At 43.1% G+C, this 64,694-nt stretch overlaps 1 protein-coding gene across 1 annotated transcript; it reads left to right on the top strand.

The window, feature by feature from the left end:
- Nucleotides 1-24,004: 24,004 nt before the first annotated feature.
- STC2 (stanniocalcin 2) lies at nucleotides 24,005-40,811 on the top strand. The gene is made up of 4 exons (XM_075601005.1): nucleotides 24,005-24,342; nucleotides 34,673-34,815; nucleotides 36,913-37,124; nucleotides 38,931-40,811. Exons 1-4 carry the CDS (start codon nucleotides 24,183-24,185, stop codon nucleotides 39,334-39,336), a joined length of 921 nt encoding a protein of 306 aa, XP_075457120.1. The 5' UTR covers nucleotides 24,005-24,182; the 3' UTR covers nucleotides 39,337-40,811.
- The last annotated feature ends 23,883 nt before the right edge of the window (nucleotides 40,812-64,694 follow it).

The following is a 64,694-nucleotide window of genomic DNA, read 5'->3' as shown; positions in this document are numbered from 1 at the left end:
CATTCTTTAAAACAGTGGTACAACCCATAAAAATGATTATTTCCCCCTTTGTAACAGGAGACCCATATTTCAAGAGATTCTACACTCCAGTGTTCGTGTTCTTTTTTTTTTTTTTTAAGTAAAAATGACCATGCGCCAATGAATAAACACAGGTGTGTATGTCAAAGCCTGAACACAGACATACACACCTGATCTCACCCACACCTCCCTGCCATCTCTTCCCCTGTAAATTGTGTTAACCTTCTCATTTAATACTGACGAACCTTAAAACTCGCCCCACAAATAAAGCATCCCAATAGCCTGCACTCATGGCTATTGACCCACACTTAGTCACTCCTACCACCCATTGTGGCCAAGCACTGCCATCTACAGCACTTATTCCCTCAACTACTGTCTCTGTCAGTTTCCCATCAAACATCTTAGATCGTAAGCTCTTCGGGGCAGGGATTTCCTTTCCTATTGTCTGATTTTGCTGCACTTATTGTATTATTATAATTCCTTGTACTGTATTCTTTGTGAAGTGCTGAGTACACTGTTGGCGCTATATAAATAAAGACATACAATACAATAAAATAAGAGGAATGCCACACATCATAGTCCCATTCACCTTATTCATTGGCTCATTTGCATCCATATTGTTGGCAGCAAAAAGTGTCAGAACTTTGGATTGGAATAGCTGCTGTACCAAGAGACTAATCATGGTAAAAACAGAAAAAACACAGCGCACAACGCTCATAGTGTATTAAAAATTATATTGACATAAACAATAAATAAGGTGAGTATTGTGCGTACATCAAGATGATGTTAAACAAGCATTTTCGGGATAATGTTACCCAAACACCACGTGGAAGCCGGATCAGATGTCCTCACATGGATATGGACGCTGATTCCACGGACACAGGTTCCTGCTTAGGTAAGTATGGAGTCTCTGAAAGTTCTTTCTCCCATAAACGAATCAACACGTATGCAGCTCTCCCATAGAATGCTGCTTCAAAGCAGAGCTCCACGCCAGCTGAAATCCTCTCTCCCCTCCGTTCAGACCCTTCCGGGTTGGTGACGTCACCGCGGGGTTCTTGCCGATATTGGCGCCGATTTCACTGGGTCAGCTCGCCGTAGTAGGACAGTACAGTTGAAGGCAATACTGTTAATAGCTTTTCCAACGCGTTTCGAAACCCGTGGGTTTCTTCATCAGGGATAATACATAAGTGGTATTTGGAGGGTTTTAAATACCCCACGCCAGTGCCTCATTGGCTCAGCTGACTAAATTCTCCACCAATGAGAGAGTGGCGGGGAGGAGTCAAAAGGCCCGGTCTGCACGCATCACTCGTTGTCATTGACAACATAACATAAACAAAATAAACTTTATTGACATGCGAAAATAACATAATGCAAACGCGATTGGTGATTCTAAAACAAAAAGAGGGATATTAGTACATAGAAAAAGAGAACAACAAATTCCAAAGTGCATCAAGTAATGACATACTTAAAAGACTTTCCTCAAGTCTATCATATCACATAATTCTAAAGAAGAAGCACGAAAATAGAGCATGTTACTCGTATAGAACATTGTAATGAAAGCACAATAATAGTATAACATGCAAAAAATGCATTCTAGGATGTATACTAATAGCAATTCAAAAGGACATAAAGACAAAAAATAAAATACATAAATATCTTAAAACTAATTAATATATTAATAAAACAGGTATAGATCAAAAAAATCATGAGGATAAATCAATAGAGAGACCAAATATCTATATCCTCATTTAAGCCCCCTGGATACAAGGTGTTTTGTTTGTGTATCCAGAAGGTTTCCTGCCTGGAAAGTTCTTTTACTCTGTCACCCCCCCTTCTATTTCTTGGTATATATTTAATACCTTTGAATAATAGAGAGGAGGGATCACTATTGTGGCATTGTACATAATGTTTTGACAGGCTATGCTTCATAAACCCTATTCTAATGTTGCGCAGGTATTCCTGAATGCGCACTTTTAGTGGACGTTTAGTGCGTCCCACATATAATAGGCCACACGGACACTCTAATAAATAAACTACATGATCTGTATTACAATAAATAAAATCTTTAATATCATGGATTTCTCCAGTTTTTGTACACCTAAATGTTTTCTTATCAGGGTGCAAATGCTTGCATACTGAGCACTTACCACACTTAAAATTCCCAGTTGGTTTGTTGTTTAACCATTTTGTATCCCCACTATGATGTTCTTTTAGTTTTATATCACTTGGGAATAATGTGTTTTTTAAGTTTTTTGCTTTTCTGTATATGAATTTTGGGAATTTCGAAAGGTGAGCACCCAGCAGCGAGTCATTTAAGAGAATTGACCAATGTTTTTTTATTATTTTCTCAATTTGCCCCGTCATTGAATTGAAATTTGTGATAAAAGACACATTACATTTTCCCTCATTCTCCTGTAGGCTCTTTCTTTTTTTACTCTTTGGTAATAGCATTGTTTTTCTTTCTATTTTTCTCACTTTTTCCAAGTCATTATTCAGTTTATCAAGACGGTAACCCCTCTCTAGAAATCTTGAAGTTAATTTTTTGGCCTGTTCTTCGAAATCTTTTTCTGTGCTACAATTTTTTCTCAGTCTGTAGTATTGGCCACTGGGAATGTTTGTTATCCAGGTTTTTTTATGGTTTCTTGTGGCTAAGAGGAGATTATTTGAATCAACCTCTTTGAAGTGAGTTTTTGTCACCAACTTCCCCTCATCTGACACCACAAGGCTAAGATCTAGAAAGTGAATTTCTTTTTCATGATCTACATGTGTAAAGGTTAAATTCCTATCATTATTGTTTATATATTGTATGAAATGGCCAATTGAGCACTGGTCGCCGTCCCATACGCATAGAATATCGTCTATGAAATGACGCCAAAAAATCATATTTGCTTCAAAGGGGTTATTATTATGTATATAATCGTTTTCCCATCCTCCCATGTACAGGTTTGCGAAACTGGGGGCAAATCTAGTACCCATCGCAGTTCCGCAAACCTGTAGAAAAAATTCATCCAGGAACATGAAGTAATTATGTTTTAAGATGTAATTTATTGAGTCCAAAACAAATTTTCTATTAAGGGGATGTAAGTCTACATCATCCAGTAGAAAAGAATAAACGGCATTGAGGCCTTCCGCATGTGGGATGTTTGTATATAGGGCCTGCACATCACATGTGAGCAACCTATATGAGTCCTTCCATTCAAAACCTTCCAACAAATTCAACACTGATGTTGAGTCTCTCAAATATGAAGGAAGTTTTGCCACATAGGGTTGGAGGAAATAGTCCACATATTGGGACAGATTAGCTGTTAGACTCTGAATTCCCGATATGATCGGTCTACCGGGCGGGTTCGTTAGACTTTTATGTGTTTTTGGGAGGTGGTAAAAAATAGCAATTCTTGGACAGCTAGAATACAAAAAGTCATATTCACTTTTTTCTATGACATTGGTAGTGAGAGCTTCATCTAGAAGGCCTTTCAGTAGAATTAAAAATTCCCCTGTAGGGTCTTTTTTCAATCTTTTATAGGAGGAGGTGTCGTTTAGGAGTCTGAGGGCTTCCCCCTCATAATCCTTCCTGTTCTGTAACACGACACCTCCCCCCTTATCAGCTTGCCTGATAATCAGATCTCTGTTTTGTTCTAGGAGTTTTAGAGCCAATGCTTCATTTTTATTTAAATTATGTCTAATGTCACCATTCCTAACATTACTGGTTAAAAAATTTAAATCTTTGAAGACCATATTAAAAAATGTCTCTATGTGGTGGCCTTTAGAGTGTGCAGGGTAAAATGTTGATTTCCCTCTAAAGTGGGTATGTGTGCAGGTTGGTTCATTGTTCGTACTCTCTGTCTGAAGAGATGTAGATGGATCAAAACTGATCTCAGTTGCTACATTTGATAAATTATTTTCCAAATCGGATTTAATAAAGTGTCTCTTCAGAGTGAGGTTGCGAACAAACTTCTGGAGATCTGTGTATAGTTGAAATGCACTTGGGCCACATGAACGGGAGAAGGTAAGGCCTCTGTCTAAAACCTTTTTTTGGTCATCCGTTAAAATAACCGTGGATAGATTAAAGATCCCTCTGGGCGATGGTATTTTTAAACCATCTCGCAGTCTCTTTTCTTTAGATCTGGCCTCCCCTCTTGTTCCTCTCCTGATAGAACCCTTTTCCTTCTTTCTTTTATTTCCGGTTTTTGTACTGGACCCTGACCCTCTTCTCTTCCTTCCTTAGGGGATCTATATGCCTGTTCTTTACTGAATCTAAAAACCCGATGGAGAGGGTTGAGCTGGTGATCTATACCTTGGACTCGGTTTAAAAGCTTTTTGATTAAAATTTGAATCATGTTTTTCATATTCTCTTTGTCCATATTTAAAATTTGGAATGTAGTTTTTCCCTTTATAATTGGGATTTCTGAAATGTCCCTCATGTCTAGGGTGTGGCGAGTACCCACTATTTGTTGTAAAACCTCTTCTATCATCATACATTTGAGTATCTCTGCCCCTCTCATTCCAATTTTCCCAACCTCTCTGATTGGGATAAGGTTTAAAATTTCTTTGCTGATCATTACTTCTATTTTGGGATTGGGAGGAGTCTCTAGCACCCCCTCCTTTGGGATTAGTTTTTACAGATCTACTTCTATCAGGATCTTTTGCCCAATTCCTCTGTCTATTGCTGTCGTAATCAGCTTTATCTCTAAAAAACTTTTCGTGCTTCTTTTTTAGAGCTTCTTCCTCTGCATGTTCAAGTTTCATGCGGAGGTCATGCTCTAGCTCCGAGCAATCATATTCGATTACTAGGGGCTCGAGCAATTTAATTACATCAGAAATCTCTTTGTCCATTAATTTTAATGTTTTAGTCCTCTCATAGATAATGAGCTTCATTAGTGATATTGAACAGTCATCCAAAATTCTATTCCACTCCTTTAAAAAATGTTCATTATCCTTACCGAAAGTAGGTGATTTGCGAAAACGCAGGCCCCTGGGGACTTTATCACACTCCACATATTTTTAATCATGGTAAAACCAGGACTGTCATGATCCTGAAAGAAAAAAAATGAATGCAGGTACAGTACATAAAACATCCCCCACATGAAAGATGTTTAAAGAAAAGGAAGGTTTGGCTAAGCATTTGTCTAATATCCTGTAGTCATTTCCCCACCTTATTAAATCAATTTTTTTTTAATGTTTTGTATTGTCCTACTGGGTCCATTTGACCCATAAATACGATAGCTTTGGGCAGCGCAGGGTTTTTTGGCACCGAGGCATTGCAGTAAGCCCTTGATTTCATGAGGTGTAACTGGATTTCCTGAATTACTTTTGACAGCTGTGGAGAGCAGCCTTCACTCTCACTGTGCCTGCCTGCCCAGCTGTACTGCTTCGGGAGAGGGAGAGAAAGAGGCAGCTCTACAGGGAGGGAGGGAGTAAGAGGGTTTTATAGTCTCTTTATAGGAGGAGACTTCCCAGGCTGAGATTCCAGCTTCTGATGCTGCAGGGTGATGAAACATGCTTGGAGTATTACAGCAGACTGAACAATGCATTTCAGGCCATCACTAGTTAACAAAGAATATGAGCCCAATTTAGCTGGATTCAAGAAAAACTCAAATGTATTAACCTTTTCACTGCTGTAAGTTTCAGCAAAACATTGTATTAAAGGCATCTCTGGCAGTGACATGTTTAAAACAATAATCTTAACCCCTAGTGCCAGAGTTTGACTCACCCAGTCCTGGGTTTTGATCTTGTTATGAAGTTTAATGCACTTTCTCGTGGAATAAATGTATTCATAAAGAAAGCTAATCCGCATCCTAAATGAAGCATTCTGGAAAGATCTACAGTACAATTGTTGGACAATATCGCCATGTAATGGAATTATCTGATAATATAACTAATATAGTTCAAAACTAATATGGGAATACTCAAAGATCAGCACAGTAGGAGCTTGCTTGGTGCTTGTCCAACCAAATAGCAATGCAAAGCCAGTAGTGCTTCATTGCCTGTCCATGAGTATTAACATAAGAGTTGTTTTCAAGAGTAAATGGGTTCACTTTAACCTCTGTAGTGCTGGTGGGAACTTGCAAAGTGTGACGATGGGATGTAACCAGCCTCCATTAATAAAGACAAGATCCGTCTGGCTGCCACTGGAACCGTATGTCGATGGCTGAAGTGTCAGCTCTTGAAGTTAATTCTGTAAATGAATGTATGTGAAGGGCACGGGTAACCAGACTTCATAATAAAGGTTAAGCCCCCTGGTTGCACTTTTGTCCCGTGGGTCCCTGGCAGCTACTCAGCAATATAAGCCAGGGGCCAGGTATACTGTATGTTCATGTAAAGTTAAAGTGACCCCTGCTTTTCCACTTTCCATGTTCCCTTTACCCCCGACTCATGAAACTTGCTGTGTGTACATTTTTGGTGGGATATTTGGGAAGAATGTAATTATTTTGTTTGCAGGAGTTCGGGGTCAGGAGCTACCGGTAGTACCTTAATTCTATCCGGCGTGCAGGCACTATTTGCCGGTACGCGATTAGAATTACACCGGGGCTGTCCAGCGTCCCCCAGACTCCTGAGTTTCGAGCCTGATATCCCAGTCCTAAGTCCCTTACATTCATGAGTCTCCCCAGTGTCGCCCATGCATTAAAGTATATTTTATTAGGTTTGATACATTTCTTATAAGGCTCTATGCAGCTAGCCCAGGCAACCAGTTAAGGTGCCAGTAAGTCTGCATAGGGTCCATAGTTCAAAGGGGAGAGGAGGTCCAGAGGTGTGAAAACGTTTGGTGACCGAGGAAACGGCGAATGGCCAGGTCCGGACTACAAAGGGCACCCTGGGGGGACACATTTGTAGTTTCCAGAATTGGTGGAGCCCTGCAGGTGGCAATGAGTTAACCAAGGAGGATGCAGCCATAGTCTGCTCTCGTTTTGGCAAAAATCATATTTCCCGCGCACCCGGCTTTTCGAGCCTGCTGGGCACGCCTACTCCTCTGACGTCAGCTGGGGTCGAGCCCCTCTTTCTATTGGCTGATGGGGAGGAATTCCCATGCTCTGATTCTGGGGATAGCCCAGCGGAGTGTATATATGGTGCTGACCAAGAGAGTGAGCAAGTCCATCTCGGCCAACCAACGAGATGAGTTGATGAAGCTTGGCGAGCTTTTCAAAGTTGCTCTGTTCAAAATAACAGAACGACCGGCTTCATTTGGAAGCCTAAAAAGTTTGCCTTGCAAAGACTAAGTCCTGTCTTTTGCGCCCAAGTTCTCAAAATCGAACGAAGCGGTCGTGGCTAAGGATTGAAGCCGAAAAGAGGACCAGGAGAACCGGGGGTATATCCCAGTCAGGGTAAGCTCATCCAAGCGGGCGCCCTGCACCTAGGAAAGCCTAGATTTTTCCCCCAGACCCCCAGTAAGTGTATTTTTTTTTTTCCAACTTCAATTTTCTTTATTGGGGATACATATTCTGACAATATATCACAGCCCATTGCATTCCCATCCCCCAACATCTTATTTTCTTATTCTCTTTAATAACATCTGTCCCTTATTAAGGCTACTTTGTTTTATGACAGGGACAGTACATAAAAGACATACAGGACAAACCGGACATCGGACAAGAGGGGGGGGAGGGGGGGTAAAAAGAGGGGGGGGGGCGGAGAGGGGTCTGCTCCAGAAGTTTCTGCCGTCGAGGGGTCCGCTTGTGCGTTTCATCGCCATTTCCATAGAGGTAGTGCTGTTTGCAAACCTGTTTCTAGTGCTAGTGAATCATCTTGCTGTTGCACAGTAGGGTCGTCGGGTTGTTACTTGTTACTTAGGGGGCTGTCTTCTAACTGTACGTCTCTATGTGTCTATTGGCTTCTGCCCTCTAAAGGAGAACGCGTTCTCGATTATTATAGCAGAATTGCGGTGGTGTCCACCCCGGGGATGTCCGCCTGTGCTAGCCATGGTGACCAGACTTTCAGGAAATTTGTGCCGGTGTCATTAACCAAACTCGTTAATTGTTCCATCCGACAAACGAGCCAAATTCGATTCCGAATCTTTGGGATAACTGGAATTGCTGTCTGCTTCCATAATGCTGCAATCTCGCACCTGGTGGCAATTGCGAAATGCGTTATTAATTTGTGTGTCGCATTTGGCATACCCTGGATCCGTCTGCCCGGCAGGAACAACCACGGGTCCAGGGGGATCTCCCAACCGAGAATCCGCTGCAACCAATCTCTAATCTGTTCCCAAATCGGGACCACCTTAGCGCAAGACCACAGCATGTGTTGCAGGTCGGCCGTCTCCCCGCACTGTTTTGGGCAGAGCGGGGAGTAGCCCTTAACAAATTTAGCCAATCTAGTTGGGGTGTAGTACCACCGCATCAGGACCTTATACGCGTTCTCCTTTAGTGTGGTACAGATGGAGCTTTTAGCCGCTGCTTGTATGATCTGCTCCCACTCCTCGTCCTCTAATGTCTCCCCTAGGTCTGTCTCCCACTGTCGCATGTAGATTGGCCGGGTCTCGCTTGTCAATTTTGGACAGACCACTTCCCCATACATCCTAGATGTGAGTCCCCTTGTGTCCGTATCTCTGGAGCACAGCTGCTCAAAATTAGTGCGTTTTGGTCTAATTGCAGTTTTGTTATAGAAATCCCTGATCTGAAGGTACTTAAAAAATTCTGTATTTGGGATATTTTTTGCGGATTTAATTTGATCAAATGATTGTATACTTATCCTGTCCCTCAGATCATTCAGTCGGATAATGCCCGCCTGCATCCAATATTTCATATTCTTACTGGCTAGGCCCGGAGCGAAGTCTGGGTTGCCGATGATTGGCGTCATAAGAGATGCCTTTGTAGTTAAGTTACAACTAAATTTGGAGGCCTCCCACACTCGAATAGAGTTGGCAATGGTCTGTAGTGGTGTGCCGATCTGGCGCGCCCTCGCCTTGGGCAGCCAGATCAGCGATTGGATATCAATCGGCGCACAACATTTTTTCTCCAACTCTACCCATCTCCTAAGGCTTGGGTCTGTGTGCCATTGGAGAATTTGGGCTAATTGAGCCGCTTTGTAATAAGCGAACAAACAAGGTACCGCTAGGCCTCCCCTGGTTGTGGGTCTCGTCAGGATACCCTTAGCAATTCGTGGGTTTTTCTTATTCCAGATGAATTTCATTATTGCTGACTGGAGGGAGAGGATGTCCGAATGCACCAATGGTATGGGTAGGCTTTGGAAAAGATATAACATCCTTGGAAGGAGATTCATCTTCACGCTTTGTATCCTTCCAATCCAAGAGATGCCCCCCTTTGCCCATATTCTGAGATCCTCTCTCAGCGTCTTTATTAACCTGGGAAAGTTTGCTTTATATAGAGTTTTGTAGTCCCGTGTAAGATATACCCCTAAATATTTGATTGCGGAGGGTTGCCATTTGAAATTGAAGTTAAGATCAATCAGTTTTTCGACTTCTTTGGGAAGATTTATATTGAGGGCTTCTGAATTAGACTGATTAATCTTAAACCCGGAGACATGATTAAATTTGTTCAGGATTTCAAAAACATTAGGAAGGGACGTGAGCGGTTTAGATAATGTTAGAATGACATCATCTGCATACAGGGCGGCCTTGAACTCATGCTCCCCAATTGAGATTCCCGAGATGTCAGGGCTATCTCGTATATGGGCTGCCAGGGGCTCGACACATAGCGCAAACAGCAGCGGCGAAAGTGGACATCCCTGTCTCGTTCCACTTTTTATGTGGAATTGCTCAGAGGGAAACCCCTGGTGCCTCACTCTCGCCGTAGGGCTCTCATACAATGCCATGATGGCCCGCATGAGACGTCCCCCAAAGCCAAACGCCCCAAGCGTCGCTGATAAGTAGGGCCAGTCTATTCTGTCGAAGGCTTTCTCCGCGTCTAGACTCAACACCATAGAATGTATATTTTTCTTTTGGGCCAGATCAATCAAGTCTATGATTCTTCTGGTGTTGTCTGCCGCTTGCCTTCCTCCGATAAACCCTACTTGATCCGTGTGAATTAACCTGGGAAGGACATTACCCACCCTGTTCGCTATAAGTTTGGAGTAGATTTTGATGTCCGAATTGATCAGTGAAATGGGCCGGTAGCTCTTACAGTCTGCCGGGTCCTTTCCAGGTTTGTGGATCACCGAGATAGACGCCTGGAGCATCTGTGCTGGGAAGGAGTTCCCCTCTAGTATACCATTAAACAATTTTAGCATATGTGGGGCTAGAATTTTAATATAGATTAGAGAAGCCATCGGGCCCCGGTGCTTTGGCCGGTTTTAATGCTTTGATGACTTCTTTGAGTTCTTTCAGGGTAAAGTCCGCCTGTAGTGCCTCCCGCTCTGCCCTTGCCAAGGTTGGTAAATTTGCCTCTTTCAGGAAAGTGGACAATAGATCCCTCGTTTTCCTGCTGTGGGTGACCTTGTCTCCATTATAGAGTTTTTCATAGTAGGCTTTAAATTGCTCCACTATTTTCCCAGGTATGGAGGTAAGGTCTCCCTGTTGGTTTCGAATTGCGTGAATAGCGTTATTTGAAAGCTTCTTTTTTAGCTTATTGGCAAGTAGTGTATCAGGTTTGTTCGCTTTTTCATAGAATTTCCGGTTAGACCAAGCCATTTCCTTCTCAGCCTGGGAGGTAAGGAGGAGGTTGAGTTTAATTTTAGTGTCTAATAGTTGTTTGAGTATATGTGCCTGTTTATTAGCTTTGTGCAGGGTAGAGAGTTCTGCTATTTGTGTTTCTAGGGCCTTAGTTTTTTTCTCTCTTTCCCTTTTTCGTTTGGCTGCCAAATTCATCAATGTCCCCCTGAGAGTCGCCTTATGAGCTTCCCATAATGTAGCTTGTGATGCTACACTACCCTCATTCTCCTCAAAGTATTCCTGAATTCTAGCTCCTACTTCTCTTCCGAGATCCGGGATCTTTAACAGGATCTCATTTAGTTTCCAGTTCGCTCTAGATCTATCCAGCGGAATTAGTGTGCACCGCAGCTCTATTGGTGCATGGTCTGACCATGAAATATCATGGATCTCTGTGCGAGAGACCCCAGGGACCATAACGTTAGACACGAGGAAGTAGTCTATCCTACTGTATGAGTTATGTGGGTGAGAGTAGAAAGTATACTCTCGTTCTCCTTGATGTAGTTCTCTCCATATGTCAATTAGTTGGCACTTGGCTATACCGTTAGTTAGAGTTAATACGTCCTGTCTATGTGGTTTGTTAGTGGTCGTGCAACGGTCTAGACTAGGGTTAAGGACTCTGTTCCAGTCGCCTGCCAGTATGATATTGCCTTTTGCAACTTTACTTAGTTTAATGAAGAAGCTATTGAAAAAGGATGTGGCGTTATCATTTGGGGCGTATACAGTAGCGAATGTTATTGGAGCTTCTCGGATGAAACCCGTGATGATCAGGAATCTCCCTTCTTTGTCCTGGTATGTTTTGTCATGTCTATATGGGATATGATTATGAATTAGAATGGCGACCCCTCTTTTTTTAACTTGATCTGATGCTAGGAAATGGGTTCGGAAATTTTTATCAAAATACTTGGGGAAGTTAGTTTGGGAGAAATGTGTCTCTTGTAAGAAGAGTACTTCTGCGCCCTTACGTCTATAGTCTTTAAATGCTACTCGCCTTTTCTCCGGGCTATTCAGGCCCTTAACATTATGGGATATTAGAACTATATCCTTACTCATGAGCAGAGCTGTGCTGTTCCGGCTGTCGTAGTAGTTCTCTGCCGCCTCTGGCAAGGCCACTTCTGCGCTTCACGTGAGCACCAGCCACCTTTAGCTTGATGACCCCATCTGTAGGGATGGAGGGAGGGGGACACACATGGGGAAACAGGGGGGTGAACATGTACACAACATCACAGGAAAACTCTGAAACAATCAAAACATATAAACTTTCTCGGCGTTCTCTTTCCTCCCTCCTTTCGCCAAGATTTCCTCCTTTGGGTTTATAGTCCAGAATTCGAATGTTCGGACTCGAGGCCGGGTGTTTACCTCCTGTCCCCGAACATCCAACCCAAAGGGTTGCGCTAGTGTGCATAGGGAATTTTCCCCTATTTACTAACGCCAGGCCCATGCCGACTTCAGGGCAGGCCTCCTCCCACCTCTCCTGCCTCTCCCCCTCTAATAAACGTAGAACTTCTTCTCACCCACTGAACTAAGGGTGAGCCCACCAACTCCCCGTGATCCTGTGTCCCTTATTACTATAGCGCTGGACTTGTCGCAATTGCAGTCCTTAGTCGTTTGTTACGGTATTTCCTGTCTGTCTCCCTTCTGGGTTTTGTATCCCTTCCCCCCTCGCAGCTCTGCTTATTGTATATTCCTGCCCGGGCTATTGCTCTATGTCATTTCGCAGGTGCTATTCCCTTATCTTCACTTAGAGCCTATTCCCTTGTTCTCTATCTATCTTGGGCACAGTACAACCTTCCTGCCTCCCTTCCTGTAACTTTCTCTTCTCTTCCTTCATTTCCTTCCACTCCTCCTTCCTCTCCTTACTACTTCCCCCTCGCTGTCTTACCCCTTTCTGCTCTCCCGCTGCTATGGATACCCTCCTAGTGTGCCATCCCTTTTTGCACTATTGCATTATCTTTCTGTTCTTTCTTCTATCTTTGCTGCCTCCTTTGCTACTTCCCAGGCCTTCCTAACCACTTGCTGTACCCTCTTCTCTCTGTCGCTACACGCCTTGTATTGCCTGCAGATTACCTCCTTAAACTGTTAGCCCTCTTACCTGCTATTCTTCCCTTCCCCGTGTGGTGGTCCCTCCGTCTCTACTCTCAACTACCTGTGTTTCGCCCCTCGCGCTGCCTACTCTTCCCTCTGTGGCTTTTCTGGGGCTGCCCCTGCGTCGATTTCTGGTTTCGCGGGCGTGTATTGAAATTTTGGCTGCGGCTGTCTATTTGGTGCCTGATTGGGGCGTTGTATCCAGCAGGCGCTCTTTCGCCACCTCTTGGGGCCTTCCGCTGTGCTGCCACACTCAAGATGGCGTCTGTCTCCCCGGATCCACCCCATGTATGATGACGTCCTTCCGGTCCGGCGCCATTTTGGATTGAGCTTTCGTCCCCGGCGGTTGAGTGTGAGCGCGTTCCTGCTTCCCGCCTGCAGCTGCCTTCCAGCTCCTGCGTCTCACCTTGGCTCCAGCTGCCTCGTGTGTCGCCGCCATCTTCTTTGGAGGGGAGCCATCATGCTTTTCCCTGCCGATGCCTCTGGGGTCTTCCCAGCTGCTCTCATAGTTTGTCCAGGTAAGTAGAATTCTTATAATTGTTTATTTCACAGCCTTTGTCTTGTGGTTGAAGGACTGCGCTAAGGGAATGATACCGGGAGCACATTACAGGGTTTGGTGGTTGCTCGTGACCCATTTAACTTGAACCAAACAACAGTAGAACAAACATATAGTCCTTTTATGCCATATTTTAGGCGTTATCTTGATGTGCCCTGGGGGACCTTTGGGCTTGGGACCAGGTGGGGTCTGGCATAGAGCTTTCTGGGGTCAACTTTTCAGGGGCCTCTCCTAGTCCCAGCTTGTGCAGGAAAGCAGGTCCCTCTTCCACGTCCTTTATCATGAAGGATCTGCCACTTCTTGCCACCATCAGTCCAAAGGGAAAAGTCCAGCGGTACCTGACCCCCTTCTCCCTGAGGATTTTAGTGATTGGAAGCAGGGTTCGGCGGGCAAGAGTGACCGGAGACAGGTCCTGAAAGATCGATAGCCTGACCCCTTCATACTCCACCACTGGAAGGGGTCTGGTGACTGTGAGAACTCTCTCCTTCGTTTTATAATAGTGTAGGCGAATCACTATATCCCTTGGTGGATCATTTTGTAGGGGCTTAGCCCGGAGGGCTCTATGACATCTGTCCATAGCCAGTGCTTCTTTGGGGGTCTCAGGGAGCAGCGATTCTACCCAAAGTGTAATGTATGCTTCACAGTCCAGTACGCTCTCCGGTACCCCTCTGATTCTCAGGTTATTTCGCCTATCGCGATTTTCTGCGTCCTCTTGCCTTTCTCTTAATTCATTTATCTGCGCTTGCAGATCCAAGGATTTCTTATCCTGCCGTCTGATAGCGCGAATAGACTGGTCCACTTTTGTTTCTAGGACTCCTGTTCTTTCTCCCAGTCCAGTTACTTCCCTCTTTAAGTCCTTCAGTTCGGCCTGGACAAACGATTTGAGATCGTTACACAGTTTCGTGATGTCACATTGCCTAGCCGGTCTTTGCTCTTGGAGGGTAAAATCCTCTTCTTCCCCGTCAGGTTCAGTTTCTGAGCCAGCATTCAAACATGGCGCCATTCCTGCGCCTGCACCGCGCGGCTCTGCCGCTCCATAATACTCTGGCATCACCCGTTTTTTTCCAGGTTTGGGGGTTTTGCGGGACATCCTGGCTGTTTAAGCTGTCTGGGGCTGTATTTCTGTGCCGTTTGGTTCCGATCTTTGTGGGTTGTATATGACTTTATGGGGGTCGAGGCAGGGAGCTGTCAGGTTAGGCTGCCATACTCCTTGCCGTCGCGCATGCGCCCCAGTAAGTGTATTTTTAACAGTTCCTTGTGTATTTCTCCTTGTTGTACGTGGGTTAACCAAAATAAATGCAGTTTGTTTTTACTATCTTGTTCTGCCTCATGAATGATCCCGGTAATATATAAATGGTGTAAAAAGTACCTGGTCTCCCGTGACACAAAGCATGGCATAGTTGTGCCAGATTTTATGGTATTAAAGTTTAGCAGTGTACTGGACTAGCAGACACAGAGGTGTTTAGTGGAAGGTGACTAGTGAGAACAGTGTAATGACGCACAGGAAGTTAACAGCATCCCTTATGATTATATGCTGAAGGCTCAGAACAGTCCTAATTTTTCATTTCCCATGCGCGATATTTTTTTTTGCAGTTTCTACAAGGGGATAAACCACAGAGTTGGGAAATTGAAAAAATAAAAAAAAAGTTAACCTACTGTTTTATTATTTTAATACCTTGATATGTTTGAGTTCACTCGTTGCAAAAATGTAAGATGCAATTTATAACGTGTCCTAAATCCCCTGAAAAGGGCCAAAGTCCAGAACATCTGTGTCTCTATGGTCCTCGGCATGACCTCACGTTGGAACTGTACCAGTCTCACCAACAAAATCTAAATCACAGAGCAGTATAGTCTGTTTGTGTTTCCTTCTCACCTGTTGAAATGAGACATCTATCCCATGCCAAAACTCACACAAGATCAGCCGGTCAGTGTCTGCAGGTATCTACAAGGACAAACCTCACAGGGTTCTGCTTGTTGTGGAAATTCATGAAATATAAATAGAAAAGAGGCCAACCAGCATGGTAGAGTTAACTAAAGTGTGAACTCCAGAATAGATGGACGCATGGGGGACTTTTAAGGTGAAAACTTCTCCTAAAATTATAGGAACTAGAGGTGTTCTGAATATCAGCAGAATACCAAATACTGTATTTAGATAGTTATCCATCCGAAGCCGAACTCTAAGCCAAATAGTTCATGTAACTATAAAAAGGGAATGAAAACACAACCAGTATTTCTTTTTCATAGGGTCATTTGGATTTAGTACACTCACTTGTTGTTATAGCCTTACTTATATAACTAATGTACAGTCTAATCTAATAAAAAGAAACACAGGCCTTTCTTGTGCTGTCCTGTAAAAAAACATATGTATTTTGTGGTTTAATGTTAAATATCAGTGTTGAAAAACTATTGGGACAAGGTTGATTTAATTATAATTTATTCTTATATACCTTTGACTGGTTATTTTGCACTGTACATTGCAGTACTTAATGACCTAGTAAGCTCACAATCTAATGTTTGCCAACCAAAGTACATGGAGACATAGGCCCCATGTACTGAGCGTTGCAAACTGATTTCTTGGTGCAAAAGTGGCACACAGAAATCTAATTTTAAATTGCGCCTCTGTGCGCCTATTTATTAACCAGAAATGTCTCCATCTGCACTAACCGGGTCAAATAGGATTTTTTTTAGGCTCACAGAAATGGACTGTGCTTGGCGTACAGATGTTAATGGTATGTATTTAAAAAATAAGTTTGTCTGCTTTCCCTAAAAAAAGGAGAAAGTGCGTAAACCTTAAGACTTAATAGTGTTAGCGCAGAATAAAGTTATATTTCAGTGATGCAGCTGTGGTGTTTCATTATATAGGTTAACAAAACGTATTATTTTCACAGTATGGCTACAAGAAATAATATTACACTAATAATTCATATTTACGAATACTAGTTATAAACAAAAAATACAAACAATTCTGGTTCCATTTACATTTTATCAATCAGGTATTTAACATGATGCAATGCGTCAAAAATGATTTCAAACAACAAATTCTGCGTCATATGTATGAAGTCTGCATACAAACGTTTTATGAAGGTTTATACTACTTTAAAGCACTGACATTGTGTTGCATAAAACAATTAAAAATATAATCTTTATACATAGGCCCCATAATGACTTGCACATAGAGCTAATATGAATCCAGACTTGGTTTTCTCACTATGCACTCTTATCAATGTTATAAAGCAACTGCTCCATGTAAGGGAACTCCAATTATTTAAATGAAGCTTAGAGGTTCTCTAACATAGAAAAGTGGTTTCACATCATATTAAATAGGTGGATGGCAGTGGAGGAACTACCCAATCCACAGAACAAACATTGGGATGCCAAATCAATTTGACAGATTATAAATTGCATTGCTCCCTCCCCTCCAATTTTTCAATTTATATTTTTACATTCCTAATTACCTTATCATATTATTCATCAATAACTACTAAAATATAAAATCAAACCATATTTAATAATTAAATAAAAAATAATTCATTCATTTTAAAATCCATTCATTTTATTTATAAATACTACTAATAGATACTAGTTTTAATACTTTAAGAATAACTTTAAAAAAAAAACTGTTTAAGACCGTCAGTCAACCATCATTATGTCTTCATCCTCTAAAATATAAACCTAACTCTGGGAGCTGATTAATCCCCCTCTGGTGAACGTAGTGAGAACATTTTATCCCTAATGTTCACTACTTTATTTGATCATCCAATCTATCTAAGAAAGGGATTAAGTTCAATCATTTCATGTAGCCCCCCTGGTGTTTTACTCTGTAATGAATATATCCAGAATTGCTCCCTTTGGAGAAGTTTCAAGCCTTTATCACCCTTCCTATTGTCTCTCACCACAACTTCAAGTCCCCTAAAATGTAACCCTTCTGCTAACCCATTGTGATGATCAAGAAAATGCTGTGCCAAATTATGTATTTGTTTACCTTTTTCTATCAGGCGCTTAGCATTTTGTATTGTGAAGATCAATCTGAGGTCCTTAAACAGAGATTCTTGGTGAAGGGTTACAATAGTGATGTGATACAAGAATCCCTAGATAGAACTTCACTTATACCTAGAGAAACTTTATTGGTTCCCAAGAATAGGAGCCAGTCCTCTGAAGTCAATAAAACCCCAATGTTTATTGCGGACTTCTGCAAGCAGGAGTCCAAGATTCGGAAAATCATTTATAAACATTGGGAAGTTCTTAAAATGGACCCTATTCTGCAGGCATTGTTACCTGCCAAACCTAAGGTAGTGTTTAGGAAGGCCAAAAATCTAAAAAATATCCTGGCCCCAAGCGCTCTAAAAGAGCCCAATATACCTATCCCTAAGAGTGGAAACTTTCTGTCGAAACCACTCGGAAACTATCGATGTGGAAAGTGCATTTATGTGCAGGTTCATGTCACAAGACAAAATAATTTTGGATGACCAATCAGGGCGAGAAATTAAAATTAATCAATTTATTACATGTCAAACCAATTATGTAGTTTATGTTATATACTGCCCATGTAAAAAATATTACGTTGGTAAAACCATTCGGCCACTTAAGGTACGGATTGGTGAACACGTAAATGGGATACAAAATGCTAAGCGCCTGATAGAAAAAGGTAAAAAATTACATCATTTTGATACAAAATTTCTTGATCGCAATGGACTAAAAGAAGGGTTACGTTTTAGGGGACTTGAAGTTGTGGCGAGAGACACTAGGAAGGGTGATAGGGGTTTGAAACTTCTCCAAAGGGAGCAATTGTGGATATATTCATTACACAGTAAAACACCAGAGGGGCTACATGAAATGATTGAACTTAATCCCTTTCTTAGATAGATTGGATGATCAAATAAAGTAGTGAACATTAGGGATACATTGTTCTCACTGAGTTCACCAGAGGGGGATTAATCAGCTCCCAGAGTTAGCAAGAAGAGAGGTGAAGATGTGTAGCACTGCCTCGGTTTCCAACTCCCAATGAGACCGGAAAAAATAATAAGGTGAGCACTCAATTGAGCAACAGGTCAGGTTTATTGCAGGGTGGTGCAGCAAAAGGACAACAGAGCAACACGAAAGCTCATGGACTTTCTACTGTTATCCAGTATCATCTATATATGCTATGGAGGAATTTTGACCAATTTTGACCAATTCTGATGCATCACAATTAGCCCGCTCTCCCTCCCCTTGCGAGCCGAGCCCCCTCTCCGTCCCCCCGTGAGCCGAGTCTGCTCTCCTTCTCCTCCCCCCCAGCCCGCTCTCCCCCTCCGCCCCCCCAGCCCGCTCTCCCCCTCCGCCCCCCCAGCCTGCTCTCAAGACTGCACGCTCTTGCAGTGCGGCACTTTCGGTGCCCGCTACTTGCGAGCACACGCAGTCCCGCCATGATCTGAGGTGAGGGAAGGTGTAGGGGCTGATGTGAGGTGAGGAGGTGCAGGGGGTGATGTGAGGTGCAGGGGGATATGTGCAGGGGGGTGATGTGATGTGCAGGGGGGGTGATGTGCAGGGGGGTGATGTGCAGGGGGGTGATGTGCATGGGGTGTGATGTGCAGGGGGGATACGTGCATTGAGGTGAGGTGAGGTGCAGGGGGGTGAGGTGCAGGGGAGTGATGTGAGGTGCAGGGGGGTGAGGTGCAGGGGGGTGAGATGCAGGGGGTAAGGTGCAGGGGGATGATGTGAGGTGCAGGGGGTGGTGTGAGGTGCAGGGGGGTGATGTGAAGGGGGGGGTGATGTGAAGGGGGGGTGATGTGAAGAGGGGTGAAGGCTTTTGATGTCATCTGTAGTTCTTTCCTTTGGTGTCCAGCGCCTCCAGCTTCAGGTTGCCCTGGTAGAACCAGAGGCAGTTCTCTCTGAAGCATCTTCCATACACCACATGCACTTTCTCAATCCAGGCTGGTGTATAATTAACAAAGGGCTTTATTCTTAGGAGTCTCTGTATGATAGTATTACAGCGGTGCAAGGGTTCAGAGGGTTCCAACCTCTAGATGGTGCTTGACCCTGATAGTATGGGGTCATCTTCCTTGGTCAGATGTTCCCTCAGCCACAAGTCTGAGGGTGAGCACGCTCATCCCGCTATGGGAGAAACTCACAGCTCTTTGCTTCCTCTTTCCTCTAGAGCAGGAACAGGACTGAACTAAATTTGCATTCCCTCCTCGGAGGAACAAGAAGGGGCGGGCTCATGGTTTATGCATACCAGATAGGCTTACACATGCCATGAGTCACCACCTTACTTCTGTCACTCATAAGAGGGGCATGAGGGGGGTCACAGGCCCACCGAATAAACCTGTTACTGTCTGCAGCTAGCAGGGACTTACATAACAGGGGGAAAGCCAGGTAGAAAGAGACATGCCCTGTTACATAACATTAAAGCAATAATCCAGGTCTAATTTTTATTATTATTATTATTACAGGATTGAAGTAGGGGGTCTCCGGCGCTCAACTGTGTTAATTTCAGCTCCGGGGACCCCCTGGTTCCAGAGACACTTACCTTCATAAGTGGTGCTGGTATCTGTGCAGGCAGGGAATTTGTGTGTTAAACATAATGGCAGCGTTTAAATGTCCCGCGTCATGTGGGCCAATAGGAAGCCATGACATCATTCGTAGCCCGCAGGACCAGGACCTTTAAACTTGCCAGATAGACTGGCACCATCTATGGAGGTAAGTATCTCAGGAAGCAGGGGATCACCAGAAACTAAAATTAACATGGTTCAGCTCCAGAGAACCACTACTTCAATCCTGTAATAAAAAAAATAAAAGGAAACCTGGATTACTAGTTTAAATCTGACTACGCTATCCAGAGCCCTGAAGAAGTAGCACAGTACCCATTGACTTCTATACCTCTCAAAACATCCCTCTATACAACACATGGAGAGATAACAGTGAACACAACTGGAATACCTGGGTAATATGCTCATTTGAATATGCAAAGTCTATTTCAATGATTTAAACACCAAGTTTAGGTATGATTTTACTAACGTAGCATTTAGTTCCCACGTTAACCTTAACGATGGTAGTGGATATGAGATACGATGGTAGTGGATATGAGATACGATGGTAGTGGATATGAGATACGATGGTAGTGGATATGAGATACGATGGTAGTGGATATGAGATACGATGGTAGTGGATATGAGATACGATGCTAGTGGATATGAGATACGATGGTAGTGGATATGAGATACGATGCTAGTGGATATGAGATACGATGGTAGTGGATATGAGATACGATGGTAGTGGATATGAGATACGATGGTAGTGGATATGAGATACGATGGTAGTGGATATGAGATACGATGGTAGTGGATATGAGATACGATGGTAGTGGATATGAGATACGATGGTAGTGGATATGAGATACGATGGTAGTGGATATGAGATACGATGGTAGTGGATATGAGATACGATGGTAGTGGATATGAGATACGATGGTAGTGGATATGAGATACGATGGTAGTGGATATGAGATACGATGGTAGAGGATATGAGATACGATGGTAGTGGATATGAGATACGATGGTAGTGGATATGAGATACGATGGTAGTGGATATGAGATACGATGGTAGTGGATATGAGATACGATGGTAGTGGATATGAGATACGATGGTAGTGGATATGAGATACGATGCTAGTGGATATGAGATACGATGCTAGTGGATATGAGATACGATGGTAGTGGATATGAGATACGATGGTAGTGGATATGAGATACGATGCTAGTGGATATGAGATACGATGCTAGTGGATATGAGATACGATGCTAGTGGATATGAGATACGATGGTAGTGGATATGAGATACGATGGTAGTGGATATGAGATACGATGGTAGTGGATATGAGATACGATGGTAGTGGATATGAGATACGATGGTAGTGGATATGAGATACGATGGTAGTGGATATGAGATACGATGGTAGTGGATATGAGATACGATGGTAGTGGATATGAGATACGATGGTAGTGGATATGAGATACGATGGTAGTGGATATGAGATACGATGGTAGTGGATATGAGATACGATGGTAGTGGATATGAGATACGATGGTAGTGGATATGAGATACGATGGTAGTGGATATGAGATACGATGGTAGTGGATATGAGATACGATGGTAGTGGATATGAGATGTTACGGTAACGCCTCTTTATCCAACAATTATCAATATCGGTTGGTATACAGTAGTTAATGCTCTGTACAGGAGAAAACATGACTTAGTGTTACATTATTGTCCTCAATGTGATGTCAAGTCACTTAATGGAGCTTTGTGGATCTGAGGCCGTGTCACTTAAAAGGGCAGTCCAAACTAGGACCAAAGTGAACTAAGAACTGATGCAAGTTACATAGGGTAAATATAGCTGATTGGCATGTTTTTTTTTTTTTTTTAAATCAGACAAGTATAAGTATTTTTACATCATTTTTAAACTTTTAACTTTGCTAAGGCAAACAAAGGGTTTTACGTTTGGCAATTGATCTTATCACTAAAAGACATTCCATGGTCATTAAACTTGCTGGCTTAGCTATGTTCTTTTGTTTACAAAGTAATTGTGGTGCCGTCATTAGTCACAACAGATAGACATGAGTAGCTGATAGGCTTGGTTCCAATGTTCCCGATAAAATGCAACTTATATTAATTTTACACAAGATAGAAATAAGGAAGATAAGTATTTTAAGGGTGACTGAATCTTTCTAAGGATCCTAATTACACTAATTTAATTTTTTTTTAATTAGCTGCTACCCCTTGTGGCTCAGTGACTAAAGGCACTGCGTTTGAATTTGGGCGTCACTTTATGCCCCTGTGCCTCAGGCACTAAAAACATAGATTGTAAGCTCATCTCAGCAGGAACGGTGTCTGTAACAATCCTATGTGCTGCGTACCGCACACTATACTGTAATTGTGAAACGCTTTCAGTCCCATTGGGAGAAAAGCGCTATACTGTATGAAATAAAGTTATTCTAAAAAATAAGGAAAATTAAGACAACCAGCTTATATTTTCCTTACTTTGGTGGTGATGACACCATGACTGTACCCGTTCCTTTGAGATACTGTGTAACCCTCTTTCCCCCACCCAATCTCACATAGGGTCTCCTAGGGGACATGCTGCTCTGGTTATCTCAGTCTGAGTGGTGCATACCTGCTGGTAACAGGGGGCCCTGAGTCTCCCGCGATGGCATGGGGGGTGACAGAACAGGCTTCTGGGGTCTTGCCCAAATCCTACTCACAGGTGCAGCGCCTCCATCTTGTGCAGCCCCCAGCTGTATGGGGCGAAGTCTCTGCAAAAGAACACGTCTCTGTCCTCCCAATATACTTCAGTCTCAGGCAGGAGGTATTTTATAAAAGGTCAGGATGCTTTATTTGGTTCCTGGATTCAGCAGTCACAATCACAGCAGTTCTTCTTAGGGTGCCCACCACTAGGATGTCCCTGAACTCACTCCCAGCCAAGGGCACCAGGAGTGGTTCTTGCTCTTCTCCTATCCCCTGGTGGAATAGGAGGTATTGGTTAACCCCACTCTCCCCGGAGGGAGGCCTCAAGCCTGCCAGAGCCCTGACAGATTGGTATGGGTAACCTTGCCCCACTCACGGTAGGGACAGACTGACTAAATCAGGAAGTGCTATGCAGTAAGTAGCTTCAGTAAGCACCACCCCGTGTCTCTAATTGGACACAGAGCCTGATGACACTACCTTCACTGACTCACTGCACAGAATGTGTGAGGAAAACCCATGATTGCTCCTTGCAAACCTGCCCTTACTAGGTATTATGGCCAGGAGGAGGACAGAATTATAGCCCGAAACTAGCCAGGGCTACACTGTTTATAATATGGATATAGTCAAATAGAATTGCATAACACCCTGATTAGCATGGCAGCAGCCAGCCTTGAAAAAGGTCCCATTAAGGACTGAAACGTTGATTAGTAAACCATACATCTTAGTCATTTGCTTTATATATCTAATTACCAGTTTATCACCATGGTGAGTCTGGCACCCAAAGTTATGTTTCGAAATAATTTTTGTGATTTATTGTGAGTGTGCAAGTATATTATATATTATAATGCACAAAACTGCTCATGATTCAATAAATCCAGACAATGTCGACCACTTCTAAACTGCAAAATAAAGGATTTTGTCAATTCTAGGGTCATCTAAACCACATGTGCAATCTCAGTGCCAGATCTAGAAACGAGCAGGAATACCCATTACTGATTATGTGCAAACCTTAGAACAGAAATCATTGCCACAAAGCAGCACTCACTGGGGAATAGTACATTTTGCTACCAATATTTTCTATGACTGACCTTGCAGAGTCACTTATCTCACTATTCCCTTTTCTCTGGTATCCAAAAATGTAAACTCCTGAGACCAATATTCATTGTGTTGGCACATAACACTGCCACTGTTGGTTCTACATAAATGTACATTAAGGTTCTACATAAATGTACATAAATGTGCATATGAGGCTTGTTGATCTAAAAAAAAAAAGGGCATAAAATTACCCTTTTTTTTCCCTTTTCTACATAAACATAGTATGCAAAAAATACAACAAAGGAAGAAACTGAGTGTAAAAAACGAGTGAAAGAAAATGCCTTTGCTGCAAGTAATGTTGACACCTCTTTGCTGTAGTAGTGTGTGCTGGAGTTCCCTCCCACAGTGCATGTTGTCAAACGCATAGGGCTCTCCGATTGGTCCCTGCTGGAGCCAACACCTGCTTGACTCCTTCATTCAAGTGACACCAGAGCAGCGCTTGCAGGGGATATTTGAGGCATCCCTCCCCGATCCAGCTCATTTACAGCACTTGGTGAGCAGATCAAGTTGCACTTCCATTGAAACGGGCTGGCTACTAGGGATAGGGCTACAGCACAGGCTGCTCTCTGCTCTCAGCCTCTCACAAGGAGTACACCGAGTTACAGGACCATGTGCGCAGAACTCCTCAGCAGGCTAGTCACTCTGGGGCTGGTGTTTGCAAGCTTTGATGCAGTCTTTGGGACAGAGGCCACCGACCTGCCAGAGAGCCACCAGGAGAGAGAGAAGTTAGCTACTCAGCAGAAAGGACGGCTTTCTCTGCAGAACACAGGTATGTTATACTTATTGTATCTAGATCGTGCCGTTTATATGCATAAACCCGTGTGAAATCCCACAGGGGGGGAATCCGTGTGGAAGTTTGTAACTTTTAACCTTTCAGCAGCATTCTGGGTGTACAAAATAGACTATATATTCCCCACTCTAAAATTGACATATATATATTTGTTCTGAACATCAGTCAAATGCATTTTTTATTTGATATAATAATAAAAGTACACGTGCTCTCCCACATAGACTTACCATATCCACATGATTTGTATGTTCAATGAAGTATCCATCAACTGTGATGTTTGTTATAAATATGATATGGTGAAAATAGCGTAATAGACACACATACAGTAGATCCCAACTGCATGTGCCTCTCACAGAGAGAGCTGTGTGCTCTGACAAGCATTAGTGAACATGCAATGTCACTTTCCATGCTGCAGTGTAACCAAAGTTTTAGTATTTGGACAGGTTGCTTGTACCATAGTGAATAATAAGACGCCCGTGTGATTTAGATGGTTAGATTCAGAGAGCTCAGTTAAATTAGGACTCATAACGTGATGTTACCTAAAATGGGAACCGACGTTATGTTCCCTGCGGTTAATGCATATACAAATACAACTGCCATTGTACATCACAGTAGCAATGTTACATCACGTTATTGTAGAATAACGTGACGCTATCTTCCAATAGCGTGGTATGTCTAAGCGTTACCCTGATGCAGACTCTGAAATGGGTGTTTAAGTGAAGTTGAGAAAGAGAATAAAGAAAAAGTTGAGAAAGAGAATAAAGAAGAGGGGATAGCACGATATTAGGTCAATCATACTGAACTGTGGTATTACACCGACCCAGACCCTGTGAAAGTCCTATTTCAGGATGTAAATGTCTGTAATGCCAAGTTTATTTACGAGCCGCATTAAACGTGATGGACTTTTGTTCATATGCAATGTTCAATGCTCTTTACAGGAGAAAACGTGGCTTAACGCTGTTATTGTTCTTTGACGAAACATTGACAGTCGTAATGTGATGTTACATTAGGCTAACAGTACGTTAGGTGACTTAACAAAGCTTTGTGGAACTAGACCAGAGGTGCGCAAACTTGGGGGTGCAATATTTTTTTTTGGGGGGGGGGGGGGTTACAGAGGGCCTGTGCTCTTCCCCAAGGGATTTAAATTAAATGTGTGCAAGGCTTCTGCAACTTCACGTACCGTGATTCAGTAGGCTTCTGCGGTGCGTCGCCATGGTAACGTGCCATCAAATGCTGCCGCGGGGTCATGTGACGTCACATGATCCCGGGGTGGCATATGATGCCGTGTCGCCATGGCAACGCAGCGTCAAATGCCGCGGCCGAGTGACGTCACGTCGCATGACCCCGCTGCGTCATTTGACGCTTCAGACCAGGTAAGGGAGGCGCGAGCAGAGGGGGGCGCAAGGCAAGAAGATTATGCACCCTTGATCTAGGCCATAGTGAGATTGCCAGTGCTTATCAGTCTTTAGCAGGACAGCAATGTGTTCTGGTGGTTATGTAAATCCCAGCTAGAACTCCACGTGTTGCATGGGAAGGTACAAGAATCCTCTCACCACAGGGATTGGAGAGTACATTTATTCTTCAACATAGAAGATAAAAACATCCCCAGACAGGGAGTAGTAAATAGTTTGGTGTTTTGTCTGACAAGAACAAGGCTGAGACTTTTTACAAGAAATGCCCTGTCTGGGGCTGAGCAAATATGTCAGTAAAATCCACAGTGCCCGGCTAGGTTAACACTGGCACTTTCAGGGCGTTGGTAAATGCCCAAGAAACATTGCACAGAAGCTTGGCACTAGAATCAGTGATCCAAGTGTAATGGTATTAAGTGGTGCTGAACACTACTACACTTCTATTTACATACCTTAACTTCTATTTATTTTAGAAAACACTATATTATAAATCTACCTAATATTCTGGTTTGAAACTTTCCATCGCTATAGGTTTTCCCAAATGTGGAACATACCATTATCCCAGACAATCTAGACCCAGATTTGTGCATTTTCACCAAGCTGGACTTAATAATCATATAATAATATTTTGTTTACATAGCATGGTAGTGAACACAGTGCTGTGCATACAATTTTCCCTGGCGCAAGTCTCTGTTCCTGCTCCCTGGAGCTTACAATGTATTGCCAGAAGCCCATTGAAGAAACCAGCAAAGAAACAGACTCTCTATTAAGTTACCATGTCTCTGTGGGGAAAAAAAGCATTTTTTTATAGTTTAGAATGGTAAAAGTCACCCCACACAGAAATACAGGAAAAGCAGCTTTCATAACGTCACGTCAAACCAAGTTTAGCCACTTCAAAGTCAGTCATGTTATCACTAAGCTACTTGTGGTAACATCATGCATGGGTTTCTAATATCAGCCCGGAGGGAAAGGGGTATCCTTTTTTCAACTTCTTCTTTTTCTCTTTGTCTGCTCTCATTAACTGTCTGCATGCCATATGCTATTATGTCTTTAGGGATGGGCAACACCAGTCAGGTTTTCAGGATATTCCTGCTTCAGCACAGGTGGCTCAGTCGAAGACTGTCCCTGTGCTGAAGCAGAGATATGCTGAAAAGCTGACCTGTTGGTGGCTCTTGAGAACTGGAGTTGCCCACCTCTGTTTAGGCTGTAGGATTTTAAAGATGAATACTGCTAATTATCCTAGGTTTTATAAACAGCAATTCCCATGGTCTGTAACAATGATCCTATAAACTGCCTTGAGTTGATATAACTGCAAATAATATTACACTGGGGATGGTTTAGCCTATGGGTATCGGATTACAATAATAGTAAGCTAACTCCGAAGTTTATAATATTCCACGCAGGGTTAATCGGGGGGAAGGGTCACCATATAATGTAAATGTAATCGTAAATATTCCAGGAATTTTCACTATTAGGCTCATTGTTAGGATAACAGACACTCTTGGGCTATTTATGTTTAAAGTATATAAAAATATCTAATAAACATCAACAGCATAACTAATAAATATAAATTCTCATTATCTTTATCATCATCAGAGCAACAGGCAGCTACAATGTACATCTGGGTAGTAGTAATCCAATTTGAGAATAACCACGTACAACTAAGCAGAATTTACAATGGTAATAGTCACGTGGTGAGTCCTTAATGTGGTAACTGTGTAGTAAATTCACAGGGAAGGGGGTAGCTACCACTCCCGTAACCCACTCCTCCCCATCCTTACTTGCTCCTCTGACACAGATGCCCTTCAGGGACACTCACATGTGAATCAGATCTCTGTCCGTTTCTCAGCTTGCTCTAGCCAGCACATGTCATTTTGGGAACTGGTTCCTTCCAGATGCCAACACAAGCACGGCAGCTAGGTTCACAGCGCTGAGCACAAGCTAATTTAAAGGTGCACTTATATTATGGACAAAAGGCCTCCCGTCTGTTTCGTTCAGGCTGATCATTGCATTTTATCCTGTGCAGGAAACTGTATTTTACACTCTCTTAGTGGATTATTCACTAAAGTGTCTCAGCTGTTTCCACACACTGTCAGCCATTCTGATTGCAACAGCTACTGCTTCTTAGTGAGTAACCACCTAATTGAGGGGTTACAGCAGATGGGGAAATGGGCAGACACAGCAGGCCAAGGGGTTCTTATCTGCCGTCAAATGTGATGGTTCTACGTTTCATTTTTATCCAACTAAAAATGCAACCATTGTGCGATGATGATCTCAGAATTTTTGCTTTGCAACTATTTATAAATCACATTTGCGTAAGAGGTAAGAGACGGCATAATATCAATATAGACCCATTCAGTGTAAAAAAGAAAATAATGCAAATCTTCATTAGCGCTGCTCATTGGCCTGGGGGAGTGACATCCCCAAAGTATTGTTAAACCTTTTTGAAGACTGCACCAACGTGTTTTGTAGCGCAGTACAATAGGGGCGAAAGACATTAAACTTAAACAGATTAACAGCAATTTGGACAAAATAACACAATACGTCTGGATGTTCTTGCTCCAATGAGCTTACAATATTAATGCAACCAGCATCAACTAACATCACTAAGAGGCAATAGAGGCATACCCCGTTTTAAGTACACCCGTTTTACGTACACTCACAAGTACGTACATTTTTTTTTAATTGCACCTTACCCCCTGTGTACGTACACATGCTTCGCGAGTACGGACACCAGGGGGCAGCGTGCGCATGCTGCGGCGGTGTGCCCTCTCTTCCTCTCCCCGGCGCTTCCTTTACCCGGCTCCCCTAGCTCTTCAGTTCCCCAGCTTCCCCCTGGCTCTTCCTTTCTTTCCCCGGCTCATCCAATGTCTGGCTCTTACGAACACCCCCCACCTCCCCTGGCTCTTCAGATCACCCCCCTGTCTCTTCAGATCACCCCCCCACCCCCCCTGGCTCTTCCGATCACCCCCCCACCCCCCCTGGCTCTTCCGATCACCCCCCCACCCCCCCTGGCTCTTCCGATCACCCCCCCACCCCCCTGGCTCTTCCGATCACCCCCCCACCCCCCCTGGCTCTTCCGATCATCCCCCCAATCCTCCCCCCCCGGCTCTTCCGATCACCCCCCACCCCCCCTGGCTCTTCCGATCACCCCCCCACCCAGCCTGGCTCTTCCGATCACCCCCCCCCCCGAGCCCGTTCAGAGCCTCCGCTTACTGCCATGCTTCTGCCGCCCGCAACCTGCACGCTGCTTCAGGTAGGGGAAGAAAGGGAGGAGGGACATGGGGGGGTTGATGTGAGGGACATGGGGGGGGGTTGATGTGAGGGACATGGGGGGGTGATGTGAGGGACATGCAGGGGGGGATGATGTGAGGGACATGCAGGGGGGGGATGATGTGAGGGACATGCAGGGGTGGGGATGATGTGAGGGACATGCAGGGGTGGGGATGATGTGAGGGGCATGCAGGGGTGGGGATGATGTGAGGGACATGCAGGGGGGGTGATGATGTGAGGGACATGCAGGGGGGGGAGGATGTGAGGGACATGCAGGGGGGGATGATGTGAGGGGCATGCAGGGGTGGGGATGATGTGAGGGACATGCAGGGGGGGGATGTGAGGGACATGCAGGGGGGGATGATGTGAGGGACATGCAGGGGGGGTGGATGATGTGAGGGACATGCAGGGGGGTGATGATGTGAGGGACATGCAGGGGGGGTATGATGTGAGGGACATGCAGGGGGGGATGATGTGAGGGACATGCAGGGGGGGGGGATGATGTGAGGGACATGCAGGGGGGGGATGATATGAGGGATGATGTGAGGGACATGCAGGGGGGGATGATGTGAGGGACATGCACGGGGGGGTGATGTGAGGGACATGCACGGGGGGGTGATGTGAGGGACATGCACGGGGGGGTGATGTGAGGGACATGCAGGGGGGGATGATGTGAGGGACATGCAGGGGGGGGATGATGTGAGGGACATGCAGTGGGGGATGATGTGAGGGACATGCACGGGGGGGATGATGTGAGGGACATGCAGGGGGGGTGATGTGAGGGACATGCAGTGGGGGTGATATATGGGAGACGCAGGGTGGTGATATGAGGGGTGTTGGAGGAGATGTGATGATTTTACCCGTGCGGCCCGATTTTTGTATGGGGGGGGGGGATCTTTTAAAAATGTATTGAGGCGGTGGGGCTCTTTTAAAATGTATTAAGGCGGTGTTTTTAAAAAAAAATGTATTGAGGCGGTGGGGGTCTTTTTAAAATGTATTGGCGGGAGCGGGTATTTTTATTATGTATTGCGGGGTGGGGTTACACGTATTTAGAGGGGTGGGGGGTTTTGGTATGTATTTTGTGGGGGGGATTGAGTGAGTGGGGTAATTGACATAATTTTTACATAATTTTCCGTTCATCCATTTTGCATCTGCCAGCACTAGTAAGAAAAAAATCAGCTGACATTAAAGATTTTCTTTCTATAAAGCTTACTATATTTATTTTGGTTACAAATGCATTATTTACATCAGTTATGCACGTATATGACGATTGCAGTATAGTACATGCATCGTAAAGTGGAAAAAAAGTAGTGCTTCACTTTAAGTACATTTTCACTTTACATACATGCTCCGGTCCCATTGCGTATGTTAAAGCGGGGTATGCCTGTATACAGGTAGGTGATTACAGTCAAAGTGACCACATGCCTCACACATTGTATGTGCTGACATGGTACACATGGCATTTTTTTTAGAGTTCTTGTAAATGCCACATTTCAGTCAAGATTTGCATTGGATATGTGTTATTATGTGGTGCTTGTGTAAGCTTGTGGGGTCTCGCACGGAGCATTTGGGCTATTAGAAAATCATTTATATGAACAGGGATTTCTACTAGAAACCCTCCTCCAGCAGCGATTTCTCACTGAAACTAAAAGCACATCAAACATAAATGAAGCTGCCCATATTAATTGTACGAACCTGTGCTACACATTGCAGCCCTCTCCAGCAGCCAGGAGGTTAACACTTCCTGGCTGCTCCAGCAGATGTTTAAATCACAAGGCCACAAGGTCAGCATTTCGTAGGGTATCTAATATCCTCCATTTACAACTCCGTAACCCGGGGGGGGGGGGGGGGGGAGGGGGAGGTTCTAAATATTTGCGTCACTAAGTTACTCAGATCTTGCTGTCAGACTCTCCCCAGAAGTGGTGTCACTGAGTAACAACTCAACTGCAGGAGAACTTCCTTACTGGCAAATAAGGCCGAGCTAGCATAGCGCGAATCTATACGATTGAGACCATCTTCCACTATATGAAACTGCACACATTATGCAGAAGTAACTCAGAGGTATATTTACCAGTGATACATATCGCCCCTCAACTCTGGGCTAGTGTGCAGAATTAAAAAGCAGAAATAGTAAGAGAACTGGCCTCAATCTCAGTCCGTTGTATGGAAATAATGGCATGTCCTAATCATCTAGAAAGAGGCGAGAGTTCTCTCTTTGGAGGCCCCAGACATTGCTGGCATTTCAGCCCTAACAATACATCACCTGATGCCTGGCTGCTTTCAAACTTGTATCCATTGTTGGTAATTCGAGAGATAACAAGTGCAACATGAGTAGCAGGACATATCTCTTGTTACTCTGGGCTTTCAAAATTTGCTGTACTATGAATAGAGAATTCAGAGCACAAGAGAACAATTAAAAACCTAATTTATTAACCCTGCAAAAGTAGTTTTTCAATTCCTGTCCAATCCTACCAGGGTACGTGCATTCAGAAATAATACCTTTGCCTTAAACTGCTCTCCGTAATATTCCTCTGCATAATCCATAACTGTAAAAAGTAGTGCAGTTGGGGTAGCGGGTATCATCATGTGTTGATAAGTTAACAAGAACAAGGACAATTATATATTCAAGTATATTTGCCAGAATGGGACTGCCACGTAGAAAATTCATATAGTTGGACCTGAAAGGGGGCTCAATAAGACAAGTCAATACACATTACCAGTATGTTTTGGAAGTGTATATATTTATTTATATGTATGTAGGGGTTGAAGATGATGTTTAGGTCCATATGGTCCATCAGAATATATGTCTGTGTGTATATATATATACATATAATGCAAGGATGAAGAAAACGGAGCACAGCAGCAGCAAAAAGTGAAGGGGCTACAGAAAATGAACTAAAAACATCTTTTTATTGGAGCGGTAGCAACATGTCCCAGAAAAAACCACTTACGCGTTTCACGCTATACATAGCGCTTCGAAACCTCTTACGCGTTTCACGCTATAGATAGCGCTTCGAAACCTCTTACGCGTTTCACGCTATAGATAGCGCTTCGTCAGAGAGTATATACGTATATACATATATGTATATACACATGTGTGTGTGCCTCACAGTGCCTTTTGTACAATAGATCTACAGTTGTGCAACTTGGTTCTAATTGTATTGAATTACTCCTACTATTCCCCTCATCGTCATTTTAATGAAGCATGGCTCGCTAGAAAGAACCTTACATCTTGGGATTTGGTGATCTTTTTACAGAACTATTGCTGTTTAGAAAGAAGTTGTTTTCGTGTCTTGCTGTCTTTTGTTTGCCTTTCTCTTCAACCCTGTCTTTACTTCCTCTAGGTCACAATTGCAGCATACCTCAATGTGAGGGCACAGACAGTTTAACCTTCAGTTCATTGGTCAAAGACCAGTATAAATGTCACAAGGGAACATTTCTCATGGTGTGAATGTGGTACTTAGCAGGACACCCTCTGATGCTAACCTTATAGCCGCAGTGTCATGGTGTGAATGTGGTACTTAGCAGGACACCCTCTGATGCTAGCCTTATAGCCGCAGTGTCATGGTGTGAATGTGGTACTTAGCAGGACACCCTCTGATGCTAGCCTTATAGCCGCAGTGTCATGATGTGAATGTGGTACTTAGCAGGACACCCTCTGATGCTAGCCTTATAGCCGCAGTGTCATGGTGTGAATGTGGTACTTAGCAGGACACCCTCTGATGCTAGCCTTATAGCCGCAGTGTCATGGTGTGAATGTGGTACTTAGCAGGACACCCTCTGATGCTAGCCTTATAGCCGCAGTGTCATGGTGTGAATGTGGTACTTAGCAGGACACCCTCTGATGCTAGCCTTATAGCCGCAGTGTCATGGTGTGAATGTGGTACTTAGCAGGACACCCTCTGATGCTAGCCTTATAGTCGCAGTGTCATGGTGTGAATGTGGTACTTAGCAGGACACCCTCTGATGCTAGCCTTATAGTCGCAGTGTCATGGTGTGAATGTGGTACTTAGCAGGACACCCTCTGATGCTAGCCTTATAGCCGCAGTGTCATGGTGTGAATGTGGTACTTAGCAGGACACCCTCTGATGCTAGCCTTATTGCCGCAGTGTCATGGTATGAATGTGGTACTTAGCAGGACACCCTCTGATGCTAGCCTTATAGCCGCAGTGTCATGGTGTGAATGTGGTACTTAGCAGGACACCCTCTGATGCTAGCCTTATAGCCGCAGTGTCATGGTGTGAATGTGGTACTTAGCAGGACACCCTCTGATGCTAGCCTTATAGCCGCAGTGTCATGGTGTGAATGTGGTACTTGGCAGGACACCCTCTGATGCTAGCCTTATAGCCGCAGTGTCATGGTGTGAATGTGGTACTTGGCAGGACACCCTCTGATGCTAGCCTTATAGCCGCAGTGTCATGGTGTGAATGTGGTACTTAGCAGGACACCCTCTGATGCTAGCCTTATAGCCGCAGTGTCATGGTATGAATGTGGTACTTAGCAGGACATCCTCTGATGCTAGCCTTATAGCCGCAGTGTCATGGTGTGAATGTGGTACTTAGCAGGACACCCTCTGATGCTAGCCTTATAGCCGCAGTGTCATGGTGTGAATGTGGTACTTAGCAGGACACCCTCTGATGCTAGCCTTATAGCTGCAGTGTCATGGTATGAATGTGGTACTTAGCAGGACACCCTCTGATGCTAGCCTTATAGCCGCAGTGTCATGGTGTGAATGTGGTACTTAGCAGGACATCCTCTGATGCTAGCCTTATAGCCGCAGTGTCATGGTATGAATGTGGTACTTAGCAGGACACCCTCTGATGCTAGCCTTATAGCCGCAGTGTCATGGTGTGAATGTGGTACTTAGCAGGACACCCTCTGATGCTAGCCTTATAGCCGCAGTGTCATGGTGTGAATGTGGTACTTGGCAGGACACCCTCTGATGCTAGCCTTATAGCCGCAGTGTCATGGTGTGAATGTGGTACTTGGCAGGACACCCTCTGATGCTAGCCTTATAGCCGCAGTGTCATGGTGTGAATGTGGTACTTAGCAGGACACCCTCTGATGCTAGCCTTATAGTCGCAGTGTCATGGTGTGAATGTGGTACTTAGCAGGACACCCTCTGATGCTAGCCTTATAGCCGCAGTGTCATGGTGTGAATGTGGTACTTAGCAGGACACCCTCTGATGCTAGCCTTATAGCCGCAGTGTCATGGTGTGAATGTGGTACTTAGCAGGACACCCTCTGATGCTAGCCTTATAGCCGCAGTGTCATTTTTCTGTATGGATGTTGTGACATTTGAACAGCCTACAAATGTACAAGAATATAATCTAATAATTGGTTATAACAAGCAGGTTATATTAAGTAAAGAGGTGTGGCTAACTCCTAAAGTTGGATTTCGGGGATCCGAAAAATCCAAATTATTAGATATAATCAAATGGAACACCTGTGTGAAATATGAAGATAACCATAACAGATGTGCCCTGCTAGCCCATTGTAATTATATTGTGGCGTCTCATTAAGTAACACATAGGATCCAACATAGCTTGGTCATTGTCAGCACAAATTGTAACGTCTCTGGATTATGTGATGGAGTCATTTGAACATTGGCCTTTCTATTATTACAGCTGAGATACAGCACTGTCTGGTGAACGCTGGAGATGTAGGATGTGGGGTCTTCGAATGCTTCGAGAACAATTCCTGTGAGATCCGAGGCCTGCATGAGATCTGCATGACCTTCCTGCACAATGCTGGCAAATTTGATGCGCAGGTAATTCCTAAAACTCGGAAAACTGCACTGGAGGGGCTCATACAAGTCTCTTGTCATGCAATCATCCAGCGCTGATGTTCTAATTGCTTTAAAATGAATTCAATACTTAAATAGGTGGTACCTTTTTTATTAGGACTAAGTTTAAGGTTCTAGTAGCCTTATTGATGCTGGAGAAAAGCAGATTTGGTGTAGGTTGTGATATCTTTTAGAGGAACAACATTACAGTTCTTAATAGATTAAATTATATAGGCATACCCCGCATTAACGTACGCAATGGGATCAGAGCATGTATATAAAGTGAAAATGTACTTAAAGTGAAGCACTCCCTTTTTTCCACTTATCAATGCATGTACTGTACTGCAATCGTCATATACGTGCATAACTGATGTAAATAACTCATTTGTAACAGGCTCTATAGTCTCCCCGCTTACGTGCTGACAGGTGCATGCGCGAGCTGCCATTTGCCTCTTGGGCGATATGTCCTTACTCGCGAGTGTACTAAAAGTGAGTGTCCTTAAACCGGGGTATGCCTGTATTGTATAAAAGCTTTTGAAATCTCATAGAAAAATAAACGTATGACTTTGAAATGATCAAGCGCAAATGAGACATGGTTAAGGTTTGGGGAATTGCACAGAGGCTTGTGGCATTCTACAATAAGAGACCAATTCTAATTTGCCTTCCAACTATTGCACTGGATTTAAAATGGACTATAATATTTTTTTTAAAATCCCTGTATCAAAAAGGATGGATGGTGATTAAATATACCAAGAGAGAAACTGTATATTAAGATCTTTATCTGGATCCTGAGTAGTGCTTCAAATGCAGACTGTGAAACTACCACTTCATGTATGGACGTGAGAGTGTAATTCCAAAACGACATTTATTTTGTGCAAATTAAATCTGCGTATTGTTAATCATTTCTTAGATGTATAATACTTTCTTTTCAGGGTCACATAATTACATTGACATATGATTGCAGTGACAGCGAGTTACTAACATATACAGTAGTTAGGCATTTGTTTAGTTACAATCTCACCTATAAAAGACTGGAGGGTTAACTAGCATTTAGAAATATAGTTGCAGAGTTTCCTGGATACACAATAACACTTAAGCAGTTAAAGGACATTCCTGTTACACAGTTTGTTTAGTTCCCGCTGGAAACTATTTGGATTCTACCCCTGAGGTAGCTGCATGAATGTCTCTGACGTATAATAAAGTGCTTTGGAATTTAAAGATGTTACTTCAATAAAAAGCATATTTTTATCGTTTACATGTATTTTCTGAATTAACAATTATTCACCTAGCATTTTTTCCGTAAATGATGTCCCAATCCCACCTTTTTCTGGTGCTGATAGACACCTTATGGCCCATTTACTCTATAATGTCTATATACTTGCATAGTAAAGTGTACGGTGTCTTATGGAATAGCACTGAATATGTGCCCTGGGGCCTACAATATAATTGAGCACCGCATTTGACATCGATGTGGAACTTCTTAAAAAATAACAAACTTTGTACACAGTTGTTATTATCTGGTCCCCAGTAGAGCACGTTTCCAATATCCCACTTTCTTAAATGCACACACCACCAGAAGACAAAGAATAGACTTTCTTAAGTGGTGTAAAGTCAATACCCCCGACTCATTTAACAAGCATGTGACACTGCTGCTTGGGAAGATCACATTATCTTTACAGTGTATATACTCACTGTGTATATTAATCAGAGGAATGTTTGGGAATTACATTGTCTCTGTTGCATATTTTTGTTTACCATTTAATTACAAATCACTTGAGGAATCCTTGTTCTGGGCCCCAATGATCGCGATATTGGTGCTTTTAACATTCCACATAATACTGGTTTATGTCAAACACTCTTAGTGACATCATTTAGGATTTTTTTTATAAAGCACTTAGGGCAGTTTTATGAGCACGGCACTTCTCAGAATGCTTTTTCTGACTTAAGACCCATTAGAGGTAGAAGCGTAAATGTTTTTAAGTATTAGGATTTCTTTTAATGAATTCCCAGTGGGTTTTTTTTGTGTGTTAATAGTCAAGGTGTTTGGTGTCATACATACATTTCTTTATTTCTTCTTCACAGGGGAAGTCATTTATCAAAGATGCTCTGAAATGCAAAGCTCATGGACTGAGACACAAATTCAGCTGCATCAGCCGTAAGTGCCCTGCCATTAAGGAGATGGTGCACCAGCTCCAGAAGGAATGTTATGTCAAGCACGACCTCTGCTCCGCTGCCAAGGAGAATGTAAAAGTGATTGTGGAGATGATTCACTTCAAAGACCTCCTGTTACATGAGTAAGTGATGATGGCCAGAGAGAGTTGCCAAAGGCATTTCTTGGCCATTGCTACTGGGAGATTCTTGTTTTAGGTCCTCTGCAAGTGGTGCAGGACAGCCATTAGGAACACAGCAGTAGCTAAGGAGAGAATAAGAGAGAGACTTTCCAGTGTAATTCTCTCTCCCACCTTTTGATGTAGAGTCTAAGGTTTTTAAAAGTCTATGCATAATCACCAAGCTAAAAGTTCTCTGTTGCAAACTTGGGATAAAAATTGAGAGAACATGTTGACTGCAGGTAATTTTTTATCCTGTTTTGCATACACAAGATTAGACTTGTTTATTAACCCCCATCTGTCCTCTCTTACAAGGAAAATATTAACACTGCTCTGACTCCAGTAGATCCCAATGACATTGGATTTTCCAACTAAATGAAACTTGCGTAATGTTAAGGGTCCCAGTGTGCTCTTCTTCGCATGCCTCTGTTGCTCTGCATGCTCTGCCAGTAATAGTTTCTCATTTTGCCAGGTGAGCACCTGCTCAGTCTCTTGTGGCTTTTAGTGGGTCCACCATGTTCCAAGGTATAAAATCTCTTTCTCCTAAATCCCGAGCTGTGAGGCTGTCCTCTTACTTTCCTGTCTGCAACCATGCACTTTTATAAGCAGTGGAAATAATGCATTATGGTCTATATTTATTAAACATTCTGCGATAAGACACCTTTCAGCACTGAAAGACACTTTACAACCAAATAACCTGAATGTAGTTTAAGGTGTCGAAAACGCAGGGCCCCATATAGCCCTATATGGGGTGAGTTTCTTGCTTAAATTGAAGAAATCAGGTGTTGTTCACGTACAATGAATCTAGAGAGTGATGAATAGTGACAGATACAATGATTAAAAAAGATCTATGTTGCTTCTTTACAGTGACATTTGTGCTACAGTGGACACACTAAGAGCGGTGCAAGAGGTAGCTTGTTTCAACGTGTAGAGGAACCCATTAAATGCTGGGAATGTATTGCTCTGTGATCAGTGATTCAGTAGGAGAAGCTGCTCTTCCAGCTCCGCCAAACATTGTAACTCAAGACACATGATGTGGTCTATGGCTCATCGAGTCTTTTCTTCCTACAATGCCATGATGATTGTGCTTCCAGCAGCCACATGTTTCCAGGCAGTTTTTACCTATATCAGCTGTTCACATTATTGTTGGAAGAGGGACAATTCTTTAATTGATTGCAGCATTTTAGTTACATATTTCACATTTCTGTTTAGGGATGTATTCACTAAAATGCAATAGTGAGTATCAGGACCATCAACAGGAGAGAGAGTGGGGACTAGTGTCCCGGGCCCGGTGATTATCACATTCTAATGGCTTTCACATAGTAAGTCCCTTCAGATTTTACTGTAATGCTTGTTTATTTTTATTTAGTTTTACTTTATTTGAACTGGGGAATTTCTTAGTGTAGGGCTGCTGCTCTCCTACAGCACCACTAGCAATTCCCCACTTAAGAACATATTCACCATTTTTGGGAGCCTAAAATTGCATTCCACATGAAATAGCAGGTGAGCCATTTACGAACGGTGTCATCTGACTTCACTATTCCTGATTCGCTCAGAGACAAGAACTTTCCTTCCAGAAGGGACAAATGTCCTATTTTTAAATAATTACATTTCTTAACCACAACAACAACAAAAAGAGATGTTCAAAAGTGGGGATTGCTGCTTTAAGTGGCCTCATCCTATATTAGGCAGAGGAAATAAATTGGGAACCAGTTGCTCTGGACAATGCAGGACTGCATAGATGGAATTAAATGTAGTGTGTTATTTTTTCAGGCCTTACGTTGATCTGGTGAACATTCTGCTGACCTGTGGGGAGGAGGTGAAGGATGCTATCACACGCAGTGTACAGGCCCAGTGTGCTCAGAACTGGGGAAGCCTGTGCCACGTCCTTAGCTTTTGCACCTCCGCCATGCAGGGGGATGGAGTGGTTGTGTCCAGCGCCAGCCCTGTGAAGAAGCAGGGGGATTCCGGCAAGTCCTTCCGCAGCCACAGTGAATCCTCTCCTCAGTCAGATGTGGAGCGAGACAGTGTGAAGGCCTCCAAAATTGACAAGGAGAAAAGTAACAGAGCACACTCAAATGTCAACGCCCGCTCTAAGACAGGCTATAACCCCAAAATGGCATACAGCGCCACTGAGCGCTCTGATGAACCGGCTGGTTTATCAGATATCCGAAGGTGAAATAGTTTTGCCACCAGTATGATCAGTTTGTCCTTCCAATGAGAAGTATATCATAACCTTTATCTGGACATTCCAAGGCATTTACCAATCAAGCGGCAATGCTTTGCCTACAGTGCATTCTCCGATTCAATCGCTCTATCATTAGCTCCTATAGACAGAAGGGGTCAAATATCTTAATATTGTCTTTCTTATTTTTAAACCTACTTACACAATATTTATCTCTGGGCCACTTATCTCCAGATCAACTGCTGCTTAAGACACAAGTATTGATGTAGGTAAATAACGTTAAATCTATGAGTTACAGCTGAAACCACAAAGTTTATACAGGCATATCTGGCTCTGTTGAGCTAACCTTTTTTAACTTAATAATCAGAAAAAGAGTAGCACTCCAAATATGTATTTCAAGCTAAAAACACCTTATTTTTCCAATGTTTCGGCCCGATAAAGTAGACATTTAGAAAGATGAAAATGATACCTTGGCGTTTCTCCAGGAGTATTATCTGAGTGCAAGTATATACTTTTTGTCACTTTTATCTTAATAAGAAGTTGGGCTACTGTTAGGATGAAAGTACTGTAAAGTGACAAAGCATAAAAGTCTGTGTGGTTAGCCAAATCAGTGAAGTAACTTATTACAATAAGTAGCTTCGACAGACAATACGTGCAGGTCATACTCAAGTAGGGTCTTTACGATTGCTTCCTGAAGGTTATAGCTATTAACTCCTGCTAACAATCTGTGTTGGGTGCATGGAACCCCATTTTCTTATTTCTCTATCCCATCCGACACCACACCAAAAGCACTGTGTATGGAAACAAGGAGCATATTCCCACATCAGTTTGAATCCAAGCTAAGCATTGAATGTCTTGTTCAACAAATCACCTCAGCATGCATTATATATATACATATATGTATATATATATATTAATTATTATTTCATATTACAAGGACATATTTCCTTATCTTTATATAATGAATACTGCTGCCATTGTGTGTGTGTGTATGCGTGTGAATTTATACATGTATATGTGTGTGTGTGTGCAGATTTGTACATATATACAGTATGTGGGAGTCATGGGTTTGTATGAGGTTTAATGTTTTGTGTCTGTTTACAAGTATATCTACTGTTTCAGTGTTTGCTGTTAGTGTACATATTTAATACTTCTATTTATTGTATTGTCTTTCTTTATACACACATTTATACATACTCCTACCTGTACACAAAGCACATTGGTACTCTGATACACTTCACATAGGTACACACATTTATAATTATACACATGTACAGACACACAATGTTGCTGGCTTAGCTAATTTAAACCAACATTTTTCCTGCCCTGTGTTGTACATATTTTACGCCACTAGTACATTTTGTTAAGCGACTTAATATAATTTTATACCGTTTCATAATGTTATTGACATCATAACACATTATTTATTGTTATAATTATTTTATTATTAATAAACTTTTTATGTTTAATCGGGAGATAAGTGGATGTTTAAATTATGCCGTTTTTTTTTTTTAAGGCTTTATTTTGCGGACGGTCTGAGTTTAATTAGATGTACTGTAATGTTTAGCATACGTACAGAATTGGTACGAAGGTGGTGAGAACAATGCAGGATGTCCTTCTGTCTATACACTGCTTTGCCAGAAACAAATTTGAGCATCAAATGTATGTGCAAACAAATACAATGAGGACACAATTATTGTTGTTCTCTTTACTCGTTTATATATACAGTACAGTATATAGTATCAGCAGAAACAAGCCTCTGTACAAACACACACGACCATTATTGTATGTGTAATCTATATAGTGCCTTTATTGACATCACTTTGCAATTGCACTCAGTAGTGGATGATTACATTAAACTAAGAACTGTTAGAATGTCTGATTTCAACAAATTCTAAACTTTTTGAACATCTGGTGCAGAACTTTTGGGACTTTTTAAAAAAAAGTTTTAGCAAAGCCACTCTACATCAGAAGTATTGAACTCTTGGTTGAAATCCTGGGAGCCCTTGGTACTCATGCACGACAGTGATCAAAGGGGAGTATAAAAAAATATGTTTACCCAGTACAGGTGGGTATGGCAGTGCATGTGTAGATGAAAAACTATGTCCAATCTGACACAGGTGAACATGCAGTACAACTAACATACCTTCATCAAACTGCAATCTAAGTTACTGAGACTGAACTTCAACCTTACAACATGTCCAAAACGCTCAATGTTTTGTTGGTCTCACAAGCTTTATCCATTGTGGCATTAGATAGAAACAAGCTAAACATATCGCATGATGCACTGGACAACTCCATGACTTGCTAGACCTTCTTGAAGGAGTAGACTGCAGAGCCTCGGGTGGCAACACACTTTGGACTTTATTCCATATTCTATGAAGCTGCTTCCCTGTGTTGGAAAAGACTGCTGTTGCATGTATTTGAATGTAGATTAACTCATTTCTGGCACCGTGAATTAGCTTCACGGTATATTGAAAAGGAGCCTGAAGGCCAAATTTACAAAAATGTGCTAAGTTGCACGCCGTATTACATCTCATAGTTATGCTACATTTATGAGACTGCACCTGCAGAGCCACCACCATCTGCATATACAGTACTGTATGCATGAAATATAATGCATATAAGTGAGCTATATAGCATATAAGTGCGCTACTAATTGTGATTAACAAGTGATATATATTAAGTGAAAATATGAAATAATTGTGTCTGTACCCTTCAACCGTGTTGTTGACGTGAATAATATATAAATAACAATGAAGTGATAGTGAAAACAATCGAAAAAGAGAAAACCTTTAAGACATTAAATTGAGAGTCTGCTGCTATTTCACTCCACATGGCTCAGCATCGGGTAGAAAAGTAGTTTAGTAGTCTAGTATAGAAAAAAGAACAAACAGCGCACAACTCTCATAGTGTAATAAGTTCAATTATATTGAGAATAAGTGAAAAGGTGGTGAGTATCGTATGTACATAAAATATTATCAATAAAAGCAATACATGTATAGGCACATGTTACCACAGCAGTGATCTGCAGGTTGGACAGACAACTATTATATCTATTTTTTTATTGAGTCTTAGTTTGAACATTCTTATATATATTTTTTATGTCTATTGTTTTTAATAAATTGTATTTTATTATTGTTGTATAACTAATGTTTATATTGTTGGTATTTAATACACCTGTATGCAGTAATGGCTGAACCCTACCATCCCCCCCACCCTCCCCCCCCCCCCCCAGTTCGGGCCAATTGCGGACTCCCATAGGGTATTATATACATTTCTGTAATAGGTGTGTAACCCACTTTCCCCGTGTCTAGGGTGACTACTTGTGGTGCGTTACCTGATAGGCTCACAGACGGCACTGCAGGGAGCCTGGGGTGTACCTGATTCATTCTGGTGACAGTGCCTCCACCTGTGAGGGATCCTAAATGTGCTGGATAACCCCTTCACAGGACCCAATACAATGAACACGCGGTGCCCCACTGTCCAACCACCTTGTCCACACCCTGGTGAGGTTTTCCCCAAAGTACTGAGGTGCTCAGGGCACCTAAACACCCGGTGTCCACAGGAGGCACAACCCACCCCAAAGTGTGCGGTAGTCTACCCACAGAACATGTGTGATTTTTTGGTGCACTTGATGAATTGGATACCTGCCGGCAGCTGCCATTGATAAGATCAGTCTGTCCCACGTGGTCGGCATCCGCCTCTGCATCGGGTGGACTCTGGCTGGAGTGTCCCCCCGTGAGTAGAGTCTCTATACGGCGTCGCTGCTGTGTCCTTAACACTATAAACTAATGGGGCAATGTCTCTATCTGAGGGGCTTTTCCTAAAGCGCCCACAAGCTGTTTGGGTCTCAGGGCCTACCTTGGGCATAAGGGGAAAAACTAGGCCTAGTCCAGGGAAGCACAGCTCTCTGGACACTACCTGTTCTCTCTCTGCTCCCCTTCCGACTGCTGTGACTCCCCAAGTGTGCCAAAGGTATCTCTTAAGTTTGCCAAGATCCTGGCAGCCCTATTGGCTGTTTGCGCCCATGTGACTATAGACCTAGTAGCTGCTGGGGGTTGTAGTTCCCCTGCAGAGCTCAGCATGAAATGGCCATCGCTATACTGGTGCACCGCGCATGAGAAATCTTCTTTAATGGCCGCCGCGACCTCGCCACTCTCTGCGCATGCGCAAGTTGCTTCTGCGCATGTGCGTGCAATCAAACATGGCGGCCCCCACTTGGGTGCACCACAGATCTCCGGCGACCCATTCGCCCCGCAGCAACCTCCCTGCACCTCCCTGACTAGCCATACTCTCCCCAACCAAAGCTGAGATAGGAGGGAGGGGGGCAACAGGGTCCCAGAGGAGAACCTGGCTAGATTCTCCCCCTGGTCACAGAACCAACGTCTCCGCTTGGGAACGTCAATATAACACACGTATTTACCCCTGAAGAAGTGACGTCAGAGTCGCGAAACGCGCGTAGGGTGGAGCTTCCAGGACATGCTGCTACGTGCATACCCTTTGAGAGGAGAAGAGGTTGATTGGTGGGGAACGTCATCGGAGGAGGGACTAGGCGCTCCAGGGAATCATTGTTTGTATTGTATGTTTTTTGTGCTTTTTGTTTTTTTGTTCATGCTCTGTATACATGCCTTGTGGATAGGTTTGTTTTATCCCTAAGGCAGCCATTCCCCATTCTACCAAAATAGTTTGTGAGGGATCACTAATAGGGTTTCCCATATAGGGGATCTCCTTCTGTTTGTTGAGCACCTGTTTATTTTAATTAGTATATAGGTTTAGGATTTATAGGTTTGAGCGCTGATTATATGTTTTTAGTTTAATTTTTTCTCCCCAACCAAAGCTGAGATAGGAGGGAGGGGGGCAACAGGGTCCCAGAGGAGAACCTGGCTAGATTTTCCCCCTGGTCACAGAACCAACGTCTCCGCTTGGGAACGTCAATATAACACACGTATTTACACAATAAAAATGCAGTGTTACATATACAACTTATCACAGTGCAATGGCTTTAAACATGGTTACACAACTCTGAGCATAGCAATGACAGACACCAACTTTCTCTGAGAACACTGCTGAGATTCATAGTGGGGTGAAAAAACTAATCATAAGCCATCCGATTTGGAGGGCGCCTCACTCGGCTTCTGAGAGTCTCTTCCGCAACTCCTTCTGGGGAGTACTAATCGTTAACTTGAGGCTCTTGCTCAGTCATAGGGGGTGCCGCAGTCTCTGCAAAGTCTCTATCTGGCACAAACTCCAGACTCCTGGGGTCCAGAGGATGGCTCATTGGAGCCACTGATATGGGTGCATGGGGCCTGGGCCTATTACCTGTTGCTCCTTCGGGAGGTGCACCTTGATTTTCTGTTTGAGCTAGATAAGGGTCTTTCCATAGTATCCTTGTTGGTGTCCATCACGGATTCTGAATTCTCTTCAGATCCCTCTGGCTCACCAGCCAATGGTACAGTCTCTATCTCGGCATCATTATCTCACACTTGGAGGATAGGTAGTAGATAGTTGTGGTGCCAGACCTTTACCCTTCCATCCCCATCAGTATGCGGTAGACAGGGAGGTCCGGCATCTGAGATTCCACTTCGAATAATCCGTCACGCCAGCGGTCAGCCAGTTTGTGTTTGCCGGGGATCCCCAGTTTGCGCAGGAGCACGGCGTCTCCAGGACGAATTTCCCGTTGGCGGACCTTATGGTCGTGGCAGGCATTCAGATGTGTACAAAGTACCGTTCCCATAAGATTTTAGCCACCGTAATGGCCTTCTGGTTTTAGGTGGGAAAGGCTTGGGCGTAGCAGGTGTAGTGGTCCATAATCACGAGTACATTCCCAATGCCCCTCAAATCTGGCTCTATACATAAGAAGTCCATGCATACGAAGTGTAGGGGGCCCGAGCTCTTGAGATGGGCCATCAGAGTGGCTCTGGCAAGCAATGTCTTCCGCTGTATAAACCGTAAGCATCGGTTGCAGTTGTGTTCTACTGACTCTCATCCTAGGCCAAAAGAACCGATCTCGTATTAGGCCGATTTCTATGCCAATGGTCATCATGTAGCAATCATAGGACCATATGCTGTAGGTTCCTGGGAAGAACTAGCTGCCTTCTCTAGCTCCAGCCCCCAGTTACCACCGGCCGTTTGATAAGATCAGTCTGTCCCACGTGGTTATCGTCCACAACGGCGTCCGCCTCTGCATGGGGTGGACTCTGGCTGGAGAGTCTCTATATCTTGTGGTGGTGGTCTAGTCCCAGACCACAGTCCTTAACACCATAAACTAATGGGGCAATGTCCCTATATGAGTGGCCTATCCCTAAAGCGCCCACAAGCTGTTTGGGTCTCATGGCCTACCTGGGGCTTAAGGGGCCAAAACTAGACCTAGTCCAGGGAAGCACAGCTCCCTGGACATTACCTGTTCTCTCTCGGCTCCCCTTCTGACTGGTGTGGCTATCCCAAGTGTGCCAAATATATATCTTAAGGTTGCCGAGATCATGGCAGCCCTATTGGCTGTTCGCGTCCATGTGACCGCAACCCTAGAGGCTGCTGGGGATTGTAGTTCTCCTGCGGAACTCAGCATGAAATTGCCGCTGCTATACTGGGGCACTGCGCATGCGCACTTTCTCTAATGGCCGCCATGACCTCACCACTCTGCGTATGCGCAAGTTGCTTCTGCGCATGCGTACGCAATCAAACATGGCAGCCCCCGCTTGTTGGGTGCACCGCGGATCTCCGGCGACCAACTCGCCCAGCAGCAACCTCCCTGCACCTATTGTACTAGTTTTATACTACGAAACGCGAAGGATATGTTTGTGACTAGGTACACTGTTTTAGGACTCGAATTGTTCCAGTGTTTATTCCTGTGAAAGCATGCATCGCTTCCTAAAACTTTCTGACGGTCGCACATCTATGACCTGAGTCTAGTGACGTCAGTGGCGACCGCATGTAGACGAAGCCGGATCTGTTCCGGTACACGAACTGGTCTCGTCCAGGCGTCGCTCCTTCCCTCAAAGCAGAACGATTGGGACTTCATGGACTGTAGACACCAGGATTCAACAGGATACATTATCACCTGGTTGTCAGGAGAAAAGCTGAATACAGCCATCACCTCGTAGTGGATTGTCCTGATGTCCGACAGACCTGCAGAGCGCTGCTGTGGTAACATGTGCCTATACATGTATTGCTTTTATTTATCATATTTGATGTATGTGCGATACTCACCATCTTTTCACGTACTGTCAACATAATTGAACTTATTACACTATGAGAGTTGTGCACTGTTGTTCTTTTTTCTATACTAATTTTGAAACACACAAGGAAAAATACCCCCAAAATATGCATCTTCAATATTGCTATCCATCATCATCCAGTGCTTTACTAAGGTAAAATCCAGTGACAACTTTAAAAATAAAGTTAATGTTGAAAAATCAGTTCACAGCACCATAATTTTACATCAGTATTTCTACAAAACCAGAAACTACAGTAGGATATATCAGAAAACTGAATGAGAGGAAAAAACAATGCTAAAGGGGCGAATGGTGTACATGGGATGTTTTCATGTTATCATTTCGAAGAAAACAAGAAATAACATATATTTTTCCATTGACTATTATCTCCACTTATCGGGCAGGATTGTTGGTTCTTGTTGAACATAGTCCTGTTCACTTGCACCATCTAGTGGTGCTATTGAGAATGGTCAGCCAGTCATACACAGAAAGTGATACTCGGGAGATGGCAATATTAGGCCGCAATTATAGTAGGCGCAATGGCACGTGCGATTTCACGAGCTGCGCAAACAAAGTGCATCAGTTTTATTGAGCCGGCCTTAGTGTGCGCGGGCGCGATGCAGAACGACTGAACGGCAGATTTTTCAAACTACAAATCATTTTATTTTTTTTGCACGGCGGCCCCATCACGGCCGCATCACGTGAGCGGTTCAGCCAATGAGGGTGAACCAGCCTGGTGACGCGTCCACCATGCCTCCCCATCACCTCCCCAATCGCTCCATCTCAGTTCACCCATCGCTCGGGCGCCAGGCGCGGATAACACCATGTGCTCTGTCGTTGTGCGCGCGAGCCTGCTATAATCTTAGCCTTAATGGCAATAACCTACCTTGTAGAGATTACCTCAGAACACAGGAAATATTAGCTGAAATGTGGGTACTAAGGAGGATATTGAAATGTTAAGTAATGTATAGTTTGTAATACATAATGAGGATCATATGCAGACTTTGGGTTGAAAAGAGCAGTAGCACAGCAGGCAAGAACAAGAAACAAATCAATATTAACCAGCTTCGTTAGAATAACGGAATCACACAAAGTAATTCAGAAACATGTTATCCTTCATTTTCAGCTATTTGGCTACTGATGGCATCATGATTCCCTTTTTAACATTAGCCCAAACAGGGAAAAAAGTTGCCATTGATTAATGGCTTATAAATACAGGGGTCTTTAAGCAGTCATCATAAAAGCACAAGGTACCAATTGCAAAACCCCCAAATTATTTTAAAACATTTAATGAAAAAAATATTTGTAAATACTTATTGTCTAATGTTTTTAAATGTGTCAATAATCTACATTTAATCCATCACACATATCGCTACTATTACTGGACTTTGGTCCTAGGTAGTAGGACTCCTCCTTTAAATGTGCAATCGCTATTACTTTGCAAAGACACAGCGTTTTTAAAACAACCTAAAAGTGTAATAGTCTTCCTTAAACAAATACAGTTCTAGTTAAAGCTAACATTTGGCTTTTTGGTTTGAAATTAGGACTTGTCAATCAAGCTTGATTACTCAACCACAAGCTCACCCTGTCCCTGTTAGAGGGTCAATAAAGGGAGAAGAACAGGGGCTTTGCATGTGCAAAATCCTATTTAGAACACAAGGATATCACACAAAAGGCAGACGCCAGAGTAAATCAAACCTCTCAAGTGTCAGATGTCCATGTTTACAAGACACCTTCAAAATTATTTACAGGTTTTTTTTTAACTACGTATTAGTATCTGATTTTTATAAAAAATAATAAAATAAAAAACAATCACCCAGATTTAATTTTTTTAACATGGCACTGACAAATAAAGATCAGATGCCAGCAACTTGGGATGACAGCAAAAGGGTCTGATAAAGCAAAAGGAAAGATACAACACTACAGAACTTATTGTGTAAGCCTCGATAAGTGAGCGATAAAGGCATGAATCGACAAATTTTTCAGCCATCCAAAACACACTGCCGGGTTAGTGGTGATAAGGCCCTTATTGGCAGGTTCTGGAACTCGTGCAATTCTAGTAGCCTTGATTAGTTTATCGAGGCTATTCGCGGCTCTAGAATGGCGAGTTTCTCCCAGAATCCTCACGCCACGAAAAGTTGGCGTGAGGTTGGGGAGAAACTGATGAGAAGGTGGCGACAGAGGACTTAGAAAAATTAATGCATTTTTTCTGCATCGCATTGATGCCGGGAGTGTCCGGAGCTGATACCCATTAATATCAGCACCGGAGGTCCAAGGCATGAATCTCATGCAATAAAAAAGGCATTTACAGGGAACTTCATTACTTTAGCGGATAACCACTAAGGCAATGAAGGGGTTAACTACCAGTGCCATGTTTATTGTGGGTAGAGGAGGTGGGTGAAGGTCGCTTTTTGCCCTTGGTCAGTGTTTAGGCCTTGTGGGGGGTTGCAGGTGGCGTTAACACCTTAATTACCTTAGAGGTTAATACTGCTAAGGTAATGAAGTGGTTAACCCTTCCCACTACCACCCGGTAGGCCTAAACATCCATCCTTGGGGCTACTACCCCCTTCACCCAATTCCTCTACCCACAATAAACAAAAATACACACAACAACCCTACTTATCCACTTGCTCTACCCCCAACAACCACCCCCTCCCCCCAACACATACAGTGCAGTAATGGGCAAAATAACTATTATCCATATGGATAATAGCTAATTTGCCCATTCAAAATAAAACATTAGCAAGCCAGCATAAATAAATTAAATAAAAACTTTTTACTTACCCCTGCCATCATGAAAGGTATCCTCGTCAGCATACTGCAGGTCCATGTCCTCCGTTGCCAGCAAGAGTACATGAAAAAATATAATTTAATGGCCCATAACCCTTTAATCACCTTAGCGATTAATAACTGCTATAGTAATTAAGGGTTAACCCCCGTCTCCCGCTACCTACCTAACCGCCTAACCACCCCGGGCCCAATATACCCACCCTCTACCCATTGATTGGCACAGTGGTTTATCATACCATATAATGTGGGCATGATAAGCCACTATAGAACTTAATGATCAAACTAATAAAAACCATTAAGGCCCAAAATACACAAGAATAAAAGAAATATACAAGCATCTAAACACCCCAACAATAAAATAATTTAAAAGCCTAATAGTACACATGAATAAAAATTAACTATCACCAAAACAGCAAAAGAATAACAATTATGTTATTCCAAAACATAGGAATTAAATTAAATAAACACCTATCCAACCAATTTAATAAATAAAACCACTAGCCAAAAAAACAAGTAAATAAATAAAATCACTAGCCAACAAATCAATTAAATAAATAAAACCACTGGCAAACTGTTAGGGACAGTAGGTAAGGCCAGAAACGGCATTTGTGTAAAACCATCCATTTTGTCTGTAAAAACCTGTTAAGATTATGTAGTCAGCTTTTGCTGAAATATAATTTATAATGTATTCAGCTTCTGCCAAATTACATTTCCTCTTTCCTCAGGATTTTGCTAAGATACTTTTTATGTTGTCAGCTTCCTGCTGTTTTAATAAACAATAGACTGGTTCTCTGAGAGAGGTAAAATCGTCTAACAAAGTTTCTAGAGAAATGCAAGGTTTTTTGATAACAGACAATGAATGGACTATGTATTTAGACAGTGCCTGTATAGGGAGAATTACGCCCCAAAATCATTCCACTAATATGTCCTGCCCATAAATCACGCCTCTAATCTAAACCACACCCAAGCCACACTCAGGTTACACCCACGTTACGCCTCTAACCAAACCTTTCTTTTTTTCTGTATAAAAATCTTTACCCTATGCTTAATAAACTGAGACGGAAGGATTGAAACACTGTCTGTGTGTTGGTTCTTTCGTTTCCCGGATACGTACGTTTAACAGATTGGAGATAACAGTGTCAGGGCGTGTCAAAGCTTCCCGGGGAGTCTGCAGCAGTGCGGTGCTGTGTGTCCAGTCACAAGGCCTCAAGCCCTTTTGGCAGAGCAAAGGTTCCTTCACCAACAAATCAATTAACTAAATAAAACCACTAGCCAACAAATCGTTTTAATAAATAAACCACTAGCCAACAAATCAATTAAATAAATAAAATCACTAGCCAACAAATCAATTAAATAAATAAAATCACTAGCCAACAAATCAATTAAATAAATAAAACCACTAGCCAACAAATCAATTAAATAAATAAAACCACTAGCCAACAAAACAATTAATTAATTTCAAACGCTAACCAATCCTAAAATGTACTAAAAACAAGCCATCCAAATTCCAAACAATTTAATCTAAACAATAAACAGAAATAGAAAAAATAATAATAAATTGAAAACAAGTATTTGACACAAAATGCATTGCCTGTCACTGTATTTATCTGTATCCTAGGGGCACAGATTAATACATTAGCAGTCAATGGATAATCACAAACATACTATAAAAAGAAAGAAATACAATCAAAAAAACCTGAAAAAGACATTTACATACATTCAATATTTTACTTAACTTTAGACGTCTTCACCCTCCGAATCCCGGTGTATCTGCAAGCTCACAACCCGCGACGTCATCACCCGCAATCCAACGCCATCCTCCTTGTATTTATTTATTTTTATGTTTTTGCTTGACCACTGATAATGTATTAATCTACAGAAAAATACAGTGACAGGCAATGCATTTTTTGGCAAATGCTTGTTTACAATTGATTGTTATTTTTTCTATTTCTGTTTATTGTTTGGATTAAATTGTTTGGAATTTGGATGGCTTGTTTTTACTACATTTTAGGATTGGTTACATTTTAAATAATTACATTTTAAATAATTATTTTGTTGGCTGGTGGTTTAAATTAATTAATTTTGTTGGCTTTATTTCATGAATAGTTTGCTTGGATAGGTGTTTATTTAATTGAATTGTTATGTTTTGGAATAACATCATTTTAATTATTTTGCTATTTTGGTGATAGATACATTGTAGTGATGTGTACTATTAGGCTTTTTAGTTCTTTTATTGTTGGGGTGTTAAGGTGCTTGTGTATTTATTTTATTCTTCTGTATTTTGGGCCTTAATGATTTTTATTAGGTTGACCATTGAGTGCTATAGTGGCATATCATGACCATATTACTGTATATAGCTATGATATACCACTGTGCCAATCAATGGGTAGAGGGTGTGTATAGTTGCCCTTGTGTGGGTGGTTAGGCCTCCCGGGTGGGTAGTGGGGGAGGGTGGGTTAGCATCTTAATTACTACAGTATAGTGGTTATTAATCGCTACAGTGATTAAGGGGTTAGGGGCCATTAGATTGTATTTTTTCATGTACTCTTGCTGGCAACGGAGAACATGGACCTGGAGTATGCTGACGATGATGCCCTTCATGATGGCAGGGGTAAGAAGAAAGTTTTATTTACTTTATTTATGCTGGCTGGCTAATGTTGATTTTATAATGGGCAAATGAGCTATTATCCATATCTGGATAATAGTTATTTTGCCCAATACTGTACTGTATGCATTGTGGGGCATTGTTGAGGGTAGAGAAGGTGGGTAGTAGGGTTGTTGTGTTTATTTTTGTTTCTTGGGGGTAGAAGGATTGGGTGAAGGGGTTGTAGCCCCAAGGGTGGGTGTTTAGGCCTTATGGGGGTAGAGGACTGGTTAACCCCTTCATTACCTTAGCAGTTCCCATTGCTATGGTAGTGAAGGGGCTAACTCATTCTTCAACATTCCAGCCAGGACAAAGCACCCACCCTGGGACTACGACCCCCTTCATCCACCACCTCTGCCCAAAGAAACAGGCTATTGAGGTTTAGCCCCGTAATTGACTTAGCGGCCGACCGCTAAGGTAATGAAGCTGTTTTAATATAAATTTTAATACTAGTGTAGATGAGCAGGGGGTCTCCGGAGCAGAACCGCCTTGATTTGAGGTCCGAGGACCCCGTGCTTCCCGAGATACAGATCCCGTTATGGGGTGCTGGTATCTCCTATGCATTTTATTCCCACGGTCACGTGACGTGAGGCATTTAAATCCATATGAGATACCGGCACCCCATAACGGAGCCTGTATCTCGGGAAGCAGGGTGTCCCCAGACCTCAAAATCAACGTGATTCTGCTCCGGAGACCCACTGCTCATCTACACTAATATTCAAATTTATATTAAAGTCTTGCGATCGCTGTCGAGATATGCGCCAAATCGCTGCAGGTCACCGAGTGAGCCCTTTAGAGAGAGGCGATCATCACGTCGCCAGCTACTCGCCCGTTTTGGGAATTTTGCTATCACAGGTAACCGAGACTTTCTGAATGCGTGATAGCAGCGCTCAAAAAAACTGGCGGCGTAACTGGCCTAGCGATTTTTTTGTAAGAAGCCTAATAAAATAGGCCCCAAAATAGGGTGCTAAGACTGACAATATCCTGGTCAAGATAGGTAACTATACTAAAAAACAAAAGCCAAGCACACCAAAAGAACTACTAAAGTCAAAAGGTCAAGTCATAGTTATTGATATAACTATGATGTGACCTTTTGACAATAGTAGGTCTTTTGGTGTGCTTGGCTTTTGTTTTTTTTGTTAAACAATGTCACTGGCATTGGTTTGTTTTGCTCCTTGGAAGTGACTCTTCCCAGCGGCGGATTTCCAAATTTGCCGCCCGTAGGCACTTGCCTGTGTCTGCTTCCTCCTTTGTGCCGCCCACCCGCTCCTTTGGAATCCCGGTGTCAATATAGTGTAATACGAACACACGCTTTAATACAGGTTAAAAACAGTAAAAACCACACTCACATGTTCCATGAGTGTGTAGAGACATACACAATGCATATGTCGCGCAGTCGACAGCGGGTCTGTGTGCAGTGATCCTCTCTGTCGCGCAAAGAGGAGATTTCAAGTTGCGGACGGCATTGTGTATGTCTCTACACACTCATGGAACATGTGAGTGTGGTTTTTACTGTTTTTAACCTGTATTAAAGCGTGTGTTCGTATTACACTATATTGTATTTATCCCTTATTCCATATTCGTGGGGGTGCATTGTCACCACCACCGACGCCGCCACTGAACGAGGTGTACTCCAGCTAATCATCCCACGTGGGGTCCGTGAGAAGAGCTGATGTGAAGTGGATCAAGCACAGATTCTCTCCACTGAATATGCAGGCGTCCATTATGTGAGTAAGATTCTTCATAGCTAGAGATAGGGACTGAATGTGAAAACACGCTACGCAATCAAGTGTGTCCATTATCTGTTATTCCAGATGCTGTGAAAATTCACACCAAAAAGACATCTTCCCATCTGAAACATCTTCACCAAGCCCATCTTCCATCTAAAAGATCAGAGACTGCCTTTAAGATCATGGTATCTTGGACTTATTAGCGCTAGGAACTTTATTTTGTATGTATATATGTTTGTTACCAGATTTGGAATAGTCTGTAGTATATTGTTCCTGTAGTCGCTCATTCACTTATCATCACATTGATATCACTACTTATTTGCACTTAATTAATTGAATTTGCACTTAATTGAATTGCACTAGCATTTAGGCATCACTGTAGGTCAGCGCTTTTTAGAGGGTTATTTCTATTTGTTTGCCTACATTTTTAATACCACTGGATGCAGCCCCCCTTTCTCCCTCTCTGGTTTGGCAGTGCTCCGCCTGTGCCCCCCTTGGGACTACTCTTCTGTGTACTTCTATGGACGTGAATCACCCACTACAAGGAAAGAGCTGTGCTGCAAAAGGGGATTCTCACTGAAACAAAGATCATTTCTGGTATGTACTTTTTGGTTCTGTTGGGGCTTGTTTGGGAACTTTATGGCATATATGGAGACCTGAGCTAGCCACACAGCGTCATTAGTACACATATACCATTTCATGTACCATTACATATGGTTTATCAGAGTTTCCCCAGCACTTATATTTGCTCCTATACCTTGATCACAGAGGTTATCATTATCATTATACATATACTCTACCCTGAGCTAGCTGAGACCCGTTTATAGGGATACTATCCCTCAATCCTGTCTTAACCTTTATTATGAAGCCTGGTTACCCTTGCCCGTCACAGGGGTGATTGAGTGTGAGGAGTGGGGATTGAGTGTGAGGGGTTGAATGTGAGGAGGTGGGATTGAGTGTGAGGATCTGGGGATTGCGTGAGAGGGAGGGGGATTGAGTGAATTTAAAACTTTAATTGATAGTCATTTTTTTATTTAGAAATTCGGTAGCATGTTTCAAATGTCAGCCCTAGTATTAACTGGTCCTCCAATTTTATTTTGTTTTTTTGCTGGTCCTCTTAAGGCAAAGGGTAGGAGGCCGCCAGTTTGTAGCATATCCCTACAAACATTTTCTTTGTGGATAGAAATTAGCAGTGGACTTAAAAGTACAAGGTCTCTACATTTCATCAATCCCTTCATAAACATCTTCCCTTATAATAGGTTTTAAATCCCACCTCTTCTATTTGCTCAATTCCTCTGAAAAAGGGAATGACCCTCTAAATTAACTGCCCAGTCGCGAGTTTCATCCCACCATGTTTCAGTTATGCAGAGGGATTCTACAAGCAGACCATGCCGTACAAAGCCTCAGTACCTGCCTAGCGGGCTAAGATGGGGTCAGCTAGGGAAGCCATGTAAACAGCATAAGCCAAAGACATGTTTCTGGAAATACAAGGGGATCTCTGTATATCATATGTGAGAATGTGTATGCCAGATAATAAACTGCTGTTTTGAATGAATAAAGTTCCTGGCACCCATCATTGTATACCAACGCCCAGCCTGGACGAGGCCTGCACCCTAACTAAGGTAATGAATCCTAACCCCGACATCGACGTAAGCTCCCTAGGGGCCGGGCAGGGAGAGTTACACCTATGATATCATACTGCTCCCATCTAGCTATTAATTCTAGCTCCCCCATTTTATCTATCAGGCTTCTTGCATCAGCAAAACTAACACACATTCCCAGCAAGCTCAAACTCCCACACCCACCACATAATGAATATATATTTATGTCAACCAGAGAGCTATTGAGCATGGCAATGGTATACAACAAGAAACAGGGGGTGCCCAATGCTACATATTGAAGTATTTTACTTTATACTTTTCATTATATATGTTTTGTCAATTGGATGTAGCATTGGGCACCCCCTGTCTCTTGTTGTATGCAATTGCCACGCTAAGTAGCTCTCTGGTTGACATAAATATATATTCATCATGTGGTGGGTGTGGGAGTTTGAGCTAGCTGGGAATGTGTGTTAATCTATGTCTGACTGGTAGCAGTCAATTGGAGGCTGTGGCACCTCCCCCCAGAGCTCACTCCTCCTCCTTCACCTTTTTAACTTGGGAGATCATTTCACTTGCTGCAGGAACAAGACCTATAATGGTTCTTCCCCTCTTACAGAGGTAAAAGGAAGGGTTCACAATGTAGTGTAGTGTAGTACCTGCATTATTTTGGTTATACCTTGACGTTGGTATGCAGGCTTATGACGCCTTTGGCCAAAGGGTTAACTAAATAACCAAGTATTTAATATTATTATTATTGAAGTATTTTACTTTATACTTTTCATTATATATGTTTTGTCAATTGGATGTAGCATTGGGCACCCCCTGTCTCTTCTTGCATTAGCAAGCATGCACTTAAGGTTATTACCTGTCTATACTATTGTCATCTGCTCCTGCCTTTCTACTCCAATTGAATATAGTCTTTAGAAATGTACTAGTATTCTGTATTTAATGTGGCTGCCTGTTTGCCAAACTACCACTACCCCCACTCTACCTCCATGACCCCTAGCTATTTCCCCATTCCTATCTATTCTGTCTAGTCCATTACCTCTTGCTTGTCCCACCACCATCCTTTCTAGTTTCAAATCTCCTCCAACCTTTCTAACATCATGCCCCCAGCACAGAAGATCCCTCATGTTGAGGTCCAATCCATCCGTACTATAAATATAGAACCTCTCCGAGAAAGACTCCCAGTGCTCTAAAAACCCAAACCCTCCCCCTTCCCACATCACTTTCTTAGCTCTACATTAACCTCCCTAAACTCCAACTGCCACACTGGGGTGTTCGTTTGAGGTGATGTTAGGCAGAGCTTAGACTAACTGCGCGGCCGCACACGCAACTACGCGCACTCCTGCAGCCCCAGCGATCTATGCACTTGGCTGCAGGAGATTGGGGAGGCGATGTGTTGGCGTGGCGGGAGTGTGGCGAACCCGCACGTTGCGACGCCAGCAGCATAATCTCTGCCTTATTCTTTGCTCCTAAGAGATCAGCGCTAAATGCAAGAAACAAGATTAACAAACTTTGTACATCAGACAGAGATTAAAATATTTGCTCCCTGTGTATTTGAGCAAATTGCATTATATATAAAATTGCATTATATATATAGTACCAATGTTTCTGTTCTCAACAGTTCTTTCATTAGGATTACCATCCAAGATGGGGATGCTCTTCGTATCTTTCTCTATCTGCAGTAGATTTTATTGTCTGCCTCTGCAGATGTTTGTTTTTTTATAGCCAGTATTCACCAATGTTGGGGGCCACACACCTTTCTATTTGTTACTTTTCATGTCTACCAAGAGGCTGCTACGGGAGATTTTTATTGACATTGTTAATCCGAGTATGACTGGGATTTGGGATTTATGGTTCAGCACCATTATAGGTCTTTGGACCTATGTTGCAAATTCAATTCCCTGTACTGGAGAAGAGAACACTTGGACTCAAATGACTCAAATGAATGAGACAAACATCTTCTCCAGCACAGGGGGAAACTTTACAGCATCTTTTTTTAAATTACACTTTTACACGCAATACCCACTTGTGGCCTTTAGAGGTCACTCCAGGATAGGAGTGTTATTGCTTTTCTCACCAACTCACATGAGCCTATGGGGCCTATTCAGGTAGCTTCAATAACTAACTCATTGAGCATTTTGAGCACTTCTCGAACGAGTTGGCATAGGTAGCTATTCAGAAAGCTTGGATAACTTGCCAAACTCGCTTGAGAAGTGCTTCTCCCTGATCAGTAGCGCTCCCGCACAGACAAACCGTACGGGAGCTCAAAAAATGCTCAAACTCTATTTTTTTGAGATATCAAACAATTCAGGTAGCTTTGATGATCACATCGCGGCTGCAACTCGCGGGTTCTCCTCTCGCCATCTCAAGGCGAAATGGGATCCGCGATGTGCCTGAAGAAAAAAAGTATTTTTACTGCATCGGATTGTAGCCGGGAGTCTCCGGAGCTGACACACATTAATACCGGCCCCGGAGACCCCCTGCTTCTATCCTATGTAATAAAAACACATTTACAGGCAGCTTCATTACCTTAGCGACTAACTGCTAAGGTAATGAAGGGATTAAATACCAGTGCCCGGTTAATTGGGGGTAAATGTGGTGGGTGAAGGTTGTATTTGGCCCGTGGTTGGTGTTTAGGCCTACCGGGAGGGTTGCAGGAGGAGTTAACCACTTCATTACCATATCGCTATGATAGTGAGGGGTTAACTCCTCCCGCAACCTTCCCGGTAGGCCTAACCACCTACCCTGGAGCAACTACCCCCTTCACCCACCGCCTCTACCCCCAAGAAACCAGGTACTCGTGTTCAACACCATCATTGCCTTAGCAGCTAGCCGCTAAGTTAATGAAGCTGTTTTTATTTTATTTTAATAACAGAGTATTGTAGCAGGGGCTTTCTGGAGCAGAACCGCATTAATTTCAGACTCGGGGACTCCTGCTTCCCAAGTTACAGGCCCCAGTTTCAGGTGCCAGTATCTCCCTGCATTGTTTAAATGTCCCCTCGTCACGTGACCGGGACATTTAAACTTGCAGGAGATACCGGCACCCCATACCGGGGCCTGTATCTCGGGATGGCGGGGGGTCCCCGAGGCTGAAATGAATGCCGGTCAGCTCCGGAGACCCCCTGCTACAATACTCTGTTATTAAAATGTAAATAAAAACAGTGCGATCGCCTGTAAGAGCTGTGCAGGGAGATGCAGCTCTCTCTCTCTGTGCAGAATGTAGGCAGATCACACAGGCAGCACTTACAAAAAGGCTGCGATAAGGACACTGCTATCCCGAGCAGCATTTTCCTACCTCACAGTCTCTGACTTGCGATAATTCTTTCTGAATACCGTGATAACACAAATGTCAGACCGTGAGGTAGGGTCATGCCAAAACGTGCGACTTGGCAGTGATTTTATCGAAGCTATTTGAATAGGGCCCTATGCACCAAAGTGTGATGCAAATGGTAATTATATTGTTAGCGCTCATTTACTTGAATACCTATTAATGATTGATAATAGCTGTTGTGTCTCAGTCAATGTTGAGAACCGTCAAGTAGACTTATCACAGGCTTAAATAAAATGAATCCAGTTGCTTTTATTAAGAGATTTGCGTTGTATGGCCCAGATCCACAAAAAAGGGGCTAAGCTTTAGCACACTTTTACTTTCATTTTCATATGAATGGGAGTAAAAGCATTCTAAAAAAATAGCACAATTTTGCGGATCTGAACCTATGCTGGATAATAGTAAAGGAACCTGTAAAATAACTGCAGTGCTTTACATGCTCTCCCCAGTTTAATGTAAAGTGAGATACTGTATGGAATGGAGTCCTGGACCCTTTTACAGAAGACCTGTACTGGATCTTAAAGGAGCACGCCAGGTGCCAGTATGTGATTTATTTTAAATACCTCTGTAGCTGCTGCTAGTATCTGTGTGTAGTTTACAGCTCCCGTGGCACATGGGTCAATAGGAAGACACAAGGGATGATGTGGCGGCTTCCTATTGGCCCACCGGACTTTTAGACTTACACATTGCGAACCCAGCCAGGGCTTCTACTGGCAGCACCTAATTATCTCGGGAAGCAGGGTGTCCCCGGAGCTGAAATCATCGCCGTTCAGCTCTGGAAACCCCCTGCTTCAAACGTTTTTTTTTGTTTTTTGTTTTTTAAAGAGCCGCCGGGAGTGTATAAAGATATTACAATAGCAATCACCATGTAGTGTATTGACCACACTGTTTCTATTTAATGACTTTTTGCATCATTTATTGTGCCTAGAGGGAGCATTATACTGTATGCCAAGTTGATATGTTGAATATATCACATAATTCAAAACATTAATACAGTAATGTCTGTCATTTGAACAAATAAGTATATTTCTAGAGAACTTGATATGCACTGCTGACGGGATGGCCTTAGGGCAAGATAAGCCTTTGGCCCCGTGCATTCGGGAGCCCCACACTCCATCCTCTTCTCGGTGCCGGGATCCAACTTCCACCCAACCGAAGGGGGAGCTGGAGGAGGAGGTGCAGGACCCCTGGGCCGGACCAGTAGGACCGCTTCTCACCCCGAGGGGATGTGTGTGTGTTTTTTCTTCGATATGGGGGTCGTACCTTCTCCGGAGCGGCCCTCCTCCTGTAGCTTCGTGTTGCCATGGTGACTGACGCTGCCAGAGGAGGGCCGCTCTTCAAGGTAAGTATCCTTAACTTTTCCACGGGAAAAGTGCCCCGCTGCCAGCGTGCCGCCTTGGGCCCCGCAAAGACTAAGGCCGGCCCTGCTTCACACAGTTATATATTCATGCGACCATCTGTAATATTTCATCCCAGCAGTAAACGTCAGAGACTCTGGCCTGCATTGTGGTCACCATGAAACAGGTGAGAAAAAAGTGTATTATACTCTTTTTCTTTAGGCCTCGGGCCAGAGTGGCGCTGAGCGGGCGGACGCGCTCATGCTGGCTGCTATGAAACACATTGATGCAATGTGCGTGGCCAGCGTGGGCGGGCGGCGCGCCTGCTCTGCGCTTAGATGGTTGCAGAGCAAGCAAATTTGAATTTGCCGCCCGCCAAGCGCGTCACGTGAGCGGTTCGCTCAATGAGGGCAAACCAGCTCCGTGACGCCCAGACAAGCGCGCACTTAGCCGGACACAAATCGCCCGGCTGAGCAGGACGCGGCACACCAGCGCCAGCGCGCCCGCTCCCTGCCTGGCCGCAGCCTTACATATTTAAACAAGTAAAATGGTGTTCAAAACATAACCCCCTCAATATGGGCCTGTTACTTCATTGTGCTGTTCACAGCAGAAAAAAAACATGTAATACCTTGTCCATTTCAATGATTAGGGCAAACGTTTTAAAGTAGAACTTAGGAAAGTCACAAAGGAGGACAAACATCTTTAAAAGATCCTTAAAACACCATTTGTCTTCAGAATAATAAAAAGAACTTGAAGGAACATTCGAAAATGAAGTTTCTTGTCAAGGTGAAAAATGGGGGGGAAAAAGAATAATTTATCTATACATGCATTTTATTAAACATTTTTTTTTTTTAAATTCTCCATAGTGCCAAAGAGTTTTACCACACACAGAAAGTTTTAATGAGACAGACGAAAAATAAATTATTTCCGTGTTATAAGAAGTACAAGCTGTATAGGTTGTTAAAAGGACTGTTTACTTGGAGGGGTGCAGTTTCCACATAGAGTTGTTCAGCTCTATTCTTTATGCATTCTCTACACATGCCTGTATAGCATTGACACGTGTCAGTGCTTGAGAGCTAACAATGCATTGCTGTCCCCTGACACTGAAACGCTGGATGGCTTACAGGTAATAGGGCAATCAGAGACTCTCAGGTTTCGTGCAGCCAATGGCTGGGCGCCCATACTTTCTAAATATGTAATCCCACAAGCAACATATGATGTCGCTGGAATAAAGGATAAGATCTCATTTACCTTCTCCACCATTTTTAATGTTATGTATGTAAAATGTATAACAAAAAATACCATGATAACAAATACAATAAGTAGTTTGTGTGATATATTCTGCTTATGTTGCAAATATAGCATCTCTTTATTTCCCTTTATGTATTAATATGTATATACTAGGGTGGGGGCTGAGTTTAAAAAAACAGACTTTCCTAGTTGCAGGGAATTCTAAATAAGGATTTTCCCCTGACCGGGACTTGGCACGCAATGTCCTGGAACTGAAATCAGCCTACAGTTACAGACACTACCGCTCTCCTCTCTCCAGAGGACTGGAATTTACTTGATGGACACACTGCTTAGAATCTCCAAATCTCATTGGCTCAGGGGTTTATAATTACTTATGATTCCCGGGTACATTTTTAGGGTATCCAGCAACTCTGGGCCCCGACTACCTAGGCACATTCTGACAACACTTTCTCCGCAAAAAAAAAACCTTTTAAACTCATACCACGGCAATCTCTGCTTGCTGGCACTTCTGGAAAGGTAAAAACACATTACATACTTTATTACTGCACATTACAGGTTATGCATGTACAAACCCTGGGTTCAAGAGCTGGCTCTTCTTGAACCCTTATTACGGATTAAGGGTAACCAAACTAGCTTAAACCTTAATTTGAGAGGCTGGTTACCCCCCTACCATCACAATGACTCACAAGTTTGAACCACTTCCTGCACAGGTTCTATTTCTCTCTTGCCATCCTGCTGGCCTTTTAGGCTCTGCCACCTCATTGTCTTGTCTACTGGGCTACTTCGGAAAGGTTCTCTCTCTCTCTCTCTCTCTCTCTCTCTCTCTCTCTCTCTCTCTCTCTCTCTCTCTCTCTCTCTCCCTCTCTCCCTCTCTCTCTCTCTCTCTCTCTCTCCCTCTCTCCCTCTCTCCCTCTCTCCCTCTCTCCCTCTCTCCCTCTCTCCCTCTCTCCCTCTCTCCCTCTCTTCCTCTTTTCCTCTCTTCCTCCTCCGCTCCTCCGCTCCTCCTCCTCGCCTCCTCATCTGTGTATCTCCACACACCTGTTGCCATGACGTCTCAGCTCCTCAGGATCCAATTGGCTAATTCTGCTCTCGGGAACGCAGGAATCACACGCAGTGGCCTTTCATGTCAGGAGACCACAGATAACACTCAAGACAATATACATACAGTATTATAAGAAACCTCACTGCGCAAATGTCCTACAGAGTCACTTGATCAGTTACGGTAGCCCGTGCGCTAACTTAAAGGGCCACTGTAGGTGCCAGAACAGCATTGGAGCTCGTGTACTGTTATGTAGATTAAATGGTTGCAGGCCTGTTACTTTACAATGGGTGTCGTGCCCAAAACACTTAGAAAGGATACTGATGTGTTTGTAGGAGCGATCTCCCAGCTGCTTTCTGGCTTTATGACTCAAAACTTTGAACCACTTCCTGCACAGGTTATCTTTCTTATTTGCTATCCTGCTGGTTTTTTTAGGCTCTTCCACCTCGCTCTCTTGTCTACTGAGCTACTCGGGACAGGTCCTCTCACTTCTCTCTCTCTCTCGTGGGTCTTCCTCTCCACTTACTCCTCCCTACCTGTGTATCTCCACACTCCCATTGCCATGATGTCTCAGCTGTTCACGATTTAATGGGCTTATTCCTTTCTTCTGCTCTTGCCCCTGGCTGGCGAGTATGTCTATCAATACACTTGACACTGTGGTGTGCAGAGCAGGCTACCCCCTTATATCCACCGGGGGCAGCGTGTATACATAAATGTGTACTAAGGGGTGTTACACAAGCTTTTATTTCTAATACCTAACAGAGGCTAACGCTGCTCTGATCCCAAAGTTATTATCATATGCGCTGAGTTATAAAGCAGAGTAGACACAGTGGCGGCGACCATGTTGCACAAACGCAAAATATAGTATTATGGTATTTCTCTAAAACAGAAGATCTCAGAGGACTTTACATTGAAACGTGATCATAATAACAAGTGGGACGTAAGGTCAATTTGAAATAAATATTATTATTTTTGGGGGCCAGTATGAAGTAAACCCTGATCTGCCTCTTCCTCAGCCTTTATCTCTAGTAGTGGACAGTGTTAGGCCTTATCGTTGTCCTATTTTAACATGCAAATCTCTGATAACATGTGCCCTTATGGGTGGCAGGGTCAAGTCCTTTGCAAACCTTTTCAGGAGTTGTGACCACTTTATCCCTGGGTGGCTGTGAGGGGTTTGAAGGTTGCAAGGTGTTCTTGTGATGAGGAGGCAGGTATCACCTCTCCTGTCTGCCTGGGCTGCAGGAAAAATGCCCATGCTGCCTAATCTAATCCTTTTGCTACTAAGTGGGAGTGTCTGAAACGGATTCATCTACAAATGCAGTGCATGTCACTTCCTGCGCAGAAGCATTATAATGCTATATCTTATGTAGTAAAACTAGCCTTCACATTATTACTTGGTGGAAATTATATTCCTATGTTCCTAATGTCAGACACTCAGTTTTGCTCCTTTATTGACTGTCAGAAAGAACAGAAACAAATCAAGGCAAACTGCTGTTATTTTCTCTTAGTTTTTTTTTCTGTTTTTACACAAATCAATATAAATAAAGCATTAGAATTCCCTTCCGATGTTCTCTGAATGTCACAGGTACCGGCACACTAGGGGACATTTAGGGACACTGTATAAATGTAGCTCATTTTTCAGGTGTCGCTCTCAGTCACCGCTCCATAGGAGCAGTGCATACCATTGGCACAGAAGTGGAGGGGGCATGACGTCAGTTGGTGTCACTGTGTGCCTAGCCGCATCCTTGTGATTGCTAACCCAAGAGGGGATGTGGTCACAGTCTCAGAAGACTGGCAGTAAGAAATGGTTGACTTGATTAAACATATAGGCCCTGGTCAGTGTGTTGTGAAACTATATTACACTTGGCTCGGGAAGATTTCAGCCCCATGGGAAAGAGTGACAGTGCTATTTCACAAGACATCTTCCAGCTCCAGCAGACATCTTACAACCCCTTTCACCAGTGTCTAATGGCTTAGCACTGCTTAATAAATACGGGCCTAAATCTTCCCATATGAGGAAAGAATAACCTGACAACGTAATAAAAACATTTTTAAGAAAACAGTGTTATTTAACCACTTTTCAATGTGTTGCAGATCTGTGACTGCAACAAATGTGTTAGCCCAGAGTGAATACAATAATATATATATATATATATATATATTTTATTTTTTTTTCACATACACACACTATGTCCCTGCAGAGTGACATTTTATATTAAAAAAAAACCTCCTTTGGAGGTGTAATGGTTTTGCATTAAATGGGGCATGTAGTTATGTATTACAAATCTGTGCCGGGGAGCTTTATACCAGTGCTATTATTACAACTGGTATTGATACTCCAGCCTGCTGCACAATAGCTAGTATAATCATGCAAGCCTGACACAGGGTTCAGTCCCTCCAAGGACCAAAGTG

Source organism: Ascaphus truei, chromosome 5 (genome assembly GCF_040206685.1).
Source record: "Ascaphus truei isolate aAscTru1 chromosome 5, aAscTru1.hap1, whole genome shotgun sequence".
Taxonomy (NCBI): domain Eukaryota; kingdom Metazoa; phylum Chordata; class Amphibia; order Anura; family Ascaphidae; genus Ascaphus; species Ascaphus truei.
Note: the sequence above shows the minus strand (reverse complement) of the source record. Positions and strands in the feature narration are given on the sequence as shown.

Bases quoted from the DNA above. Each gene is read 5' to 3' on its own strand.
- STC2 (XM_075601005.1), top strand. From the start codon at position 24,183: ATGTGCGCAGAACTCCTCAGCAGGCTAGTCACTCTGGGGCTGGTGTTT. The intron at 24,343-34,672 runs GTATGTTATACT...CTATTATTACAG, and splicing joins GCTTTCTCTGCAGAACACAG to CTGAGATACAGCACTGTCTG. The intron at 37,125-38,930 runs GTAAGTGATGAT...TTATTTTTTCAG, and splicing joins AAAGACCTCCTGTTACATGA to GCCTTACGTTGATCTGGTGA.